General features: G+C 46.8%; 3 protein-coding genes across 3 annotated transcripts in view; 2 read left to right on the top strand and 1 right to left on the bottom strand.

The window, feature by feature from the left end:
- The window catches only part of LOC125730844 (lactase/phlorizin hydrolase), a 17,806-nt gene extending 14,765 nt beyond the window's left edge, over positions 1-3,041 (top strand). Inside the window, exons 11-17 of the mRNA XM_049005838.1 lie at positions 23-221; positions 317-519; positions 861-967; positions 1,362-1,493; positions 1,607-1,830; positions 2,036-2,272; positions 2,555-3,041. Coding sequence (XP_048861795.1) covers positions 23-221; positions 317-519; positions 861-967; positions 1,362-1,493; positions 1,607-1,830; positions 2,036-2,272; positions 2,555-2,790 — 1,338 coding nt within the window. The 3' untranslated portion in view covers positions 2,791-3,041. The remainder of the gene's footprint in view (positions 1-22; positions 222-316; positions 520-860; positions 968-1,361; positions 1,494-1,606; positions 1,831-2,035; positions 2,273-2,554) is intronic.
- A 12,990-nt stretch (positions 3,042-16,031) lies between these two features.
- On the top strand, positions 16,032-51,885 carry LOC125745636 (histone deacetylase 4-like). Its single transcript, XM_049018660.1, is given in 26 exon segments — positions 16,032-16,299; positions 31,739-32,016; positions 32,752-32,896; positions 33,164-33,284; positions 33,722-33,843; positions 34,565-34,696; positions 34,814-34,902; positions 34,993-35,109; positions 35,399-35,549; positions 36,673-36,842; positions 37,436-37,645; positions 39,246-39,438; positions 40,247-40,380; positions 41,018-41,120; positions 41,742-41,788; positions 42,731-42,778; positions 42,780-42,839; positions 42,937-42,992; positions 43,193-43,280; positions 44,557-44,676; positions 44,759-44,856; positions 47,801-47,919; positions 48,325-48,458; positions 49,090-49,174; positions 49,264-49,405; positions 49,506-51,885. Coding segments are annotated over 25 exon segments (2,964 nt in total). The 5' UTR covers positions 16,032-16,299; positions 31,739-31,776; the 3' UTR covers positions 49,546-51,885.
- Positions 51,886-56,474: 4,589 nt separating this feature from the next.
- On the bottom strand, positions 56,475-60,037 carry LOC125745758 (twist-related protein 2-like). Its single transcript, XM_049018931.1, has 2 exons — positions 59,286-60,037; positions 56,475-57,326 (listed from the first exon to the last, which is right to left on the bottom strand). Exon 1 carries the CDS (start codon positions 59,765-59,767, stop codon positions 59,294-59,296), a length of 474 nt encoding a protein of 157 aa, XP_048874888.1. The 5' UTR covers positions 59,768-60,037; the 3' UTR covers positions 56,475-57,326; positions 59,286-59,293.
- Between the last annotated feature and the right edge of the window lie 11,768 nt (positions 60,038-71,805).

Below are 71,805 nucleotides of genomic sequence, written 5' to 3'. Positions count from 1 at the left end.
AACATATTTTCCATCCCCCCAGGTCACGCTGTACCACTGGGATCTACCTCTGGCTCTGCAAGACCAGGGTGGCTGGGAGAATGTTACCATAGTGCAACAATTCAAGGAGTATGCTGATGTCATATTCAGCCGCTTGGGAGACAAAGTCAAGTTCTGGATCACCATCAATGAGCCGTATAATGTGGCAAATATTGGCCATGGTTACGGCACAGCTGCCCCCGGTATGGGTCTCTCCATCAGCTTAGCTTATCATTGAACCATCAAGGCATTGGTCAAGTGTTCTGTAATGATAAAGAAAACCCAACTTGCTTGGCAGGGATCAGCTTCAAACCAGGCACTCTGCCCTACATCGTCGCTCACCACCTGCTCAAAGCCCACGCTGAGGCCTGGCACCTGTACAACGATAAGTATCGAGCAACACAGGGTGGCATTATCTCCATCACCATCAACTCGGATTGGGCTGAGCCCCGCAACCCAGCCAAGCAGGAGGATGTCGATGCAGCCTGGCGAGTTATACAGGTGAGGGCCGGTGATCTCCTGCTCAGTCTATCAAGCCTCGTTTAATGGCATTTGGTAACAGATAAATGATGAAATCCCCAAAACCTGCACAGACACCTTCTCTCCATGGATTATTTTCCCTACTCCTAGATTAGGTTCTGTTCATTTTAGAATCAGGACACTCATATTCATAGCTGTTGCTATTCATGTGACATCGAAACTCAAAATAGGATTGGACTCAGGCACATTATACTTATAAATTACCTTCATTAGAAATGATGGCCATTATCAGTTTTATAGTCAATTTATTTATTCAGATGTTTTATTTAGAAAGGTGTCTCCTTGCTCTCTCCTGGCTATAGTTCTTTATTGGCTGGTTTGCTCACCCTGTGTTCAGAGGAGACTATAATGATGTGATGAAGACCATCATCAGAGAGAGGAGTCTGGCTGCTGGTCATGCTAAATCTCGGTAGGAATTTCCTGGTCCATTACCTGAGGTTGCTACAGAAACATCATGGTGGCAATAACATGTTCTGTGCATAATGACCTTCACGGTCAGATCTGAAACTATATAACAATGGGGCACCATCTTTACAATAGGACTACTCTTATAAAGGGTTTATGAATGGTTTATAATCAGATTATTAATTAGGTTACACTTTGTAAATTATTCATCGACGATTATAAACAACTTATAACAGTTTTGTTTTTTGTTAAGGAGTTATTGCATTTATAAGTTTCCAAAAGGAGCCTTATTGTAAAGTGGTACTCAGAGGGAGAAAGTAGCACAGAATGGAGGCGTTCAGTATTTCTATGAGTTTTTAAATCATGGCTAAAGGACAGGTCGTTATGTTTGGGGTTAGGCTTCCAGAATTTACTCCCTATGAAATCAAGAGAATCAAAGGCACCTATGATTACTTTGGATTCAACCACTACACCACCGTTCTGGCCTTCAAAGTGGACTATCACAATCTGCAGCACTATGATGCAGACAGGTAGGCTTCTGTTTTCTTCTCCTTACTTCATTTTTCATTATACTGAAGCACTTCCTGATACATCTTGAGGTACACAAATGTCCAATAAATAATGAAAAATCCTCTGATGTTAGGGGAGCTGGGACAATTGCAGATAGAAGCTGGCTTGACTCAGGCTCTGCCTGGCTGAAGGTGACCCCACCGGGTTTCCGGAAAATTCTCAACTTCATCAAGGAGGAGTATGGAAATCCTCCAATTTATATCACTGAGAATGGGATCTCTGAGCGCGGACCAGTAGATCTCAATGATATCCACAGGATATATTACTACAAGCATTATATCAACCAGGCCCTGAAAGGTACGGCACCTGATAACCTGTATGGTACCACAGAATTTTCTCAGCCACTTTACAGTACCAAAACAATTCCTAGCCTGGTAGCTCAGACCCGTCCACTTTCGGCCTTGATCCTTCTTTGGGTACCGTTTCTAGTTTTCCAACTCTTCCAAGTGACAATGCCAACACAAAATACAAAAGACTAACAGTGACTGTGATTCTGATCCAGCAAAGCTTCTGGATGGCGTTGATATCAAGGGCTTCACAGCATGGACCCTGATGGACAACTTGGAGTGGGCCACAGGTTTTGCAGAGCGGTTCGGCCTCTTCTATGTGAACCGCTCCGACCCCACACTGCCCAGAGTGCCCAAGGCGTCTGCTGCCTACTACACCAGCATCATCTCCTGTAACGGCTTCCCTGATCCAACACAGGGGCCCCATGAGTGCCTGTCTCCAGAGTCAGAAGGTATAGGGACCGTATGGGCATCTTGAGCAACAGCACCCCGGTGTAACTTAGCATGTTAGCATGGTGCCAGCAAAATTTACTGACCACTAGGTCAGTAGACTGTCTTTGCCTTCTCATTTAGGCCTTTTTATATTCAGTGTGCCTCCATGCATTGTAGATCACAACCTTCCTGCTGTACATATAACTTGCGTAGAAAGAGATCACTTTTCTGAAGGGGCCAGTCCCAGATCAGTTCTGAGTGTCGAGCCGTCACATCACAGATTGTCTGATCCTCCCCTGCAGGAAGTGCCACCCCCTCCGTGCCCACCACCACCACCTCGGTGCCTGGGAACCAAGCTGTGAACTTCCTGGGCAGGGTGGTGTCGCCCCCCGATGCCGAGGTGGCACTTTACATCCTCTTTGGCCTTTCCATCGCTGGCATCGTGGCACTGGCATTGGTGGCATATCACTACCGGAAGATGACAAGAAAAGCCCGGAATGACAATATGGAAAGTTTTACACTAGAGCGACGCTCATGATTTGGCAGTTTTTATAATTACTGGCAGAAATGTTGTAAATTGAGGTATTGCAGTGCCTCAGGACAAAAATCATAAACTTTGATTTGTTCTGAGATAAGTAAACAAAAAAAAAGCCGAAAAATAATGATGACAATGATCTGTCTGACCTTTCCCTCTCCATTTACCCCATCTCTGACTACATCCCTTCCATTTACCCCCATCTCTGACTACATCCCTTCCATTTACCCCCATCTCTGACTACATCCTCTCCATTTACCCCCATCTCTGACTACATCCTCTCCATTTACCCCCCATCTCTGACCTTGTCTTCTCCATTTACCCCCCATTTCTGACCTTTCCCTCTCCATGTATCCCCATCTCTGACTATATCCCTTCCATTTACCCCCATCTCTGACTATATCCCTTCCATTTACCCCCATCTCTGACTATATCCCTTCCATTTACCCCCATCTCTGACTACATCCCTTCCATTTACCCCCATCTCTGACTACATCCTCTCCATTTACCCCTATCTCTGACTACATCCCTTCCATTTACCCCCATCTCTGACTACATCCCTTCCATTTACCCCCATCTCTGACTACATCCTCTCCATTTACCCCCATCTCTGACTACATCCCTTCCATTTACCCCCATCTCTGACTACATCCCTTCCATTTACCCCCATCTCTGACTACATCCTCTCCATTTACCCCCATCTCTGACTACATCCCGTCCATTAGCCCCTTGTCTGACCTTGTCCCCTCCATTTACCCCCATCTCTCATCCAGTGTCCACAGCTCACTATTTATTCTATATGGATTATGCACACTTTTATGATTTTTTATCATGATGCACAATAGAGGTATTTTGTTTTTTTTCTTCTGCTTGGAATAACACATTATGTAAAAATAGGTTTTGTGTCTATTTCTTTTCTACGACAGATGAGATTTTCTTGTCCACTAGGTGGCAAGATGAGCACACTCTCCACTTTATTTTCATTCATGATGATCCTGCCGAGGGCAAACATTTTATAAAGACCATGAGGTGCAACATAAAGCAGACCCTCTTCAGAGATTATTAACTAAGCACAGTTAGCTTAGGTACCACATGGGTATAACAGCACAGAATTTGGACTGGAAATGTTTCAGCTGCAAGGCTTCCATTGCTGAAATCCAAACTCAGATTGTCCTATTCATTATTTGAATGTGTTAACTTATTCTGGCTATGGCACAATCTTTGTATTTCTACCATCTAGTTGCCTGGGACCTTGCTTTTAAAAACAGCTCCCTGGACTTGCAACTTAAATGATTTATAGGCATGAATAATACAGGCTGTTTGACATGGGGATCTGAAGCCATCATCTAGAGAGGCAGCATCCTACAGAGAGCCCATGCGTCTCCAAGTGGGTACTTCCACCCCATCACCATAGTAACACTCTTCCTGAAGGGAACTCACCTGCAGCTTCCAAAAAAAGTTTGACAGATTGTTTCGCTCTGCTGTGGCAGGAGTTATCAATAATAGATTAGCTCGTAATGTGTCAAGGGCCCAGCGCTGCCTGTTGTTCCTTCATAACTCCATATAAACGGCTGCATGACACACCCAAAGTAAATAGAAGCCCATGTGGTGGTACTTTCCTCTGACAGGTGTTTTAATGAAGCCATCCTTGGTCCTACCACCCCACCCCCCGCCCCCCACTCATGTCCCACACTCATACAATCCAAGCTGGGTTTACACACAGGAGAAGCAGAAATAACCTGACTTCAGATTCCTGAGTCCACTTCAGATTCCTGAGGGATTTCACCAGAGCCCCACACTGATCACCAAATCAGGTTTAACCAGCAGGTCAGGGAAACTTCCCTGGTTCATATTGTAAACAAAAGGATCAGCCTGGCGTTCAAAAAGGATTGTTATGGGACACTGCTGTAACTGCACAGGGTGTCATGTTACACCCTTCATCATGGCAATCTGAAGCTTGTTCACTATCACATTGTGAAATCAGGGCCAGCTCTGAAACGGGGCTTGAACCCAGGTCTCCTGTTACTAGTTGTGAAGGTGAATGAGCTGGTGTGTCCTGGGCCAGCTTGTGGGAGAGGTAACAGAGCTTGTCGCTCTTCTTGTACCCACTCTTCTTCTCTCCGTCCACAACAGCTGGGTGTTAATGTCACTTTAAGGGAAGGTAGCATAAGAAGTGGCAGGGCTGGGAGATCCTGACACTCTGCCACCAAGAAGGGGCATAATAGTTAAGGAACCCTCCCAAAGTCCCAGGAGAGAATGTGTTGTTTCTCAACAGAATCGGGGCCTTGTCGTGCACTACTATCCATCGATTGAACAAATATTAATTAAATTGTGAATATTGCTCAATCAGGCCATGGCTGGCCAGCTACAGTTGGTGCTGGGTTAGAAGGTAAAAAGGAGCAGGTTAGGTGGTGATGAGAAGGAGAAGGAGACCTTTCCGAGGTCAGAAGAAAAGTAAGATACCTCATACTTGGGATCTGATGAACATCTGGACCTGCAGCACACCACGAGTCAAAATCAGGCTGTGTCAGAAATGGAGAATGGCACCCGCTAAGAATTACTCTGTCTTTCTGTTATCTGTGACAACCTGAGAAGGCAAGACCCAGGTTGGGGTGTCAGAGGGGTAGGAAGCTGTACTGTGGTTTATTTGCAGGGGGCCTGGCCAGTCTGGGGGGAGAGGAGCCCCTTGAGGGGATCCCAAGCAGACTGGGGTGGGGGGGATGTGTCCTCTCTTGATTTCAGGGCATGTACTCACATCAAACATGTGCCATACCTTTTTATCACTGCTGAAGCAGGATGACACCTGTAGGGGGCCCCCTGGCTGCATGTCACATGCTGTTTATAATGACATGTAGGGGTGCCCCCCCCCCCCACATGTGGGACATAGTCTCCCAGCCCACTTTTCAGTCATTTTGATTAAACCATAACCCCCACCCCCAGTACCCAGCATCCCATTGGGCGTGTCATTCACCTTGCCACAGGCAATGGGGCGAGTGCTATGCTGATTAAAAGCAGCACCTGTGATTGTCTTACACTCTCTCCCCTCCCATGCCACATTGGGTAATGCCTTTGATCAGATCCATCACTAGCACTGTGCTGCTCTGTGAGAGCAGCGTGAGATGCCCGGCTCGCTGTCCAAGCCAGGGGCAGCCAGCTGGCCGTAATACAGCTCCACATTTCTGCCGAGCTCCCTATGTCTCAGAAGTATTTTTATGATTGGCTGCAAATGCTGTGGAAAAGACTACTGGGTGGCCCTCAGTCAAGTGACGAGGACATCTGCTCACATCACTTGTATCTTCATTACATTAAAATAGTTTCTGTTATTTTCTGAGATCTGGAACATGTATCAGGTTGGTGTCTAGTTGACCTTTAGAAAATTAACAATTTAAACGTTAACCATTTAACCACTTAACCATTTTGTTAAACCCAGTCCTTCTTCCCCTTCCTGTGTCACCTGGGTCTGCTGCCATCCCCAATCCCATAACTAATTCCTTTCATTTGATGTTTTTAAAATGACAGCATTAATTTATGAGTAATTGAGCCACTGTTTGTGACCTGTGTAGCAGAATTATTAAAACTAGTCAGATTACTCAAGGTTTACTTAAACTAAACTAAAAGACTTCAGCCTTCCTGCAGGATCCAACTCCATATCAAGTTCCTCACATGCTATGTTAGCAGATTCAGGATGGTGGGGTTTATTGTCGTTTATTTAAAGATGACTATTTCTGAGTAAGGGTTACATCAGTAACATGCACTTCAGGCTGTAAACACAAAAAGGAAATGTAACGCCTGTTATCTATCCTGCATGAACCTGACAGCCTGTCTGGATATTTCCTTGTTTGTTCGTCTTGATTGCTTTTGGAGACTGTTCTGTTTTTGCATTGCTCAAGCCTGATCATTTCTGGAAAAGCATGTGATCTGATTTGAGGTGAGCCAAGCTGGAAGTTGGAAAAATACAACCAAGATATTGTTCAGTTTGCACACTTTAATTTTGTTTAGCAAAAGGCCATGTTCCAAAGATCAACAACACAGTGTTGGCATATCATTGGCTAAATGGGATATATAGCAGAGTGCTGGCAAATTTTTGGCTGTTTCTTTCATGCAGACTGTTTTAAAACCAAAAGATGAGCTTCGTGCTGAGCTGCTCATCCATGCTGAGCCAGTTGAGGGCGCTGTTGTGCCTTTGCCTGCTCAGAACCACAAAGGATCCTCTCATACCACTTAACCCAGTTCCTGAGCCACTCCTCGTTTATCTGACATATGTGTCTATCTGAAAAGTATTAACTACTAAGTATTTAGAAATGCAAAACATCTTCCCTTCTTCATATATGACATTCCTGTCCCCCAGGTGTTAGGGGAACTTCTGCCTAAACGGGTCAGTCTCCCTGCCTGTTGGTGTCTTCATTATAAACACTTCCTCATTCATGCCAGTACCTGAACTTCTGAAGCTCATTATACACAGAATTAAATGTGAAGCCTTCATTCCACATGCCAGGAAGCATAAATGAACTTATTAAAGTTCCGTTATCTGGGAATTCCAGGCCAGAGTGGCCTCATCAATTATGGAAAAAAATACATGAGAATTAGTGTTTTAATGGGACTTTAGTTAGAGAAAAATGCAAAACAGAATCTTTCTTCATTTAGGTCTTACATTTTCCATGACTGTTGAGCTATTTACTGATTTACCTTGTGGGACCCAGTGCTTCATTTTAATGAATATTTCAGGCTCTTCAAATAAGAAACTCCCAGCAGTGAGTTTTATGAATGATCCACCCGCCTGCGTTTCAGTCCAATTACAGCATCGCTGCAATCAACTGCAAATGGGAGTCTGGACAAAGCTCCCTGTTTCTCCTTTATGATCCGCCCCCACGTCCCACATGCCTGCCACCTTTCCTCCCCACTTTCGGGGCATAAGATGGATCATTCTGGGAAAACAATGTATGGAAATATGACTTGTGGAAACCATGTGTACCCAGATCTTTGCTTTATCAGCCTTAAAAGAGAAACATAGCGATGTGAACAGGGTGATGGGGGACCTCTTGACTCTGTCCCTTGGTCTGTACTAAGTCTAGTGACCCAACACAAAACACCCCCACCCCGATTGGGTTTCAATACCCCATTAGCTAAGAATCTGATACTCACGTTTGCCCAATGACTACAGCCCATACGTGGTATTGCTGCTCATAGATCAACCCGAGGCTGGACCAGATGGGCTCTCAGCGCCCTTTAAATTATTCAGCGCTGAGGCCTTTCAGATGAAGGCAGGCAGAGAGCGGACAACTCCTGGTGGAGGGTGTAGAACCAAACAGCAACCTATGGCATCGGGGTCTGCTATGAGCACTGGTCCACATTAGCGTGTAGCATGTCATAATGGGTCTCTCCACACAGGTCACTTCATCAAGCATGATTAAACATCCATGCCGTCCGACATATTTTCATTCCACCACTGTCAAGCTGCTTGAACAGGAAATTAATGTCAGCAAGACCTGCTTTTTAAGGAATGACTGCTCATTGTCATGAAATCCTCTAGTAGAGTCCACAAAGAGATAAAGCTGAGATTTGGGGGGAGGACATTCCAGAGGAAGCCCCCCTGCTCTTATCAGCTGAGTTTCAAACAGCTTCCCTGGAGCAGAATCGCTCTACATCACACACCAGCACATCTACTGGCGCTGGCTCATAACCAAGAGCTCTGTCACTTAGCTGACTGACACCCACCATGATCAAGCTGAAAACATCCCTGGAAATTTCTGCTGAGTTTGTCCATCAGGTTCACATTCATGTTCATACGCTACACAATTTAAATACCACACAGTTGTTTCTCTAAGTAATCCTGTTCAAGAAACTGGCTCTGGGTAATACACGCATCCACTTCCAGCTAAGACAGTGATGGCCTGGCCAGTGTTTGATGTTGTAGTGAGGTAAACACCCCCATCTCCCCCAGCAGGAATGCAGATACTGTTGCCATGTTCAGTGTGGATGGCTGGGGGCTGCTGTAATATAACACAACCCAAGCTGCTTTGGATTCCAACATCTGCTGAACAAGAACAGAAACAAAGTGACACTTCCCGACCAAAAAAAAAGTCGCCATCTGAATTTTTCATTAAACCGTCTTTAGCTTTCATTATGGCGCACATTTGTCATGGCGTTGTTTCCACGAGCTTATGCAACATCTCACCCATTATTTTCATCCAAATTTGCATTCATTTCTCACTGAGATTCTGTATTGACACGTGAGTTGAACCACTCCACAAAGCCTCCTTCAGAACATCCCAAAGAGCTTCAATGAGGTTATGGTCACAACTCTGTCGTAACAAAGTCATGTGTGAAAATGATTCTTCATGCTTCCTGAACCACGCTCTGACAATTTGAACTCAATGAATCTTGGCATCCTTGTCCTGGAATATGCCCATGCCAACAGGAAAGAAAAAATTCATTAATGATGGAGGTGTAACCTGGCCATTCAGTAGATTCAGGTACTCAGCTGACTTTACTTTATTGCTGCATAATGTTGCTGAGCTGTAATAATGATCTGGTCATTGGCTATTAAGTATTTCCTGATATGAATTCAAATGGCGACATTTTTTTTGGCCGGGCAGTGTATAATCTTGGTATTAAGACAGTTCACAGAGCGATCTGATGTCTGCTGGTTCGGTGCACAGTTTATGCAAAATCCAATAATTCATAGCACAACTAATAGACCTAAAGGAGACGTTTCCAATATTTGTACACAGCTGCCATTCCAGCTGCTAGCTAATGACAGGTTTGTGTGCGGAATAAATGCCACTTCCAATCTGGAAACAAAAACCAAGAAAGCTCTACCGACAGCTTCCCCATAACTGCGGCTCGTTTGAACACCTGCTCTGCTGTGGCTAATTGATTTAATTGATGAAATGATTTCCCAGGTGTTAGAAATAACGATGCCTGGTGTCTCGGCAGCGGACAGTATCTCCGGCGCTAATCAGACACTCATTGAATTTCCTTAAAAGCTCCTTGTCACATCTACAGACGAGTGATGAGTTTCTAGAAGCAGCTGGAAACCATTATGGTGTTAGGCCCGCCAGCGGTGGCAATCGGTGACCAGGAAGGTCCTTGGCTGGTAAAGACCTTCAAGTTCCAAAAAAGCGCAATAAGGGGAACTTCGGCCTTGTGATTTCAATGCTGATTGCCTGAAGTGTCACATCTCCCTGTGAACAGAGTGATGCACATGTTTCAGTTATGGTCTAAGTGTCAATGGCTGATTATAGTGCATTCAGCTTCTTTTTCTCCACTCCTCCAGTGAAAGTCACATCAATTTCCCAACTCCTGTTTCTCAAAAAAATAGCTTTTCCTCAAAATTCATGGGCAGCCTCAGGATTATCCTCATGCATGGGTCAGTCTGATAAGCTGGTAAGAGGTGAGGTTTTCACTCAAGCTCCATGATGGCCAGTGACATTACGGGAGTGCAACCTGCAGGCTAACATTAGTACTAAAGGTCTGGCTGGAGTGATCCGACTTAGTGGGAGATAAGCAGCTGAACTGGAGCCTTGACCCTGTTCATCTACATTATACAGGTAGTCCTGGGTTTTGGGTGCTAGCTAAGCCTCCCTGTGTGAAGCAGAGTCCTACTTAGGGGTATGACTACAGCAATTTTTTTAAAGAATTCAGGCATTCCAGCAGGCTTATTAATTCAGAAATATTTCCCGGCCTTTCTGTACATATAAATTGACAATCGTGACAAATGAATATGGGGTCGCATTTTCCCATAAAGATCCCCACAAGAGCAGGCAACATCCGGCCCTTTAAGAGGTGCTGAGACCCGCTGGCTGTTCTGCATACATTATGACATGATTGGCCATGCCTCCTCCTGGCAGCCTGTCATTTACCGCCCAGTAAGAGTTTAGCCTCGACTCACCCATAACTCACCTTCTGACGCCTGCTTCTTCCTTCAAGATGGACACATATGCTTGTGCTGTTGGTTTGTTACATGACATTGCTACTCTAATTGTGATGCTGGGAGGACTCGCCACTAATTTGGCCATGTAGCTCAATTGGCTAGAGTTTTCACCGCCATGCCACTTGGCACAATGCCCTGGCATCATGACATGTGGACCTAAGACCTGCCTTTGATTGTCAGGATTGTATCATGCACAGAGAAAGCGCCCGCCCCCCCTGTCCTGACAGCCATTCATGTTCCGTCATTAGCAACAAAGAGTCCACTTCTTGCCTATTTCATGAAACTTTAATATTGTTTCTATTAATATTTAACATGGCACTTAAGGAGGAAATGAAGGAGGCTGGTCTGAAGAGGGAGCCTTCCATATGTGTGATTACATGCACCGCACAACGCAGGGAGGCAGGGGTGGGGCCCTCATCACTGTGGCGCTGCAGCCCCTTTAACCCCTTAGTCACTGACAGCATGTGAGGATATCACCAAAGCCTGTCCTTCCGTTCAGGTCATGGGGAGAGGAGCTGGTGTTCGAGGACAGATGGTTCATTCGGTCAAAAGCTAATCGCAGGAATCATTCACCTGTCAGTGCAGATTCACTGACTGTCCCAGCCTTAACCGAATAAAACAAGTAATCCCCTTAAAGTCACTGTTATGTAAGAGCTGATAATCTATTGTTACTATGGTTACCGGAGATCAAGCAGCTGTTCTGCAAACAGGCACAGTGTATTATATGAAGCTGTCCCTGGATAGGAGCTGTTCTGTCTATGAATTATCAGTGCCAGCCCATGTGACTCCCATCTTCTCACTAGCATGACAGCTAACATCAGGGACTGTGCTCATATCGAACCTTCTAATTAACTTGTTATCATTGTTTGTCAGAATAGCGTGTGGTGCAGCAATTAAGGATCTGAGGGAGTCGGATATTGTATGTTTGACCCTTTGAGTCACTTCAGCAAAATGTCCAGCTCTAGGGAGTTTTTCCTTGCCGCTGTCGCATCTGGCTTCTTCACTGGGGGCTTTGGGTGGCGATGCTGTAAAGCACTTTGAGACAATGTAATTCAAATACAATTGAATTGAATTAAACTGAAAGTGACAAATCACTCTTCAATATGTGACGTCAGTGATGAAGGAAGGTCTGTATTACTAACACTAATAGTCATCCAGAGAGGATATGATGTCACAGCCTGTGAAATGTAACACACAGCATCAGCAAAGAGGACCTGAGGCCATCACCAGGATGAGAGAAGTTTATAACCTGTTCTCGTGGCTCCTGTAAGTGCTGGCCAGAACCACTGCTCCATTCAGAGCTCAACTCACTCAGTCTGGCTCTCATAGGAAAAGGAGGGCCAGGTGAGAGGGAGAGCAGGGAGAAAGGAAGTTCAGGAGCCAGGAAAGCCTGTTCTTTTGGGGGGTGGTACTAGTCTTCAGGGGTTAATGGGACAGAAGTTCAGATACAGAATTCATTACTCACTATCCAATTAAAGCAGCATAGGGTACAGACGTGATCACCCTACTAACCATCATCTACATCCCTGCATCCATCACCGTGTGAGGGGGGACACAGCCTGCCACTCCAGGCAGCCACAGGGCACGTGTGTGTGTTTGTGTGCGATTGGTGCTTGCCAATCCCGTGCTGACTTTTCACTGGTCACTCAGTGGCAGTAACCCCCCCTACGTATAACTATCTTCTCCAGAACCATGTTTGCTTACTGAAAAGATCATTTAAAGATTAGCTCCCAGCCTTTGGGTTTATGAGAAACTTTATCCTGGAGCAGGACTGGCCTCCCGGTGCCCACATTTGACTGTACTGCGGCTACTCTGAACCAAAGCTGGCCGGCGTTCACCATAGAAACTGGTATACAAGAACGGTTAACCCTATACTGTGCCTGTCCTTTAACATTGACAGCTCTGAAACAGGCCCATACCCAGAAACAAATTTGGAGGAAGGTTCAAACTTATTCTTTGGCTACGTGACTGGTCGGGACCAAATAAGTTTTATTAAAATCAAAAATTTTATAACATGCCCATGCTCACACAAAAACACCAGTGACACGTGAGCCATGTTTAATTTTGCTGAGTGACCCAATCCCCCCATTGTGAAGGAGCCCATCAGGCAGGCTCCAGGGTTTTAACAGCAATACCAGGCATCTCTGTGTCATTGCAGTGCTGTCAGAGTACTCACTGGATTAAAGTTGCTGAGACGGTATAAATACAAATATTGGGGGGGGGGGGGGGGTGTTAACAGAGAGACAGGGAGATGGAGAGGCGTTCAGTGAAAGTTCTATCTGATGTCTTCATTAAGATGAAGACCTGCTGTTGTATTAGTTTTCATAAAACCTCTAATGAGCACTTCGGTTCTAGATGATCATCCTAGAAGTTTGACATTTAAGTCACTTAGCATTAATAACTGAAAACATTTACATGCTTCGCAGTATCACTGGAGGAAAATCCACGCAAAGAGATGACACCCAATGTTCTAAGGTCCAACTACAGTCTCCTCTTTCAGATGTCCTTAATCACAGGAGACACTGTCCTGGCCCATGTTGTGAAATGAATAGGGTTTGTGGGGGGCTCTTTTAGGGAAAACGGGATCAAAATATTAGCATTGAAAAAGTACATCTCTTCTTCCATGATGAATCTCTGCATTAAGCACAGGTCAGAAAGGACTGGTATCGGAGAGGACCAGCGTCAAGGAGGATTGGTGTCATAGAGGATCAGCGTCAGGAAGGACCAGCATCTCCATAGAGTCAAATGGGACCCGGATCATTTAAAAGACAGCAGCTTAGCCATTTGGAATATGGAAGTGCCATGTGGACGGATACTCTGCAAGAAAGGTGGTCCTGGCAGTTTCTCCCCCCCACCCATCAGGTCCAGAGGAACGATGCACCCAGGGCAGCTGTTCTTGAAGGGACATTCATTCAATGGCACAACTAGAGTCAAAGCCCCTATGCCCATGTACTCCTGATGACAGTATGGAGATTATCCTGGCATCACAAGGATTCACTGAAAGCTCTTAAGTGAGAAGGGTAGCTATGGCTGTTAGGACACTGTGCCTGTGATCAAGAGGTGCTTGTTCAAACCCCAGGGTTGGTAAAGTGATTTTGATGTGGGCCCCTGAGCAAGGCTCTTAACCTGAATTTTTGAAGGTACTGTCTCTTCATGCTTTCTCAAAAATGTACATTATTATGCATAAAAGCATATGTTAAGTAAATCATATGTAATATGGCCTAATGCATTTTAAGAATTTAATCAGCTGCTTCTCTTGAAATGTTGGGGCTGACCAGAGTTATCTGAGTTTCTCCAGAACAAACTCTGGCTTAACAACCGCGGCATGCAGACCTGATTTCGGTGTGTAATGTAACCTCACAAATACAAAGCACCCCCCCCACACACACACACACACACACACATACCTCCAGCATCACGCTCGAGCTGAAGTACAGAATGAGGTACAGAATGTACCTGTTAACAAGATGTTTCCTTCTAATTATCACAAAAAATGTCTTCTGGGTGCTAAAAGCTCTCCCCGCTACCAAGACCGAGGCTTGCTACTGTGAGGTAAATAAATAGCATGTTTGCCATAATCTAATTACCAACCGCAGCTCTCGCCCAGGACGGATTTTCACTTTCTATACACTTCTAGTAATTTTCCTAGATTAGTGCTCCCGTTTTGTGGGTTTTGTTGGGTGGTCTATGTAAAATGACAATTTCTGTAGAGCCTTATCAGCTGATGACAGTGAAGTATTAACAAGAAACACCTGTAAGTTAAAAGTTTAACTAGCCAAATCTTCCGTATGGCGTCCATACTTCTCATTATTAAAGGCGTGTGTGTGTGTGTGTGTGAGAGAGAGAGAGAGAGAGAGAGAGAGAGAGAGAGAGAGAGAGAGAGAGAGTGAGTGAGTGAGTGAGTGAGTGAGTGAGTGAGTGAGTGAGTTTGGGGGGGGGGGTTAATGAAGTCTGTCACGACGACGGGGCGACCGTCACACCGATCTGAGTGTACGCTGAGAACCGCAGCAGCAGCGACCACGGGGCGTTCTCTTAGCAGAAAAGCGCTCGCTGCATCTTCCGCATGCAGCGTATGGTTAAAAATCCGCCTGTAACGCGCTCACTTGTTTTTAATGAGGTCAGCTTTTCCTCACCCCTCACGACAGGTAATACGCACACGGAGACTAAAAGATTAAACCTCTGAGAGTATCTGTTATCTCCGCAAATGCAAATCAGAGAGTCGTGCGGATCGCTGACTATCTGATCTGTGTACCTTGACGGGAAAGTCGCTGCTTAATGTTATACTTATCTAAGCCCTATATTATCATTATGTTGCTTAAATCATGCTCTCATCCCAACAATGCTTTTGCACTGGAGGAGTAGGTCATTTTACAAGATCGGCTCAACTTTCGGGTCTTGGTCAGCTCTTCCTAAAACAAGAACTGACATTTTACTATAAATCGTTTCCTGAAGCAGCTAAACCAGTAATTTTACTCGCAGGAAGCAGCTAAACCGGTCGTTTTACGTGCTTGTCTGGGTTAACAGCTCAGTCCGTTAATTAAATGCCACGGCTTGCGCCCAGTCCCCCGTGTCGCACACCTAGCTCTCTGATACCTTGCTGGGCTGCTGTCACCCACCGGCCCTGCGATGTTGCGCAAACATCAACTCTGACACTTACGATTCCATGCAAATCACGTCTCCGCTGCGCTCCCATGTCAAACGTCTCGTAGTGGCAGCGCACAATGCACTGTTATCACGTTTATTAATATCTCTATGCGTCAGCGCATATGAATATTCACCTAGGTTACTAGATGTCAAAGAGTCCTTTGCGTCTTGTACAAGCACATTTGAGAGCGGATCCGCCGGTTTCAGATTTTTCATTTAAATAACGGCATTACGTAGGTTAGCGGTATTAATCACTAATATACAAAGGGCTATAATTGTATATCTTGCGCCCTGTGCGCTTCTTTTACTTTAATAAGAGCAAAAGGTCGGGTTTAAAACTGTGATGGTCCCCGATTGCTAAAGATCGTAACTTTTCTGCATACTAAAAATGAGATAATGCTTTACGATAGGCTTGGGGAGATAGTGAGTCAGTTCATTACTGCGTTATCTGGTAAAGCCGATTTACTGTGCATTAGACGGTGTTCATCTCCTTAAAATATACGCACGAAAATCGTTTCTGTGCTCCTGAACATTTTTGCGGTTTTTTTTTTTTTTTTTTTACAATAAACCTCTAAAGCCTGCAAAGCTTGTAAAGGTTATTTCGGTGCATTATGTAAAACTTGTGTTACCGATTGGGAAATCTTCGAATGGAGCACATTAACGGTATGCACAAAGCACAAACTGCGCCGCGGAAGATCCGCCGACGCGACAGCTCGTCCCTGTGGAGTGGAGCCCATATTGCCCCCTCCAGGACCGACAAGCCCCGCCTGGCTGGAAGAGGCGGCCGCTGACACGTGATCGCCATGCCAGGCAGAGGCAGCATGGCGGAGGCTGCCGGCGGACCCCTCTGCAGCCGGAGCCCTTAGTAGCTGGTCTCAAGCCGGGAGTGGAGCGGATCATATCGGACTGGATCGCACAGCTTCTGAGACGGATAGGTGAGCACTGTCTCTGACCCGCACGGTGTCCGGCTGCTCCGCATGCGCACTGCGTCCGCGGCGCAGTCTCAGCTGGAAACCAAGTACCAGAACCGGTAGAGTTCCGGATCCAAGCCAGACTTGGGACAGACCTGAGCTGGATTTGGCGCTTACAAGCGTCTCCTCTCTTATTCACCCCGCGGGTAGCGCACGCTGTGACAGTCGGCCTAACATTACAGGGGCTCAGTGTAGGCGGGGGAAAGCAGCGCTTTGGGCGGCGGGGGCTCTGATACGGCCGCGTCGGGTCCTGGGAAGATGGGGAGTTCTGTCTAAGCCAAAGCGGTCCCTCGTAATAGGGAGCCACTTTTTAAAGTTTAATTTCGGGCTGTCTGGGGTCGCTTTTACAGTGTGGGAAGCGTCGAAGCGATTCTTCTAATTTAGCAGATTGAGAGTTTATAAGGAATTAATATAAACTATGCACAATCTGGGTCACACCTCACAGCAGCGTCCCTCCGAGGTCCCAAACTTCTTAATTCGTAATTAAAGTAATCGACTGTGTTGTTGAATGATCGGTCCCAGAACAAATCTGACGGCAGGGCACGGGGGTGCGGCACCGGTGTGAGTGGTCCAGGTATACCAGGTAGACCAAATGTGACGATTTTTTATTTTATTTTTTTTTTTACCTTATGGGGACCAGTGAATATGGTTTGAACCTGTTCTTTACCATGTCACTCCTCAAGGTGAAAATTGTAATGACCAAACTGAAGTTGCAGAGGTGACTATGCATGTGTGGGGTGGGGTGGGGTGGGGTGGGGGGGAGGAGGTTAGGTATATATTACATTGAGGGCACCAAATGTCCCCACAATGTTATAAAAACCTGTTATTTAGGTGTGCGGACCAACTTTTCTAATTCAGTTTTATAGATATAAAAAACCTGTGCGTGCAATCAAAAAACTAAAAATGGCAAAAATCTTGCAATTTTTGGTTATTTGTGGTTAAGGTTGGGGCTGGGTAGGGGTTAGATTGTCTTGTTGGGATTACGGTTTTTCTCATAGAAATGAATGGATGGTCTCCACAAAGATATGAATGCAGACATTTGTGTCAGTATGTGTATATGTGGGTGTTTGTGTGTGTGGGTGTTTGTGTGTGAGAGTGTGTATCTATGTGCCCCCCATCTTAGTCAGCTGTGAGACTCTGATTTCTTGCAGTCTTTTACCCCAAAAGTAGGCTGCCGTGTTTCCAGGAGTCCACAGGCTCCTGGGTGGCTTCCACGTTTTGCTCACCTTTTCCCCAGCAGCCACATGCAGTCCGGGGTAGGACTCCTGCATCACCATATAGCTTACTTACAGTCTGGATGACCCCGCAGCTTTTGGGTGATCAACACTGCGTGGTTGGGGCTCCGTATCAAGTAGAAGTCACCACATTGCTGCGCTTGTTTTCAACTCTTTGTCATTAAACACATTCTCAGTTTTTAAAAACACCCCCCTCTCCACCCCGTTAGTTTTGTGGTTGAGGTAAGAGCTAGCAGGAAATGGGGGGGGGGGGGGGGGATTGTCAAATATTTGGAATAGCTGAGAGGAGGTTGTGTGTATGAACATGGGGAGGAGGAGGTCTGTGTTTATCTGCACCTTGACGCAAATCTCCAGATTCCTCTTTGGCATTAATAAATGGACCTGACTTGTCATGATTTAAAATATTGTATCTCAGTCTCATCTAAAGTGGGATTGCTTCTGAGGATGATGCCGGCTGGCGATAGGATAGCATATCAGCAGTGCACATGTCCATGTTGCTAAGCTCCACCTGTCCTTTGTTCCGACGTCACCTCCACAGGTGACAGGGAAGTCAGTCAGGTGAAGGTCAGGCTTCTTTCGGGTGAACTGGGCGTAATCAAGAGCAGAGCTCCAGACTGCCAACTCCAGTATGCGTTTCTGCCCACCGATACCCTGAGATTCTGTCTGGGTCATCAGTCTCAGGTCTGCAGTTCCTGCCCCCCACCCTCCGGCCTCCATGGTGGAGTTCTGTCCTTCCCCCGTCCTCTGGTAGAATCCCTGACCTCCTGTGGCACTTGGCATAGCCTGACGGTTTATTAATTAGCTCATTTATTCAGTCAGCAGTTACTGGGTGAGTCCAGCCGGTTGCTCCCGTGCTGTTGAAGTGCATGGACCATTTTTATCTTCCAGGAGATGACGCCAGGGAATAGCTAGACAACTTGAGTCCCCCTGCTTGGGTTGGCACTTTTAATCACTCAGTTGATTTTGCTGAGTTGGGAGGGCAGTTTTGAGTCCCCTACAAAGTCCTGGGCCCCCTGAATTTGTCATTGTATAAATGCCCCTGGATGGCACCTTTCAGGGGGTCCACTATCCTGGGGTGTGAGATCAAGAGGAGTATTTGGGAGTTTATGCACTGAACTCATTCTGAAGTCAATCCACAGGCAGGCAGACAGACGGGGAAATGGGCTGGCAAACCAACTGCCATCGCTGTCCTCCTCTAACATTTTTACAAACACCTTCCTTTACTGGAGAGATGGGTGGAGAGATGAAGAGATGGAGAAATGCTTTTGTTCCTCCACCAGGCTCCTTCTACTTTGTTCTGGTATCTCCTCTTTCAGCTAATGAAGCAGTTCTTTGTTTTTCCTAGTCAAACCCACTTCGCTTTTTGTCAGGCACACAAAGAGTAGCAGCTGGATGCGTACAAAGAGTTTTACACACTTAAGATTGGTGCAAGATGCATTTTTTTCCCAAAATATCTATCAGTGAAAAGCTGTAGGTGGATCAGGATTGTGAACAATGTGAACAAAGACAGCGCAGACTGGCTGATTCACTGCACGTGTTCCTCTCACTCGTAATGATTTGCATTTCATCTTGTATTTTCAAGTTGATTGTTAATCAGGGAAATAGGATGATTCTCACAGCAGGATAGGTGGACTGCTTTCTCCACCACTGTGCCCAGCAAGAACCAGGCCAAAGCAGGCTAAATGTGTTTTTCATAGCAGCCAGGAAGATGGACATCCTGGTAGGCATGTGAATGAACAGTTATTAGTGGCCTTCCCACTTTGCGAGGACCCTGTGTGCGTGCTGTTTACTCTGCCTGCTCTCCATGGTGTTTCTTTGGAATCATGTTGGTGTACGGAGAAGTGTCCATGACATTGGTTTTATGTAATCTTTGTGTTTTGCCCATGGGTGTGATCTTTGTATAATGAGTTATCAATGAAAATTTTAATTCTTAACGTCTGGGTTTAAATAGGTAGTTTTGATGGAAAAACATCCATTGAGAGGTAAGGTGTGTTGTGTTGGTTGTGAAATCTGTTTGTGTGTAAAAATGACTTCCTGGGAATGAGTGTTAGGCTTCAGGCAATAGAGAGGAAATGAGGGTGCACTCGACTATGTCGCGTTGTTAATGCCCTGACCTTGCAGTACACTCAGAATCCACTCTCTCTAAAACATCCCAGACAGGCTGCGAAATCTGCCGTGCTTCCTTGCCCTCTCAGGGTGTTACCAGGCTCCATTGGGCCTGTCCTGTCAGCAGGACATCCCAATTAAAGCTGTGGGACCTGCTACTGTGATTACCCAGAATACTCATGCTTGGTGGTAGGGGTATGCTGGTGGACCTGTCTGAACAGCCTTTCAGCTCCTATCTGGAAGTCTGTGTGACATAACTGCCTATTATTGAATGTCAGTGCTAGGTTTTACTTACCTGGTTTTGGTTACTTGCTTAAGGTCATGGTTATCTGCTTAGCCCATCAATCTGCCGCCCGGTATTTAATTTTTGTCAACTCTATAATGGGGTGTTTGTCCCAAGAGCTGCAGTTTTCTTAAGAACTTGATCCATCCTTAGTTTCTGACTTATGGTCACCTTCCATGCAGCTGTCCAGAAGGAGCTGCTCTGGACATCTGAAGACCCCAAGTCACTTCTAGGCTTCCTTAATAATCGACCTTTCCTGACCCCCTGAGCAGGCTTTCTGGTGGGTTCTGCTCTTATCTGAGTGGTATCACCAAGGGCACATTTCCCCCCTCCCCACCACACACACACAGAAACATACTATATGTCAGGATGGATTTTTCCCAGTGGGTCACCACGTGAGGTCATCAAGTAATTTGGAGATGTCTCACTCTGCTGTGGTCTGTTTTGGTCTCTACGGTCACATGACATTAGGTTTGCTGACGTCTGCTGGGCCTGTTGAGACAGATGAGAGGAGGGAACGCAGGGGTCTCTTAATATTTTGGCCCCACCCACGCCTGCCAGATTCTCAAGCCTCAAGGATGTATGCTGCTCTCAGGAGTCCTGCCCCAAGCCAGTTTCCTGGCCTTTTCAAGTGCCTTACAATGTTTTATGGTTGTTTTCATGTTTCTGATACAACGCAGTAGAGCTTCACCTGAAACCCAGGAGCCCCAGACTTCTGCATGGGATTGTGCTTGTCGCACTTTATCTGGGGCTTAAATGCTGACCTGTGCTCCTCTGTGGCTCCCACCCATGTGACAATCAGGACGGCTCTGTTCAGCTGGCCAGCGGTTTGAGATGTGCCTGATCCAGTTGCTGCCACTGTGGTCCCATAGTGTAAGCATGGAACAAACAAAGATTACACTAATGACAGGTTTATCTCTAATACGTGAACAATGTAGCTAAATAGGCCCAAAGCAGACGGTCATCTGATCACCATACTCTGGCTTCTGGCTGCTCTTCACATTTTGACATTCGACTAAATTTATGGCTATGGCAGCTGTTTTTTTATTTATGAGGCTTCCTGTTTCTCTGGCAGATAATTGGCTGGTGTGAGGAACCTCAGTAATGAGACGTGGCAGACAGCTGGGACAATATTTGCCCGGTAGGGTGGCAATTGTTAGGATGTGGTGAGCGTGATGGCCAGATGGGACAGGGGCACTGCTCTTCCAGCCTCAGAATCCCACTGGGGGGTGTGCTGGTGTACCACCTGGGGAAGTTTGGGGAAACTAAAGGTTAGCCAACGCATTTTACATGACATCTTTCCTGGTTTGGGGGTGGTGTGTGGCTCACAGGTTAGGACACTGTGCTTAAAATCTTGTTGTTAAAATCTTATCTAGCTCAGTTTTAAAGGAACCCAGGGTTTTAGCTTGCACTACACTAGCAGGGAGACTATTTCATACTCTAATTACATGCTGCGTAAAGAATTGCTTTCTCAAATCCATTTTAAAATGTTCTCCCGCGAATTTCCACTTATGACCACGAGTTCTAGTATTTAAACTAATATTGAAGTAGCCATTTGGCTGAACAGCATCCAGACCTTTTAGAATCTTATATACCTTATGCCCCCCTTTAGTCTCCTTTGCTTGAGACTGAACAGATTCAGCTCAGCTAACCTCTCCTCATAAGACATTCCTCTAAGACCAGGAATCATTCTCGTCGCCCTACGTTGCACCCTTTCCAGGGCAGCAATGTCCTTCTTAAGGTATGGTGGCCAAACCTGCACACAGTATTCTAGGTGGGGTCTTACCAAGGAATTGTGTAATTGTAGCATCACCTCCCTTGACTTAAACTCCACACACCTAGATATGTAACCCAACATCCTATTGGCCTTTTTAATTGTATCCCCATACTGGCGAGAGTGGGACCTGGAGGGTAAGACGGCATAGCCCTGATTTCTCAGAAATTTATGTCACTTTGCAAAAAAGTGTCTGCTAAATAAATTAAGGTGACAACTGGAGTTCAGGTGTATATTAAAATGACTGTTACATCAATCCCATGAATTTATACTGGATGGGGGGATGAATGTCTCATGTGGGGTCAGGGCAGGTATGAAGCTGGGTGGTGATGATCTTGATCTATGATTAAAGGGTACAACAGCATGTACCCTTGTAGGATTCTGCAGCAATTTTCTGGACCATTCACATGTTAACGAGCCAAAACGTAGACATGGATCCTTTACCTTGTTTTTCCCCTCTTGTGAGATGAATACACATACGGTCAGCATGTGCAATTGGCTAGCCTGATGTCAGAGGATAATGTCGCCATATGCCAATTAATGAGAGGCTGACATGGCGTTTACACGCTGGGGCCTCTCGACGATACGCCCAGCCTCAGTTGCCGTCGGTGCCTGTCAGTCCTCTGCCCCTAATTGCCGGTTTGGACTACTCACCGGTGAGAGCAGATTCCTCTCTCGAGTCATGACTTATAATTAAACCATCTTTTTGCTGGTGGGGGGGGGGGATCTTGCGTAAGCCGCTGACGGAGGCCTGTAATTATGCCGTTTGCATACAGCTCTTCCGGTATCTCCATGTGCGTAACGGGTAACCACGTCAAAAGCCCTTATACATTTGCGGTGTGAATGGGAACCTCCTCTCCTCCACTTCAGAGCTTTTCATACAGCAGGGGGCGCTATGCATTTTTAGCATTTTATGCAGTGCTAGATTTACTGCCCTGCTGGCCACTGTCTGACTCATCCTGACTGGGCTGGGGTTCCTGGTCAGTCCTGTAGGGGGCACTGTGGGGGCCGAGCACCAAGGGATCACTCAGCTCATGCCTGCTCATGTGCTCTGAAGGGATGTGGATAGAGGCACCCCTGCACACTGATGGAATTTAGGCCCAGCAAGGTTCCGTGAATCAGCACATGTGGGGAAAGTCTGCCCTAAAACAGGAATTCTGTGTGGGTGAACAGGAAACTGAATTCAATGCGGCAAGGGGGGCGATGCATATTTGTACAAACAGTCTGTATCTGTACTAAACACCTGGCTTGGGGGATGGAGGCTGTGCTGCTGCAGTGTGGGAGCATGGCTGTGCCGAGGCTTCCGTCATGAACAGCACGCTGTGTACTGGGCCTGTTTACACAGCTGGTCATTTTCCTGGGACACCTCCAAGCAGAGTGTCTGTCCTGTGGTCAGCCGCATGGGGGGTGGCGGTGGAATTTTGGTCAGCTATAGTCCCCCTGTCTTCACCTGCGACCTCCTGCCGATGTCACCCGTCACAGCCAGGGAACACATACAAGGTATGCAAAACTGGCCGTCGCTGTTGCTGGTAACAGCTCCCTCCACATTCTCTCCAAAATGGGCCCCCTCGCTCCGTGAACTCATTTGCATTGCAAAAAGCCCCCCAGACCGGGGGACCAGTCGGGCCAGTGGGATGTGGGCAAACGACGGGCTTGTATCTGCGTGCCGCTCTGGGCCATTCTGCTGGCACCGTGATCCGAGGTGGAGTGTGACCAGGATGTGTTATTTATTTATTTTCTTTTGTAGATTGTAGATGTATTTTTGTAGATTAGCTTGCACCTCAACCCTGTTGGGTTGTGTGTTGGTGCTGTGCGGCTGTCAGAGAGCAGCGTTCTTGCTGGGGGGGGCCCTGCCCTGCCTGCCCCATCCCTCTGCAGGACACCGGCTGTCCTACTGCTGTTTGGAAGTACATCAGCGTGTCAGTGCCACTCGAAGCCTCCTGGTTCCCCCGTTCTCCGACTGTGAGTGAGGTTCCAGGTTCGACTTTGTCACTGGCAGTGTTCGGTGTCCTCCAGCTGGTCTATAACGGTTTTAAAAACCAAGCCCCCCCCTATCAGACACCCTCCTGACCTTTGGCAGATTTGGCAGCTCTTTCCGACAGTGTCCTTCATCTCATCTTATTTATTAAACTCATTTTTGAGTTTGTCCACCAGCCTTCAGAAAGCACATCTGCGTTTTGGGGGATGGTCTGGATTGTGGGGAGAGACTGACCACCTTTACCTAGCTCTTTTTGTTTACCCCACTGCCTCATGGTTTTCTGCCCCCACCCACACACTATACAGTAGTATTGCCCCCTGGAGTTCTGGCCCCACCTTACACCATTCAGGCACACAGGAATTGAGAGGTGTTATGAAAGATGCTTTGTTTACTTAAGGAATGGGAATCTCTGGACATGGCCAGTGGAGTGTCCCGTGGTCTGTGAGCAGATGGAGGCAGTGCAGTAAGTGCCCCCCCCCCATCGTCCTCATCTACCCCTCAACCCCTGCTGTCCCTCTCCCTCCTTCCAGGCTATCGCCTCTCCCTGGCCTGGCAGGGATGTACAGGCGTGAGAGAGGTGAGTCCACCTGGCGCCCCTACGCCTCCCCACCGCCAACTTGCAGAATCTGTGAGGTGGTAGAATCTTTGCGATGGCACAATTCATACAGTATCCTCCTCTCCCGCCTGCAGTGTGATCCTTGGCTGTGACTAGGGCCATCTCCCTCAGGGGTCGTCCACCTGCAGGGGCCTGTCTGCATTCCATGTGCTGTTTCACTGCCGAACATACCCAGAAAAATACAGCAATCCACCATGGGCTCATGTAACATCAGGATGTATGATGGGTACTGTGTGTGTGTCTGTGTGTGTGCACGTCTGTCTGTCTGCTTGCGTGTGTGTGTGTGTTTCTGTTTCTGTGTGTGTGCACACCTGTCTGTCTGTATGCGTGCATGTGTGTGTGTGTGTGTGTGTGTGTGTGTGTGTGTGTTTACCTTAAACTTCTACCTGGGGGGGCAAAGAAACTGAGAAACCTCGGTAAATTTATGTTGAATCATCTGCTGAGCTAATTCATGTCAAGTTTGATGGTACAGAGCAGGATACCAAGGCTATAATCTCCAGTGTCACTCATATACATATGACATTCACAATGTATGGGAAAAATAGCATCCAAATTGCCAACAAGTGCTGTGAAGCTGAGAGGAATCATCTCTGGAACTCGTGTTTCTGTCTCTGAGGTAATTATACATCTTTTCCTAACAGGCTGATTTTCCTGACTGGCGCCTTTAGGTTCATCAGACAAGGCTCTTCTCCTGCTTAACATAAAACAGCAGCACTGTGAATTCCTCCATTTAATGAAGCCGGTCAGTCATGCTTTATGGACCCTGCATCACAGAAGCGGAGGAGGTGTCTGCTTCAGGCTCGATTGGTTCCGCTACAGCAGGGGAGGTGCGGGTGAACGTGAGTCACTGGGGGCGACAAGGTCACAGCGCGGCGGGTGGGCTTGGCAGTGGGTGGTGTGCTGTGCGGAGACAGTCTGCCTGCTAATTACCTGAGGGGCGCGATGGCAGTGCAGGGACGAACGGCCCAGCCAGAGACTTACCTGTGCCAGCTCCGGTGTTGATGGGTTTGGCCCAGCTCACAGAGGGCATGCAACGGACGTACCGGCGGACTGAGTTCACACAACGATACCCCAGCTTCTGGTTACAGGTTCGAGACTGGCTAGGGGTCCGGCTGGCAACTTTGGTAATCATGTATAAATGGGAGTGTTTTCTGAGGGATGCGGGTGACGCGGTGGCTGTGAGGAAGGTGCTATCAGCAGGTGTTAATGGCCTGTTCCGTCTAGACATCTTACCTGTGTTCTGCTCTGAGCCGTGGCAGTCATGTCCTCCCCTGAATGTGGGCCGCGTACCACCCCCTTCAGGTCAGAGTGAACCACATACCCTAATACTCATGGACCACAGTTCCGTTTACCATCCCCATCTGATGCATCATGCCTCTTGCTCTCCAGTCCCCCCAGATGCTAGTAGGTGGCTATGTACCCCACATGCAACATTAATGAGCTTTGGGCTGTGAGAACCAATCATTCAACCTGACTGCTTGGCTGCAGGGGGGGCAGTGGCACCTTATCCATGCCACTAAACCACTGGGCCTCAGAAATAGAAGCCATTGTCAGCACCCCCCCTCTTCCCCCAAAGCCCTGACCTGTGGCTCTGTAATGGCGCTATCCCAGAATTCAGCAGCAGCAGCTGGGTGGTGAGGAGTTGGCAGGGGGCAAAGAGGAACAGGGAAAGAAAGAAATGTGTTGGAAGGATGTCATGTAAAACTGGTGGGGATGGAGTTGCTGTGCTTCCCCTCGACGGAGGGCAGGAGCTGAGCCTGGACCTCCATCTGGCTCCCCTCTCTGTCCCTGATAATTTGGCGCTCAGGCTTGCAGTAAAACACACCAGTTTCCCAGAGTCACACTCTGTATGCTGGAAAGCAGAGTGGCATTTGCCCCTCTCCCACCTTCTCCTGTCCTGAGATGAAGAGACTGCCATGCCCAGAGCAGAGCGTGATGGCTTTTTCCCTTCTGTGTAGTTTTTTTTTTCTTGAGGTAAGTGTTTTGTATCTCACTGAATCACGCTGCTATGGTAAATAAAAACAGAATGTGATTCTGAGGTGATAAAAGCAAAATAGAAAATCCATATTAAATAACCCATAATCCTCCACCTGTCATGTTGGGGTCAGAGAAATTATTCTAGTCACTGTGGTACTGAATGCGGACAGTGACCCCTGGTCTCTCAGCAGGCTCATGCTGTCTGGCCAGTCAGGGATATGAGTGCTGTCCCTGCATAGGGTCCTCCCTCCGCCTCATTGCAGCTTTGTGCTTTATCTGCTTCTCACTTTATTGCGAACACACTAAGCTTTCGTCAGCTCTTCTTGCCTTCTTGAGCTCCTTCTCTATATAAATACTTAGCCCCTTCATAGAGTCCTGCCTACCCTAAGCTCCTCCCTCTATATAAATACTCCACCCTTTCAGAGCGCTCAAGCTCTCCTTCCCACCTATATCCAGAGCTCCACCCTTTCTAATTCAAATAACATCTCACCCAGAGTTTCTCCCTTTCTTAGGGTTCTCGGTGAAAAGTCTGTTTGTGAAAGGTTAAGGAGAGCCTCTCTCCCATGCTGCTGGTAATGAGAGGAGCTTTTGTTTATCTGTGGTGTTAATATCATGCCTCGGCGCAGTGAGTGTTAGTTCTATATGCCCCAGCCAGTCTACATGCCCTGCTCTGATGGCTGAGTGCACATCTCACCTGGGGTAGCAGCTGCTTTGGAGTGCGGAGAAACAGGTTGGGGCTGCGGTAACTGGCACTGAATGTGTGTGCCTGTGTGGAGTGGGGAGAGATCCTTATTACGTTACTACTGCTGCATTGATACTACATGTGTTTCAGAGAGATAGTAGGGGTGTGTTTGTGATGGGGGAGAGGGTGAGGATGTGATACAGAGAGAATAAAATCAGTGTGATAATGAGGGAGAGAGGATGGAGTGAGTGATAGCGTGAGAGGAGGTTAAAGTGGGTGTGATAGCAAGGGAGAGAGGATGGAATAAGTGATATAGAGTGGAAGAGAGGATGGGGTGAGTGTGATAGAGAGGACAAAGTATGATAGCGATGGAGAGGGGATAGAGTGAGTGATGTATAGAGGGAGAGAGGATGGAATGAGTGATAGAAAGGGAGATAGGATGAACAGTGATATAGAGAGGGATAGAGTATGGAGTGAAGGTGAGGAGGGAAAGAGGATAGAGTGAATGTGATGAGAGAGAGAGGGTTTAAAAACGCTGTCGAGATGGAGAGAGGTTGGAGTGATTGCGATGAGAGGGAGAGGGTTGAATGAATGACAGAGAGGGAGGGAGGATGGAGTGAATGTGAAGAGGGAGAGAGGGTTGAATGAATGACATAGAGAGGGAGAGAGTATGGAGTGAGAGAGAGAGAGAAAGCGAAGCCCCCCCACATGCCTGAGGTGGCCTCTGACGTAAGCAAAGGGAGGAGCAGAGGGGCACTCTGTGTGAGGGAGGCAGGATTGCATACGAGCGGCGGCGTGAGAGAGAGAGAGCAGCGCGGTGCAGACCCAGCAGCAGCGTGCGGGAACTTGACACAGCCCCCAGCCCCCGGCCCCTGGCCCGACGGAGCACCGCGTGCATGGGTAGGACTCCCTGTGCTCCTCTCTGTTTGTTCTGGCCTGGATATGGCTGTGCGTGAACCGACTGCTTTCATGAATGGCACTGAGAGTGAATGAGCCACGTTGTGTGAATGTTTAAGTGGCCGACGCTGCTGGGGACAGGGTGTGTGTGTCTGTGTGTGCGGATCTGCTCTGCAGGGGTGTGTGCAGTCCCAGCCTGGCTGAGGCTTAGGACACGGGTTTGGGTGTGTGTGTGTGTGTGTGTGTGTGTGTGTGTGTGTGTGTGTGTTAGTGTGTCTGTGTGCACACCCACACCCTGCCCCAGTGCCTGGCAGGTATCCAGGGTATCGGGATTCTGTGGTCCCCTGGCTAGCATGTGTCCTGTCTGACTCCTTGGCAGCCCATAATAACCACCCTTTTCTCGGGACAAAACAGCCCCCACTCCAGAGCACAGCTTCCTTGCTTCACGCGGAGGTGGTGGCCAGTCGCTAGCCCATAAGCGCTTTAGTGCGCCGTTCTCTGAATGAATGACTCAGTCACCATTCAGAGGGGGGCAGGGCCTCTACACACAGGATGACATCACTCTGTTGGATGGGGGGGGGGCTTTTTCTGTCAGGCTCTGAGGTGCAACGCTTGTTCATGGTTGGTCATATGATCAGTGGTCAATCACGTGATCAGCGTCAATGCAGATGGTCATGCATGTGCTGCAGGGTTCCTGCTTTCTGTGTGCTTTATGTCGACACTGGGGGCAGCCTCTGAGAAACTGAACATGCTTATTTAGATGACAGGGAGCTGCAGTTATCACGACAGTGTTTTGGCACATGGAAGGTGTGTTCACAATCATCATGGAGATGCACCACCCGGTCACCATGGTGGATGGGGTGGGAGGGTCTCTAAAAACATTACAGCACCGGCTGTCACTGACCACATTGTTGGCATGGAAGTACATAATGTTTCCATCCGATCGGGACCCGGAGCTGTGCACAGTGTGTGGTTTTGTGTGTGTGTCTGAGAGATTCTGTATGTGTGTAATTGTGTGTGTGTGTGTGTGTGTGTGTGTGTGTGTGTGTGTTTGTGATTTTGTGTGTGTCTGGATTAGGTTTATGTTTCATTGTGGGGACCAAATGTCAACAATATGATTAAAAACCTGTTATTTTGATGATATTGGGACCATTTTTCAGGTCCCCACAAAGATCTGTGAATGTGATCAGAAAACTACAAATGCCAAAAGTCTCTTATTTAGTTTGGTTACTGTGTGTGTATGTGTGTATGTGTGTGTGTGTGTGTGTGTGTTGCAGACACCCTGCCTGCAGATGCTCTTTGTGCTGGTTGAGGATCTGACACCCCATGGTGTCATGGTGAGACATGACACCCCAGACAGATACAGACAGACACACAGACAAACTGATACAGGCAGCCACACTCATGGATACAGACAGTCACACACTGGTAGCTGCATACACTAAAGGCACTTTTCCACTGCCACCAGGAACCAAGCCATACCCGGTTTTCCATTGCAAGGTATGTGATCCATACCCGACTCGTACTAATGCTGGCATGGTCCTGCTTGATCAAACCGAGTTGGTTGCATCACCACCATGTGATTGGTTGAAATGTACCAGTGATCTGCGTTGATATGCATGGATTATCTGAAGGAAAAAACGGCATATTCTATATATTACTAATTATTAGTGGTGTCGCAAATCACAATGTATTAACACATTTTCGATAACTCGGAACTAGAAAATTTCTAACCTCATACTTAAAGTACTATTGAACAACGAAATGGCCTTGTAATGCAAATTTACACAAGTGAATGCTAAATCCGGTAGCATTCGATACTTGCACAACACAGCCATTATTACAGACGTGCTAGCAAAAATTAGCACTGAGTAAAAAATAAATAAATAAATGGAAATTGCATATAGCAACCCATGATGTACACCGTGTGAACAGTCTCTTAAGCTTTACATCACTGTTGCTCTCCAAACCTGACTATGCCTTTACCAAGCCGAGCCTTCTGCAGTGGGAAACCAAAGTGAGCTGGAACCATGCAATAACTAGCTTGTCTTCGCAGTGTGATTTGGGTATGGGTCAGTTCCTGTATACCAGTGAAAAACTTCCATAACAAGGTCCAATTCACAGCTTTCATTCATTGAGGGCTAGAAGTGATACTGACACGCAATGACAGAGCAGGTATCTGTCTGTCCCAGTGTGAGTTTGTTTCCATGTCAGTGTGTGTCTGTGTCTCTGTGCACCCACCACAATCAGTGCTGGCACACTCTTGCTAGGGGACAGTTGTTTCCTTTAATTAGTGTGTTTTTTTTTACTCCTGGTGGTCTGTTGCTGTGTGCTCTGGGGTAGGGAAGTACATTCCATCTTCACAGGGCAATAGGACATGCCCCTGTAAGAGGCAGTCCCCGTTCTTCTGGGGTTGCTGGGGCCAGCCTGAAGGATAATCCCGGCTGCAGACCCTCTAGGTACCCATGATGTTACTGTGTGCAGCCATCCAGTGACAGATGCCATTTTATCCCATAAAAATAAAGGGTGTGACTTTACTTTAGAATATGGGGAGTGGTCTTGTTTATGGTATATTTCAATTTAGGGGTGTGGCTTAGCTGTACAATCTAATTAAATGAAGCGTGGCTTCATGTTTACATGACAGTGTGGCTTTGCTGCACAGTCTGATTTAAATGTGGGGGTGAGGCTTTGCTATATGTTGTATTTAAATACAGGGGTGTGGTTTTCCTGCACAGTGTATTTAAATTAAGGGGTGTGGCTTTGCCACACTGTGTATTTAAGTGAGTTGTTCAAGCAACATGCTTCGTCTGTGTGTGGCACCAGGAGCTGAAACTCACTAACATGCCTGGCCTTCTGCTGCGGTCGGTAACCTCGTAAATAAATATCTCCATATCCTGGCTATTTGTTTAAGTGAAACAGGCTGAGGGGAGGGCTGGCTGTTAATTTTGGCGCATTTCCTGTCCAGTGGGACTCAAGGAGGAAGCGATGAGAGCACCCTTTCCCTCTGGTCTACTTCAATGGCCCCTTTGTGGGCTGGGTCCCAATGCCCAGCGTGAGTAGATTGGATTATTGGAGCCGGATGAAAAACACATTTCTGTCAGCTGACATGAGAGCTCATCGGGAAGCTTCTGTCCCTCACAGTTCATTCCGGGTCAGTGCTGCTTCCCTGTGCCTGCCTCACACCCACACCCTGAGAGTGTTTTCATGGCAGACATTCAGTGTGTAGATCACTCCTATGTGTGAGGGGCACTGTATACCATGTTGGGCGCTGTCTCCCATGGCTGTTGCAGTCCCTACTATCTGTCCCACCACGACCGGCTTCTCCTGTGGGGCTGCACATCACATTCATCTAACTTTCCAGTTATTGTACCTGTGATGCCTCCCAGCCTGTAGTCAGGCAGGATAGCAAACACAGACCGTTTTGCCTCTCACAGTCAGGCAGAGAAATGTGATGTCAGTGTTGTAGGACCTCACTCACTGCGGGCTGGACTGTTTGTGCAGAGTTTGTCGTCAGTGCCCAGAATAGCACTCCCTGTCCTTGAGGGTCTGATCCTTTGTTTGTGCCACATGCAAACGTCACCAGGGTGCCTCATGCTGTGGAAAAGCCTAGAAGAGCAGTAGTTAACTGACTTAAGAGTGTGAACTGAGGTCAGTGGAGGGTCTCAAGTCTGGGCATTTCCTGCTGGGTGCAGACAAGTGGTACAGGCCTTTTTCTTCAAGTAGAATTTACCTGTGGACCTCAAAGTCTTTGGTTTAGCAACTTTCACTCTAGCATGGCTTTAATGCATAAGCTGTTCTTCTCTGTGGACTAGCAATTAATTAATAAATAACCTCCTCCTCTCTTCCACTCTCCAGTGGATGCGAGCTCGGCTTTGGCTTTGTGGGGAGCCACCATGGACCTGCATGTGGACCAGCCGCTGAGCCAGGCCATGAGCGAGGCCACGAGCCAAGGAGTAAGCCCAGGCTTGGCCCCGGCCAGCCCTGGACCATGTGACCAGCGGAGGCTGCAGCAGGAGCTGCAAGCCCTGAAGCAGAAGCAGGAGGTGCAGCGTCGCCTGCTCATTGCCGAGTTCCAGAGGCAGCATGAGCAGCTGTCTCGTCAGCACGAAGCACAGCTGCAAGAGCATGTAAAGGTGAGCCCGCCCCACTGTGCCCAGGCCCCGCCCACCTTACTGTGCCCGGGCCCCGCCCATGTCACCCCACAGCTCACAATGTACTCTGCCAAAGCTCTGCCTCTCCCATAAAGCTCTGCCCCAGGCCCTCCCTCTCATGGAGTTCTGGCTCAGGCCCCACCCCTCTCTGCATTGAACAGAGATGTACACACAGATATTTTTTGTCTAGATTTTAACTCCCCCGCCACCCCAGCAGAGTTTGATTGCAACTCCCCTCTCAATTTTCTGACCTCAGTGCTTGCACTCCTAAGTGGACCTTTTCTCATGCCAGCATGGATTTTCCAAGCTATCCAAGCTAGAGAGAAGAGGAATACAAACATACTTCCAAATTGGACTCAATTAACCCCATTAAAGCCTGGTTCTGGCCAGTTGCTGGGAAATGCTCTGTTTACATTCCCCACGTCCACATGCTGACTCGGAAAGCCCTGGCCAGCTGATCTTACGGTGCACTTTGAGTTCTGACGAGACTGCTGGGGACAAAGCCAACTTGGGGCAGTACGGTGGACCTCTGTAACGCCTCAGTAATGTCTGGTGTGGTTCCCGTCAGGTATCAGCGAGTCTGAGCATCCCAGCCACCCATCCCTTTTGCATCTTATATCATGACCATGGAGTCTTTCAATAAAGTGACCAGCTGCCTGATACCCCATGAATACCAGAGTGTATGGCTGTGTGACCGCATTTCTGCTCCCCCCCCAGCAGCAGCAGGAGCTCCTGGCCCTGAGGCATCAGCAGGAGCTCGTGGAGCTCCAACGAAAGGCGGACCATCAGCGGCAGCAGGAGGAGGAGCTGGAGAGGGATCAAAAGCTACAGCAGTTGAAGAACAAGGAGCGCAGCCAGGAGAGTCAGTATGGGGATTATTTGAGGGGCGGGGCTTTGTGATATGGGGGTAGGGTTAGGGTTATTCAGTGAGGGGAAGTAGTGAGGGTGGGGCATGGTGAATGTTGGGTGAGGTTACGGTTACTGAGTGTGGGGGTGGCAAGGGTGGGGCATGGTGAATGTGAGGACAGGGTAAGGGTTAATGAGTGTGGGGTGGAGATGTGGTGAGGGAGGGGAATGGTGAACATGGAGGGCAGCCTGCTTCACCTGAGTCTGGTGTCCCCGAGTCCAGGTGCCATCGCCAGCACAGAGGTGAAGATGAAGCTGCAAGAGTTTGTGCTGAATAAGAAGAAGGCCTTGGCCCAGAGGACACTCAGCCACTGCATATCTGGGGACCCGCGCCTGTGGTACACGTGAGTGTGTGTGGTCACATGGTGGTCACACTGTGATCAATTCATGTCCCAGTGCGGAGAGAGACACGGTAAACACCCGTGTGACCTTATATCCTTTAGGTTACCTGTGGTTACAGTTTGGGCTTAGCTGATTTTGTTCTCACGACAGTCTTTCACTCACACACATACACATGCACCCACACACACATTGAAGGTGTTTAGCTGCAGGCGTCATGCAGGCTCTGATTGAAGTGCAGTCACCCTTGTAAGGCTGGGGACCATCAGGAGGCAGGACCTGCAAGTGTGTTATGGATGAAGGGCCCAGGTATCACCCAAAATGCCTATCATGCCCTTTCCCCCATCCAGCCTATGAGGCATCTCTGTTTTCTCGTCCAACCTAATAGGTGACTGCTCTTGTCCAACCAATCGGGTAATGCCTCGTCTCTGTCTCACTGTAGAAAGACCCAGCACAGCTCTCTGGACCAGAGCCCACCCCCTCCGACAAGTTTGACAGTCGGCTATGGCCACCCGGTCTTCGGGCTGTACAACCCGAAGGATGACTTTCCACTGCGGAAGACGGGTATGGACCTGAAGGGGTGATTTGGACATGCTGAGGGCGGGTCTTCTGAGATGTAGCATGGATGTGCATTATGAGCAGTATATTGCTCACACGTTGGGTGGTCTCTTTAATAAATACACTTCTTCTGACGCATGTATATTGTTTACTTATGTAAATCGCCTTGAGGATTCAGAATGTGGCCCCTCATTGAGACGTGGTGGTCTGGACAATGGCTCTGCAGACTGGATGCTGTGCCTGACGCTGTCGCTTGTGACAGTGATCAGGGCCAGTGCTGTGGTCCAGGCGAATGAAGCAATGGCACATGCTAGAATGTCTGGCACAGCAGGGAGTGCAAGATCCCCTGCAAACATTCAGATGCATAACATCAAACCTCGATCACAGAGTCTGCTACAGACATGACAGTCATGAGTTCACCCCTTCAAGCCAAGATCACACTCCACATGCACTGGCCTAGTTTGAAATTTTGAAATGTGCAGAGCCATGGGCAGGAGTTAAACGTGCCAGTGTCAGAGATCCCGAAGGCTAGGGGATCATTTAAATAAAAATGTTATCATGGCGGAAGTTAGGAAACATGACATTTTAATACAATGACCAGGAAGGTGGATTCAGTTCCTGGGTAAATGAAGCTTGAAGGTTACCTGAGAGACGGTCCTCAAGATCCAGCTTAGCACATCATTGGCTGCCACATGTGACTGACAGTGCTCCCGGCCTATGCCCTCAGCCTCGGAACCCAACCTGAAGCTGCGCTCCCGGCTGAAGCAGAAGGTGGTGGAGAGGCGGAGCAGCCCACTGCTGCGGCGCCGGAGAGATGGGCCACTGGGCAGTGCTAACAAGCGACCGCTGGATGCCGCAGGTATGTGCGTGCTGAGTTTAAGCCGGCCCTCCAGCCCTAGAGCCAGGTGGCCTGAGAGTCGCCATTGGACGTGCGTAATGTCCCACACTGTCCTGACAGTTTGGTTCTGCTCTTCAGACTCGTGTAATAGTGCCCCCGGCTCTGGGCCCAGTTCCCCAAGCAGCAGCACCGAGAACGGAGCAGCACTATCTGTCAGCCCCTTGGAGGTAACCTTCCCCACCATTCCCATCATTTGGCAGCTGCCTGCCTGTGTGTGTTATTGGGGTTCTGATCGAACTATGTCCTCCCTATCCCAGCCCTCTTTGGCCCACAGGCTGGCAAGCTGTGACGCCCCCATGAGCCAGCTGTCCCTGTACACGTCCCCCTCGCTGCCTAACATCACCCTGGGGCTGCCAGCCAGTGCCCCTTCTAGTGTGAGGACCACTCCTGCATGTGCACAGACACAGACACAGACACACAGGGGCACACAAATATAGACACACAGTCACATCGTCTCATTTCCATTACATTTCCATCCAGGGTGTTTAGCCTGCACTCTTAGCCACGGCGCTTTGCGTTATAGCCGTGGTGATTTACAGTGGTCACCATGTTACCTGTTTACATGCCAGACAATTTGCCTGCCGGCTACGCTGCTCGCTTAGGTTGCGTGCTGTGAGCAGGATGTAGTGCTCATTTAAATGGTGATATGCCACCCTCCTGCAGGCCGTGGCCTCTCCCTTCCTCGCGGGGGCTCACTTGACGTCCTACCTGGGTACCTCGGTTCTGGAGCAGAATGGTGGCCCTACCCACAACCCCCTTCTGCAGCACATGGTCCTGCTGGGGCCGTCCGGGGCACCAAGCCCTGTGCTCACAGGTGGGTGGATCCCAGGCCGGGTGTGTGTGTGCTGCCTGCTTTGAATTGGATTATGCATTATGACACTTTCCCCTGCTTACAGAGGGTGCTGTAGAGTATTCTAGAGCAGTCTGTATGCGTCACTGCAATACTGGACTCACTGTGAAACAACAATAGGCTTTTTCACACTTTAACTGCTATGCTACCCGCTGACCGGTTTGTACAGTACACATGGTTAACCCTCTGGGGTCTAGGGGTAGGGAACACACTTTCACTGACTGGGGCATGATCACACATTTCTTTAAATATCTGAAACTTAATTCATGTTAAATAAATAATTTCTTATATATTTGTTTTGGCATTACACTCAATTTTAATGTATATTGTAAATATGTCAGATTTAAGTTTGTAATTTGACAACGTATAGACATTGCAAAATGAAGTTTGGAACACTTGCAGAAACACTATAAAAGTACATAGTAAGCAATGGTGGCAGTTTGTTTTGATCCTAGATATCTGATCACCAAAGTCTTGGCTACATGAAGATGACTATATGGTGTAGTTGCAACATTCAGTTTGATAAATAAATAAGAAAAACCAAACTCATGTCAGTATAACTGGCCTCCTTTCATTGAATTTGTAGGAGCTTTCATTTGTATGCATGAGCCATTCACACCTGGCCACTCCCCCCCCCCCCCCCCCCCTTTTAAGGCGCTGATGGGGATGTAACTGGATCGTGTTTCACCGTTGCGTTGTTCATCTAATTACCATGCAAATGTGATTTGAATACGCGCTAATGCGGCTATTTAGAATGCGAATAGCGATCTTCAGGTGAGGGCGGCACTACACGCCCCCGATGCAGGTGAAACAAAGTAAGGTGACATGGTTTTTAGCCAATTTAACCTACTTTAAAAAACTTTAATACTTCCGACAATGTACATTTTGAAAAGAAGACATTACAGATTTAGTCAGCGTTTTTTTTCATGATTCTACATATACATTTCAGCGAGATATAAACTGAAATAGACACAAAAAATACGTTGCATTGCCAACGATGCTCTCGACCCCAGAGGGTTAATAACACGGTCAGAGTGGATCTTCATGCATAGTGACATACCCTTCCCCTCATCCCTCTGTGTTTCAGGTCTGGCCGCCCTCCCCCTCCACAAGCTGCAGCAACACCGCCCCCTGGGCCGTACACAATCGGCCCCCCTGCCCCAGAGCGCCCAGGCCCTACAGCAGCTGGTAGTACAACAGCAGCACCAGCACTTCCTGGAGAAGCACAAGCAGCAGCAGCAACTGCACATTGGCAAGGTGGGATGGGGGTGGGACCACAATGGGAGGGAACGCGGGAGTGTGGGGATACAAGAAGTAGGAAAGCAGGAGAGCAAGGACACACGGGATGGGAAAGTGGGGGGCCGGTGACACAAAGGGAGGGGAAAATGGGAGTTTGGGGCCAGAAGGCGATGGTGACGAGGCAGTTTGTATTGCCCAGAGAGGAATTTGGCGGGAAGACGCTTATTTTTCACTACTCCCCTTAGGAAACCCCTCCACTTTCTGTGGATAAATCACTTTGCTTCTGTCATCCCCAGCCATGTTTTCAGTTTTCAGTAAACTTTATATACCCGAAGGTTTTTTCTAATTACATCTTCTCAGCACTGCTAAAATGTCATTTGTTTACCCATGAGGCTCTGACCCGATACACATCCAGGTCACTTTGGAAATCTCCTCCGTTTGTGATTAACCATCTCATTGGCTCAGAAACCAGGAGCCCAGTGCTGCCTCCTGGTGGCCCATTATTAAAAGTCCCCTTAAAGACCTGTGCTGAGCTGATAAACAGCTGACTAATTAATTAATTGTGTAATTAAAGCAAGCAGCAGTTCACAGAGCAATTTAATTTCCTCTAGATGCCAGGCAAAGCTGTTGATCCAAGCCGGCAGCACCAGAGCTACCCGGAAGAGACAGAGGAGCAGCTACTAGAGCAGCAGGTCGGACCCAGCACTGAGGCACCGGCCCGGAGCATTGCCATAAAACAGGAGCCCCTGGAGGAGGCGGAAGAGGAGGAGGCCCACTTCCAGGAGGAGGAGCAGCAGGAGCAGGAGCTGCTCTTCAAACAGGTCAGTGAAAGCAAGATTATCAGCTAAGAATTTGTGAATATGGTCCGGTTCATTCTCCATTCTTGCAACGTGTGTGGGTAGGTGTGCTGTTGCAATGCAAACAATGTATATCTGAAGGATTAAAAGTTATGTCCACCAAGGGCAGTGCAAGAAAACCAGCTCCTTTATTTCCAGTCTTGTTTGTAGGAGGATGTGGCATGAAATGTTTTATATTCGGTGCCTCCAGAGCGAGCTGCTGATTCTGTAATGCTGCTGCAAACATTCTCTGTATTCTACCCACTGTCCCACTTCATATTGGCACTTTGCTGTGCCACGTATCACTTTACAATCCCATTATATGTTGTTAGATGTCTTGTAGTAATTAATATTTGTACTTAGTATTCTATAGGGGGAAATTCCAGTTTTTTTACAATGAATATTCAATATCCATAACTGATTTAAACAGCAACAATAAAAATTATTATGATTGGCTCGGAAAGTGCATGCAGAGCTCATACAAAAGTATCTGTGGTGAACTTTAACTTTAAACATGTACTAGATTATCTTGGAAAGGAACAATCACTAAAATTGCAAAGCTTGCCAAGTTTTTTTTTTCCCTATAACAGAATATAAATGTTCTGGTGGAATATAAACCCTCCGCTCTTGGCGAAGTTTATTACCAAGATTTCTAAATATCAGAACTGCATTGGAAATTAACGTTGCTTTTGAAAATATTTTATACCACAGAATAATTTTCGTACCGTATTAAGGTATGCAAAAGCCTGATCTCAACTCAGCTGCAATGTGAGAATTGTATGTGCATAACTTGCGATGTCAATATTAATTTTGCACATCATCCAGCCTTTTTTGTACTGTTTTTTGTCTTGTTAATTGTCTGTAGTCTATTAGCTCAGATTGAATTCGGAAGCAGAATTTAAACTGGCATTAAATTTTGAAGACGCTGTAAACAGAGGCACACAATAATGTTTGGAATATTTTTTTCTCTTGCCTCTGAAGATATTTCATGTTATGAATATCTTCCAGCAACTCATTCATAAAAAATCAGATGCGACTTTATATATAACTGTACCGTATTTAACACATAGTCCCGTGACAAAAGGTGACCACACTGCCCTCAAGATTATTGGTCATACTGCATCTTGCATACATGTAGCGTATTCCTTGCGTAGGTACACAAACGACACGTGGAATGAATGCAGAAAACATGTAGAGACCATGATATGTCAGAAGCCGTGACGTAAGCGTAGAGTTTTAACTGGCCCTGTGTGTGTTTGTGTGTGTCACTCTGCATGTGACTGCGTGTGTTTGACTGTGTGTGAATCTGCCTCGGTCCGTTTGTGTGTTGGTGTGTATGTCTCTCTGCCTTTCTCTGTGCATGTCAGTGTGCCTGTGTGTGTGTATCTATGTCTCTGCCTGTGTTTGTGTTTAACCTTCCGAAACATGAATTGATTTGTATGATTGAGAGGGTCATGAGATGATCAATTTTATCTGTGCTGGAGTGTCAGACAGCTTGAGTGTGTGTGAATGCTGGTGTGGAGGGGGGGGCAATGTATAATACCGTTCCACCTCTCTGTGCCCCCCCCCCCTCCCTACCAAGCAGCAGGCCCTGCTCCTGGAGCAGCAGAGGATAGCACAGCTGCGTAGTTACCAAGCCGGCATGGAGGCAGCCAGCCTGGCAGCCATACTGGGCTCTCACCGTCCCCTGTCCCGGGCTCAGTCTTCACCCGCCTCTGCCCCCACCTCCCTCCCTGTGCCTGTGACCGAGAAGCCGCCCACGCTGCGCTTCACCACAGGTGAGCCCTTAACCTTTCACCCTGCGTCCCCAGAAGAGCACAGTTAGGTAATAAACCCACCAATAATAACCATAATCAGAAACATAATCATAGTTATAATCGAAGCGTAAAGCACACAGGGGGCCACAGTGGCTCAGTAGTGCACTGAGGCCTCACACCTCTGGCACCAGGGTTTGAGTCTCTGCCGCACTGTGTCTGGAGTTTGCAGGTTCTCCCCGTGTCGTCGTGAGCTTTTCCCTGAGTGCTCCGGTTTCCCCCCACAGTCCAAAAACATTACAGAATTTCTTGTAGGTGTGTGAGTGAATGGTGTGTCAGTGTGCCCTGCAATGGGTTGGCGCTCAGTCCTGGGATGTTCCCTGCCTTACACCCATAGCTTATGGCATAAGCTTCATGACACTGATTTGGATGAACAGGTACGGTAATTGGATGGAATAAAGCAGAGGTGTAGTGTGCTTCTTACTGTTGAGCCCCACCCCGACACCGATGGGGAGAGTGCAGCTACCGCCAACCCCGACACGAAGCCGTTTGCCCCAGACAGTTCAAAACCTTCACAGCAAACCTTTGCTTGTTTGAATCGCTGGGGGTGATTCCCATGCATCCGCTTATGCTGGTTTTGCTATTTCTGCAACAAGTTCTCTGTGTTTGAAGGAGACTTTTCTCACTGTCTGTTGAGGGTATGCTGTCCCTGTTTCGATGCTGCCCCCTAGTGGCAGCACTGTGTGTGACCACTCCATAACTGCCTCTGTGTGTGTGTGTGTGTGCGTGCGTGTGTGTGTGTGTGTGTGTGTGTGTGTGCGCTTCCTCGCAGGGCTGGTGTATGACACGTTGATGCTCAAACACCAGTGTGTCTGCAATAGCACTAGTAATCACCCCGAGCACGCAGGGCGCATCCAGAGCATCTGGTCCCGGCTGCAGGAGACCGGCCTCCGTGCCAAATGTGAGGTACGGCCAGGAGCCACGACAGGGCCACTTCCGGCATCTTCACTCTCTGACTGACCCAGCACCACACACTGCATATTTGCAAGGATCTCAGGCATGTTTCCTTTGTTTTTGTTGGATGCCACCTTGTTCGGTGTGTTCCAATAGGCTGTGTGCTTTTCACAGTATTTCCAGAAATAATTTCCACAAGAAAACATGGTTAGCACACATTTTCTCGCCTTTGCTGGCCAAATGGGGGAGATTTTATTACGTCCTGCAGAGGGTGCTGTCACGTCATTCGAACAGCAACTCTGCTCATTCACTGAAAGCCTGTGGCTCAGATGAAGGGGTTCTTGTGGCTTATGTGAAAATAATCGATGATGGGGGTAGAGGATGCAGTGTATCACAGTGGGCTCATGTTCACATCCCACCCACCGTTGCTACAGGCTGCTTCCAGGGAACAGGAATCTTGCCATGGGTGTAACTTTGTATTCAAGCCACCAGGCTCAAGATCTGTTCCGGCAATCTGAGGAAACCAGTGCATTTACCAAGGCCTAGGGTCCAGCAGAAATCCCTCTCTGAGATGGGCTTATTGAGTGGTGTATAAGTGACCTGATCCCACGTGACCCCATGTGCCCTCCACCTCCCCCCTCCTATCTAGCACGTACGGGGGAAAAAGGCCAGCCTGGCGGAGCTGCAGACAGTCCACTCAGAGGCACACACACTGCTGTATGGCACCAACCCACTAAGACACAAGCTGGATGGTAAGCAGCCACCTGTCTTCACCCCACCTTAATCACTGTACCTTCTGCTGGCGGGGGCTGGGGGGGGGGGGGGGGCGCAAAGCATAGCACCATGCAAACACCCTACCCACACGGGCAACATGACCCTCACAGCCAGTCAGGATTCCTCTTGATCCCAGAGAACCTTCCATTTCAGACGCTGTAAAGTTTAATGGAGAGTTTAACTGGGGTTACGTTAAGGCTGCTCACGGAGGGTTCCTGACCCCTTCCTCCACATCGCCCCCTGCAGGTGATGTGCTTGCTCAGATGGGCACCACTCTAACAGCAAACTAACAGCAAGCTCCCCCACCACCTTTCAGAGAGACGAACAAACGCAGAGCCATCATTGTAAACCCCCCCCCCCCCCCCCCCCACACACACACACACACACACACACACACACACACACACACACACACACAAGACCACATGGCATTTTCCCATGCTGAAGCCTAATTGGCCTGCTCCGCTGTGCCCCCCTGAGACCTGATAACAGTCCAGCTGTAATAAAGCTGCCAGGTCACAAGGCCTTGTTTGGCGGGGGGGGGGCTCACCTGTCCTCACACCCAGGGGTTTTAACTCTCTGCCTGCTTGCCCTCGCAGGTTTGGCGCCCCCCGTCTTCATGAGGTTGCCCTGTGGCGGCGTCGGGGTGAGTGAGCTTTTTTCAGGTTTTCTCCCCCCCCCCCCCCCCACTTTGCTCCAATTCAGTAATAGTGTCCAGATGTTTCCCATGAAGTGCCTGTATGTTATCAGGGGGACCCTGGCTCTGTGTGGGGGGCTGGGGGCACCAGCACTGGTCACTCTGAGTGCCCTGCACCCAGGGGGGATTTGAGAATGAGTGTGTGCGTGGCAGATTAGCATGTGGCTTGTGGGAAGAGGGGGGGGGGGTTGAATGATCACAGCCCACCCCCCAGGACACTATATCCCAGCCGTGTGAAAGTGCTGTTCTTAGCTTCTGCCCCCTCCCACCTCTTGGCCTGGGTTTCCAGAGCCCAACATGCTCCTCTGGCCTTTCATAAGAACATAAGAAATTTGCAAACGAAAGGAGGCCATTCGGCCCATCATACTCGCTTGGAGAGAACTTAACTAATAGCTCAGAGTTGTTAAAATCTTATCTAGCTCTGATTTAAAGGGACCCAGGGTTTTAGCTTGCGCTACACTAGCAGGAAGACTATTCCATACTCTAACTACACGCTGTGTAAAGAAGTGCTTCCTCAAATTCATTTTAAAATGTTCTCCTGCTAATTTCCACTTATGGCCACGTGTTCTAGTATTTAAACTAATATTTAAGTAGCCATTTGGCTGAACAGCATCCAGACCTGTTAGAATCTTATATACTTAGATCATGTCCCCCCTTAGTCTCCTTTGCTCGAGGCTGAACAGATTCAGCTCAGCTAACCCCTCCTCATAAGACATTCCCCTAAGACCAGGAATCATTCCCGTAGCCCTATGTTACACCCTTTCCAAGGCAGCAATGTCCTTTTTTAAGGTATGGTGACCAAACCTGCACACAATCTTCTATGTGGGGTCTTACCAATGAGGTTTTCCTTTATTATGACTTTAAGGCTCTATATAAATATGTGTGTTACAGGTGGACAATGACACCTTCTGGAACGAGGTCCACTCATCTGGCGCCACCCCGGTTGGCTGTGGGGTCTGTCACTGAGCTCGTCTTCAAGGTGGCGACCGGAGAGCTTAAAGTCAGTTCCAGTCCCAGTTCTGTTCCAGGTCCGTTACAGTGTTAAATGGCCTGTTAGTTGGAGCTGGGATACTAACGTCTGCTCTTCCTGTTTACAGAACGGCTTTGCAGTAGTGCGCCCCCCAGGACACCACGCAGAGGACAGCACGCCTATGTAGGTCTGCTCCATGAGGCCCCAGCCCCCCACCCCCTCGTACTGACTCCCCCATCCCCTGGCACTGATCGCCTCTCCCCACATCTTCCGTCCCCCATCCCTCCTCTGCCCCCTATCCCCCTTGCCTTCCATGCCCCTCTCTGTCCCATTATGTCCCTCCCATCCACCCCCACCCTTCTCTATTTCCCTGTGTCCCACAGGGGCTTCTGCTACTTTAACTCAGTGGCCATCGCAGCCCGTCTCCTGAAGCTGAGGCTTAATGTCAGTCGGATCCTCATCGTCGATTGGGTGGGTTCCTCTCCCAGCTCCTTCCCTGAGCAGGGCCTGTCCCTAACTGCCATGGCATCACCACGCATGTGGCCGCAGGCCCCTGGGCCCGTACCTATGTGGGCCCCTGGCTCCCGTGTCCTGACATCAGTCAGAGAGCTTTTCAGCATTTACCTCAATAGGAAGGGAACATGCTTCCCCTTCATAGCATTTATAAACGTTCCTGGCAACCCCCAATTTTGCAGAATAAGGGCACTTTTCCATGGATTTCTGGTCGAGTACCATTACCAAAAGTTCCTGTACCAAAAGTTCCAAACCAGCTGGGGTAATTCTTTGGTACTTCAGTACTTTGGGGTGGAACTTGAAATGATTTCTTTGTCTGTTGGTTATGCAAATAGCTTGCCTCTGAAACACGATACTGAAGCCACCTTGAAAACACTTGCAAAATCAGGAAACGATAAACAACATAAAAAAAATTGCGATCTGGTCGGAAGAACAGATGCAACAAAAAGAGCAGGATGACAAGAAATTTAAAATAATCCATTCATCCATCCATTTTCCAAACCGCTTATCCTATTGGGTCGCGGGGGGTCCGGAGCCTATCCCGGAAGCAATGGGCACGAGGCAGGGAACATTTAAAATAATAATAATAATACATTTTATTTGTATTGCACTTTATATTTTAGCAGTCTCAAATTGCTACAAAGTAAAAGAGTAGTGTAATAAAAATACTATAAAATAAAAAATACTAGACTATATTATAAAAAGTATTTTGTTTAATATACTAGGACAGCACGCATATAGCATGCTGTCCTAGCCATGTGATTTTGTTGTAAAAATATTGGCATATTTATAAAGCAAGAAGTTGTTCAGAAATTTCTCAAAACCCGTCTTTGAGTGATTTAACCATCAAGGAAGAAAATTATTATGATCGTCTCTGAGAACGCATGCAGCACTCGTGCAAAAGCAGTGGAGGTAAACTTGAAACTGATTTTTAAACATATATTCTATAAAAGGAATAATTAAAATTTCAAAGCTTGCGAGTTTTTTTTCCGAGTAACGGAGTAAAAATAATGTAGCAAAACTTTAACCACCTGCACTATAATGTCCATATACAGAATTAAAAGTAAGAAAAAGCCTTATTTTAATCTAACTGGCTAGCAATATAAGAATTGCATGTGCATTATATGAGATTCTTGTATTAGCCCCTCTTTAGGTTAACCAGCAACAGTCATAGCAGCATGGTGGGGGCTCTTAGGTGACCCAAACCCAACCCTGCCCCTGTCACCCCTTTCAGGATGTTCACCACGGTAATGGGACCCAGCAGGCATTCTACGATGACCCCAACATTCTGTACATCTCCCTCCATCGCTATGATGATGGGAACTTCTTTCCTGGGAGCGGAGCCCCTGATGAGGTCAGTGAGGCAGGAAAGACATCTCCACATTCAAGTCTCGCAATTACCACCTGCAACACTAACCCACTACCGCCCCCTACAGGTGGGCAGTGGACCAGGAGAGGGCTTCAATGTCAACATGGCATTCACTGGTGGTCTGGAGCCCCCCATGGGAGATGTGGAGTACCTGGCAGCATTCAGGTGAGGGCAGCAGAGAGGCTTTGTGGTTCAGTCTCTGGCATGACAGCTTTCTGAGCAAGACGCTAGCCTCAGAATCCACATTCTTATTTTACTGCGTGTCCCCCCCCTCCCCAAGATAACATGTGCCACCATGTTGAAAGGCCCCATCCAGCTACATATGTAACCCCTTCACTCACATATTTCTCAGAGATCTGAATGTGCTGCCACATGTTTCAAAACAGCAAGTGTCTTGGAACAATTTTGCAGGCTCCTCTGCACCTCTCACTCATTTACTTGCCCGCCCCCCACTTTCATCTGGTACCTACATCGGATCCCCCCCCTCCCCCCCCCCACTTCTGGTGGGGGGGGCCTTCAAGGCCTGCCAGCGGGACTGAACCATATTATCCCAATGTCTGTGTGACCTCCCCCCCCAATTCGTGACGGTTCCCCACAGGCACTTTGAAGACTGACAGGATTGACAGTGCTGCTGTTCCCCCTGCATCACCCCCCACCCTAGTAAGCGAAGCCATGTGGGCCCAGAACCAGCATCACAAAGGCCCCCCAATGTACTAAAGCATAGGCGCTACAGAGAGGCATATGGTGGGGTGTCCCAAAGTTGCCTTCATATCACCATAGCAGGCTCGTGACAAGGCTCTATTCCCCAGTTAAAAAAATGCCAAACTAAAAGCAGAAATTACTCAGGTAAGGTGACGTTTTTGGTCTCAGTAAAATACATCTTCACAGGTAAAGTGTAAACGCCATATAGTTCTTACACCTGAGCAGGAGCAATGCCCAGACAAACCCCCCCAGAGATGGGGGAAGGAGGTGGCTTTAAAAAGGGCACATGAGGGTTATGCCTGAGGGTTAGGGGTGGTGCCATCACATGTCCCATGAGCAGAGCCTGAGGCCTGCAGATGGCGCTGAAACATGGAGCTGTACCTGCTGCCTGTGTAGCCAGCCTGACCACTGACCACCAGACCTATCTAGGCAAGTTCTCTTATGCTCCAATGTGATTGGCTCTGCAGCTTTCATACCCCCCCCCCACAAGATGGTGGGAGGATATCAAAAAAGACCCCCCCCCCCCCCCAGCCACTGTGAACACTCGCAACAAGGTTATGGGCCTTGGGAGGCTTTGTGGGGGGATATGGGGGGAGATAAGAGAATGGACCCTAATGAAACCCAGAAGCCCGGAGCCTCAATGTGAATACGGACCCAGAGTGAGGAGCAAAGCCCAGATTGAAGGCAGCTCTGCCCTGCCACATGCTGGTGCTTTGAAGTGCTTCTGGCCCGGTCCGCCTTTCTGCAAGGAGAACATCAGGAATAGTCTTACAGACAGGCGGCCCATGTTAACCCTTTCTGGACTCAGGACTGGTGCCGCCTGCCCAGACACATGAAGAGCCGCATGTGTCTCATGCTATGGCTAAAACTGAGCCCCACCTGTCAGCTTGCCAATGATATCTACATTTGCAGCCTACTGTGTCCAGCCTGTGGTTAAGCCGGTTACCAGTTTCCTTGAGCTTAGGTCACAGGAATGATTCCGATCCGAAACACCAGGCGGCGACCACTGGGAGCCGGTCCACTTTTCCTGCCCTCTGTAACCAGCACTATGAGGACACGGCACCTCTGGGCCTTGAGGCTTTCCCAAATTCTGCTTCTGTCTGGGACACACAGCTGAGAGGAAGTGGGCCACTTTGGCTGCATCTTTCAGCGGAGCCAGCAGAAACTCACTATGAGGGCCTCCAGGACCTGCCATCCACCACGCACCTCTGCAGCAAGTTGGCCAGGAATGACTCAGAGGAAAGGGCGGGTTTGGGAACTGGGCCTGGGGCAGTCAGACGCCTGGTGGGGTCTCCCTGGAAAAGTGGCGGGGAGGGGGTAATGCAGTCCAGCACTCTCAGCATGCCTTTCACGCAGAGGCTGTACTATTATACTTCAGCTATCTACAGAAGCTGGATATCTTACCGTCATACCTAGGTGACGTAAAACAAGAGTTCAGCAGCAGCTCCTTCATCCCAGTCATCCTTCATCATCACTCCAGCCACACAGCATATGCATGGGTTACATCACTAGGGCCCCCAATGCTCATGACACAGTACTTACCCAGAAACGGCCAGGTACGTTTTCCAACCTGCACATGGGGGAGTGGGCCACTCACAACCTCTAGGGATCCCTGTTTACAGCCTGCCAGGAAGTCCCATAGACGATATAAAAATATTAGAGGCAAGATGTGAGGGGCTCAGAGAATGGGGCTCACCAGGGCTCAGACAGATGACAACAACCAGCCACGGGCTACTACCAGGCCAGTAGCCCCTTCTGGCTTCTGTTTTCTAGAGTCGGTGAGCTTATTTTCCAGGAGTCGCACTGCTCTGCCCTCCAGCAGGAACTATCCAGTCAGATTCCTCATGCATGAGCCCTGTCTTCCTGTGTGCGAAATTTCCTGTGACACACTATTTAACACCTTGCTAGTCTCGTCTGCTGCTGCTGCTATGCTTCTTCCACATAATGTACAGCTTGGACCTCATTTCCCTTAAAACATGCACCTTGCTGGCATTATGGAATTTTTTTTAAAGCAACATGAAAGCTTCGAATCTCATCTCATCTGCAGCAGCCATCTAGTGAAACAGTCAGAAAGGATCACTGAAGTGCGCATGGTCATAGCGCGGACTCATAGGGGACTGGTAAGCACTCCTTGCCAGTGGAGGTCCTGAAGACATCCCAGCACCTTGTACCTCCCTCGCTGTACCTCCCTGTCTGACCACTGCTCCTCTGACCAAAACTAAGGTCATGTGTGGACTTGAAGTCGATCTGTGGTGGTGTGACTGTTATCACAAATAATCAGAAATTACTATTAAACAAAGAGATCATACTGTCTCTGTCACGTGATTGGTGAACAATTTGCCTACTCCCCTCCGAACTGGCTGCTTATTGGCTGACAGCTGAAGGCTTTCTCTCTCTCTCCTAATAGGACTGTGGTGATGCCCATTGCCACTGAGTTCGCCCCTGACATGGTGCTGGTATCATCGGGCTTCGACGCGGCAGAGGGACACCTGCCCCCTTTGGGGGGGTACAAGCTGACAGCCAGATGTAAGGCCTCCCTCCATGCCAAAGGCGGCTATAATTACCATGTCATTAGCAGAGCATATCCACAGTGTCCAGTAGGCAATATGCCTTGGTGAGGTGTCAGCCACCCCATACAGCCAACTGAAGATGGCGGGGGGTTCTGCTGGACACTGGAGCTAAAGCACTGTGCTGTGCTTCTGAAACTGAAAGCTGGCTCATATTATGTGTTCAGGCTGCAGATTTTAAATGGAGAATGATGTCATATTCTCCCCCCCCCCCATGCCACCTTTGATCAGCATCCAGACAGCACAGTCAAATCACAGAACATACCAAACCCCCCGCTTCCCCACACACATGCACACACTCGCACTAACTTCGACACACGCACACTCTCTCACACACACACACACTTCCTGTTTCTTGCGACAGGCTTCGGCTACCTGACCATGCAGCTGATGGCGCTGGCAGGGGGCCGGCTGGTGCTTGCCCTGGAGGGAGGCCACGACCTCACTGCCATCTGTGACGCCTCTGAGGCCTGCGTCTCTGCCCTGCTGGGGCTCACGGTGAGGGAGTGCACGCAGACGGACCAAGGGAGGGATATAGATACTGGGAGACTGAGGGTTAGCAAATGCCACCCTCAGCCTGTGACAACGCTGACAGCAGCATTAGCACTCTTGCTCCTTGGGGCCGATAGCATTCAGCAGGACTGCTGGCTTGTCACAACTCAGAACCAGGTACGGTTCTCAGTCAACCCTCACTAGTACTCGTCTCCATGCAGGACAGGAACAAGTGAAGGCTTACCCCCACCCCCCCAAAAACAAACTTTTACAGAGTTAACTCCAAGGGGAAAAAACACAATAACGTGAGATAGTAAAATGTTGCTATGACTACAGTGCTGGCCTCAGTCCCAGTCCGTTTGGAGTGCTGTGCTGGACCACAGTGTGGAGAGCGCACTAGTACTCCGACAGCCTCAGAACGGGACTCGCATGGCTTAAGATTTTCCTTTCATAAAACAATGGAAATGTTGTCCTTCAGGCAGATTTTTCTAAAGCAGAGGTGAAGAATGTGCTTTCCAAACCAGGGCTGGAACCTGTTCTGCTATCAGTGGCTCAGCCATTGTGCAGCCAGGACCTTAACTACTCCTCAGCGCCACCTTCTGTGCTTTGATCTCTGTGTATCTGCTCCGCCCCTTAGCTGGAGCCCCTGACACAGGAAGTCCTGCAGCAGAGACCGAACCCAAATGCAGTGCACTCCATTGAGAAAGTTCTGGAAATCCAAAGTGAGTGTTAGAGCTACCAGACATGTCCAAGCCATGTCGCTGCTCTGTGACCCTTGACCCCATCCCCATCCCATGATGTCATCTCCTAGGTAAGTACTGGCGGTCAACACGACACCATCTAGCCAAGGCGTGCTACTCCCTGTTGGAGGTGCAAAGGTGTGAGAGAGATGAGGTGGACACGGTGATCGCGATGGCATCACTGTCGGTGGCCCCCACGCTGGCTGACAGCAGGTACAGCCCTTCACCCCCCCACTCCCCCCCGCCATCTCAGGTGCCAGACTTTACTCCTCTCACTACTTCCCACCTTGACCTTTGGCCTTCTGCATTGCAGGCTGCATGATGAGCCGATGGAAGAAGGCCCTCCTCTGTAGGTGCTGCATGGGGCGCTCTTGAGACCACCTGGATGCCAGGGCATGATTCTGCCCACCGGGTTTTGATTTAGCATACCCTCCACCCCATCCCGCCTGCATCCTGTCAGCGGTGATTAACTGGGGGAAAGAAGTTGGGTGCCATGCCCAAGAAGGCGGGGCTACAGTGTGCCCGCAAATAGAAACTGAGCAGTAGCTCCAGTCCAAAATTTGTTGGTGTTCCAACTGGTCGGACACACCATATGAAAGCGGAGACCGACGGCCTTCTCTGCACCACAAAGGGCCACGGACCCAGGACCGGACATAGCAAGGCAGGGGCCCATGTCATGGAGTGTGAGACAGGCCAGACACAGATGCAACTGCTGATCACATCACACATTCGTTTCTAATCAGATTTTCACTTCATGAAAAAACTGATCATACATAAGAAATTCCATGTTGTTCTGAACAGCTGAGGGTCGGGTCCAGAAGAACCTGCAGGCTGATCAGGCCTGGGGAGGGCAACCCAAATGTGGATTTAGCCTTGGGTACTGAGCTGGTCACACATCTCCCTGGGCGTGGGCGGAGAGGAGAGCGGGTTACACCGTGTCTGAGATTCACACCTTTACACAGACTGCATCCTTCCTGTACGTGTATGGTACATTGTACAAAAAGGACGATGTTGAAAGCTAGTTGGGGGAAAAGTAACACCGTCCCCCATCCCAGATGGCGGATTGGCATCGACTCTGATGTAGGTTCCTTTAATGAAAGAAACGCCAGCTTCGGACTCTCGAGAGTTCCTGAGCACGCTGTGTGCTGAAGCCAGAGTTTAACCCTGCAAAGCAGCAGCATGCCTAATGCATGTGTTTGCCAGCAAGCCTGCTTACGACAGTCTGCATGGGCCTGAAAATTGTCATTTTACTGTATTCAACTACTGAATGTATGTACATACAGACACTGAAGCTACATTTTCACATGCACTGAATGCCGGGGTGTGGTATCAACATGATCTGGTTTAATGGGATTCGGACCTTCTCAGCCTCGTCTGAGTGAGTCATTCTTGTCAGTGTGAAAACCTTACTGTCTTACTGTATTTCCTGCCTCATTTCCTGGTTATCTACTGTTTGAACTTCTTTACCTGCTTTTGGCTAATGCTGCTCAGATCTAAGCTTTTTTTCTCTAGTCTTTTCTACCCTATTTGTTAACATTTTGTGAAGATGACACTCTCTCAAAGTTTTCTTTGACTTTCATGTAGATTTTGCAGGGAACTTTACTTTGGTCGATTTGTGTAATGATTCCAAACATTATATATTACCCATGTGTTCTGTTCATAGTAGATTTATGTATATAAATATATTCTGAATACATAAATATAACTAAATCAATCTTATTGACAGAATATAAATGTATATATTGAAAGCCAGTTGGGGAGAGTTGACATGATGTCTGCTGGTCAGGTATGTGTGAAATGTGTAGTACAGCAGGATAACTGTGGAGCTTCAGCCAGAAACCAGAAGCACCCCCCACTAGGACAGCATAGAAAGATTCTGCTCCCACCCCTTGAGGCAGGTGCAGCGGGATCTTCTATGTGTTTAGATTGAAAGAAGAGGCCTAGCATGGCCTTCACTCACATTTGCTTGTTCTGGACGACTATGGTGGCTCTTGTGGAAAAGCCAGATTACAGAGCCCCTCACCACACCCATCACAGATACACTGGCAGGGGACACATGGATACCTCCACATGACAAGGGATGGAGGACCTCATCCCAAAATCTTCTCCGACCTGAACAGGTCCTTAATTTCTGTTGTTCCTATCTTCCGGGTCATGAAGACAAGTAGCTCCCTAATCTGCATGGTTTGAATTCCCTCTGCTTGCCTAACTGCGTGTCAAACACATTTGCACAAGAAAATCAACAATGTACAGTTTGAAATGATTGTAGCCCAGATCAGACTTTGGTTTTTGCCCTTTATTGTTTTTAAGAAAGATTTTAGTTAGAAAAGGGATTAATTTACATGAAACTCTGGAAATTATGTAACTGCCAGCACTTGCAGAGTTCAAACACTGAGTAATTTTTTGTGTGTAGGTGAAGCACAGAAAGCTGAAACTGGGCTGGGACGCAGGGTAACCACTGATAAGCCAAGACCCATCTGCAAAATATCTTCTAGATGTTTGACAGGTACATTTCCCACCAAGAGTAGGCCAGACACAGATATCTTAGACTAATATGGTTTAAGGACAATTTGTAAGATTACAAATGAGAGATACACATGTATTTTTGTTTTGTCTCCAGTTAATTCTTACTGGGATGATTGGCTGAAATTTGTGTTTGGCATTCATTATAAATGATCATCTTTCTGAAACAATGTGTCCTGGTTTTATTCAAGCAGGAGCTTCTCTGGAAGGCGATGGTGTTTTTTACACCTCCCATTCTTACTCTATAGGAACATGTACACCTTAGTTTCAAACATACACACTTTCTCTTTAAGGACAGACAAAAAGAACATAAACGAATGATAACATGACTGACGTCAAATGAGTCATGTCGCAATGAGAAGAAAAGCATTCATCTCTTCCGGTTATCTAATCATCTCTTCAAATCAGCTTTTTAAAAAAATGTTTCCCAGAACTTTCATCCCACCATGGCAAGCTTCCAAACAGATTCTTCTTCTAAAATGGCTTGTTTGTATTCATTAATATACTATCTGTAAGCCACGGGTCGGAAAATCTTAATGATACACAGCACTCAACTGACTATTCATAATAAGTAACATTATATTTCAACTAACGCTAGCAAATGGGTGCTCAGCCTACCACCACATTCATGAGGAAACCCAGCAAAAATGGCCAACAGGGGGTGTGTTGCAGCCAGAACAACAACAATGGAAAACCACCCACACGGTCTGAGATCAGGAGACAGGAAGATGATGGTCATTGCTACCCTGCGCTCTGTCCACCCCCCTCCTTGTAATCTGGAGACGGGACTCACCGTTTCCACCTGAAAACAACATTCACATCTGAGCCCATTCGCCTGCCTGCTGTAACCATGGCAATTGTCCAGCACATTACATAACTAAACTCCCTTGCTCCTTTGACCAGCTGCCAGCCGCTGGACCTCTCTGTTCATGCAGAAACACAGACAGCTTCACACCAGGATATCCCAGACACTGGCAGCCTGGAGATGTTCACTGCCCTTTGGCAGCTCTGTCCCTCACAGCTTTAGCACCTGAGCACTGCGTCAGCTTCTTTGACCAGCCTTGCCCACCACACTCACCAACACACTCAGAGACACCGAGGTTACAGGTCCTTTGATGAAACTCATTTCATGGAAAAAAAACCCTTTAAGATCTAACTCAGCCATGTAGGCAAAGGGGGTTTAAATTCAAACCTGTAAGGACACCTTGCTATCCCACTGCACCAGACACTAAAATGACCCCAAAACCCCACAGCAATCATAAGAATTGTCCTGAGCATGGTGTGACGCTGTTTATGGTCAGCTTCACCGGGGTCCAGGTTAATGTCGACCTAACACCACACGGGGGCGCTGTCCCTATAGACGAGTTCAATGCTGCATTAATGCATTTTACCTAGAGATACTGCCAGTGCATCTGAGCAAGTCTATTCCTTCATATCATAATGAAGAGCTCTCACGCCGCGTCTGGGGATAGAGAGCCGCAGATGCCGATATGCTGCTTTTAGTCTGTGTCTGGGACCTCGCCCCCGGCTGACGTTCCGACACTGCCTGTTTTACAGCCTTTTTTACACTAATTTTAATGTTCCTAACACATTTTCTTGTCCACTTTAATTCCCTCTTTAAGGCTTACGGAAATTTCCCTATGGTCAGAGGCTAGAAGTGGAGGGGGGTTGACTTTAGCGGATTTTTTCCTCCACTTACCATGCATTTCTTTTACATAACAGTTAAAAACAGGACACTGTTATACGAAGCACTTAAAGCAATGTGATACTGACCGAAACTAAACAGACTCAGAAGACTGATGTTCATGGGTAGCACCCGCTACCGGGTTGATTATGTTTAAGGTTGTCATTGTTAGGATTAGGGATTTACACATAGAAATGAATTGGTAGTCTCTACAATGAGAGGAAGATTAACTCTCTGTGTGTGTGTGTGTGTGTGTGTGTGTGTGTGTGTGTGTGTGTGTGTGTGTGTGTTGGAGCGCCTCGCCGGAGGACGTGTGTGTCCGTGTGTGAGTTGACAGTGAGCGCTGGCTCCAGTATTTACGGGACAGAAGCGACGCGTCGACTTGCTCCACCGCTGGGACACATCCGCCCGTTCGCCCTGTCCTGGGCTCTGAGTGCCGAGGCTGCAACTTTCAGCTGTTCTTGCAAAGAGATTTTGTTTAAAACCAAAGGGAGGAGCTTCTAACCAGATAAATTAATTTATGTTCATTGCTTGCATTTCTTAATTGTGGTCCCTTTTAATGTTTTTCTTATGGCTTTTCCTCGTTTTCTGGAGGGACGTTTGGCGTTTTGACTGAACAAACATCAAGCACCTGTTGTGCGTTTAATATAGTCACTGTATTAGTTACTACACAATGTATTATTTCCTACATTCAAGTAAACCGAGTTATGTACATCTCCGGTCTTTTATATTTCACTAGTTATTTTGGTTCCTTTGGTTCTGTAGTGCTAATTTTTACCTTGCCTGTAACAAAACCCTTGACCCCTTGATTAATCCTCGTAAGACAGAATTAGTAAATTTATTTGGGTACAGTTCGAACTCAGTTTTTATCATTAGTTTTGAAATTCAGGCACTTAATTTTAAATAGCGGATAGATTATGCCATACGATATTATAGCCACACAACGTGGGAGGGGCATTTCACTCATTTACGAGCATCATAAAGATAACTCACAATTTATCTCCATATATAAGCTACCTTTTCGCAAAATTTATACATTTTGTACGCTTTACTTTCAATTAGCCGGACTGACGCCTCTCCAGTAATGATCCCCGATTTGCAGCCGTAAACAGGGGGCTTGGTTCGGTTCGGTCACCCCAACTAAACTTCACCTGGGTCTGTTAAGACTTAACAAGGAAAAACATTGGTGATTAAAGCAAACGGACCAAACGCGCAGTTATATTTAAGGCGCATACGGCGTAAACTGTTACTTTATCCATTTTACTGCGAATTAAAATTTTGTAGTTTTTTCCGTCTTTTTACGGGAAACATCTGTGAGTTATACAGCATTTTTACTGCAGCCTGAAGCCTTTTTAAGTGCCGTTTGGCTCATGGGCAGCATGCAGCTATAATGACTCATTATCAAAGCGGCTGCTCGCCTTTATTTCAACGCATACTTACCCCTATAGTATTTACCTCAGCGTTCTAGCTCCGTAAATCAGTTATCATGCCGATTCTACATGATTAAATATTTAAAATTATTATTATTAAATGTTATATTGTAATATCTAATAGCTTTCTTCACATGAACAGAGTAGGCTATATTCGTATATTTTACATGTTTTCATTAATGGAAATTACCTGAGTACGACCATATTTTATGATCATACACACTTACAAGGTTGTATATTTAAAAGGTAACATGAGATTTGTGACTAAATTATGGTTACAGGAGCTGGCTTTGCACTGGAGTCATTTTGACAGCAGTACACGAATTTGGTCTGTTCTGCCCTCCTGAGTCCTATATCCTACGTGATCAGAGGTGGCGTCCAGAGAAAACTTTCTGTGGAAATAATAGCTATGGCGAACCATTGATTCCCATGGGGACTCTAACTCACCGCACACCCTCGCACCAGCCCACTAACCCAGTACGATATCCCAGGAGAAGCGGCGGTCACACCGCGAATTCACCGGAATCTCTGAACAGAAAAAGCGGATAGGTAGGTCGAGGTAGTAGCTTAACACGGTTATTCAAGACGTCTTAAGAGTACAACGAACTGCTTTGGTTCTGATGGGGAAAAGGCCTGACAATACATGGAATAACAATCTATATCACTTTCAAATTTACGGTTACTGCCTTCAGTACTGTTCTTTCACAAACACGCCCCCTGCTGGCCATTGAAAGACACCAAACGAACGGAGTATTAGCTGCCGATAGATTTGTTTATGTTAAGCAGCGTCTTTGCTGCCGCGATACCGCATCAATTGGCAGGTGCTGTCAGTGGATAGACAAGGAGGGATGTGGATCGTCCATGGCCTCCCACGGAAGCTAGGTCGAATGCTAGTTAAAGAAAACTGATACTAAGAGAGGGGCCTGTTGTACAATATTTACTTTTAACTGCTCCATTAACCATCCAGCTGTAAAAATCTTTTACTCAGGAAAATGGGGGCGTGGGGGGGGGGGGGGGGGGTGAGTATTGAATTTTTCTTATTCTTGTATCCTTAGCCACATGGCGGTTATTTCCGTCTGATACTAAATTAGACGTGCTTTCCAATTTCTACCCATGTGCTTTATTATATATCTTGCTTTTACTGTGACTGGCAGATCCTGTACATGTCCAATTTACGTTAGGCTAGTCATATACAGTACAAAATCTTCGCGACTAACATAGTCCACTAACAATGGGATCTTGTGTTCACGGGCGAACTCGAGTTCTATTCAGTTTATAGATGCTAAACTCTTAAATGCGGGTTAATTATTTGTACCCAATTTTATGCTTCGGGGAAGCAATGTTTAGTTTTAAACGCCGAATTAGGGGTCTAGTTGCACTCCAGCATTTCAAAGCGGGACAAGTATTTGATGGCGTTATCTGTGGCTGCTCGGCCGGCTTTCATTGTTAAATAAAGAATTCCCCTGGAGGCGTTGCTATTTAAGTGATTACCTGTTATTAAAATGAATCAAATTTTATACGGCCCGATCTGAAACAGAGCCATGTTTCTCTCTGCTGCTAATGAATCTCCCGCGAGTTGAGTCTGATATATTCTTTCCACACAACCAAAGCAAAAGGTTGAAGAAATGCCCTCACAAACCGGGGAGAACGTGCCTTATTTAATTCGCAATGGCTTCAAGAATGTAACAGTGATACAGGGAGTCTAAAAAGTGGCTTCCTTTTCAGATTTAAGTATTTTTAAATAAAAACGCTGGTTTCCTTATCATATCCTACTAAAGATAATAATCGAGCTAAGTCTTATGCAAAATAAAATGTATTTATTTTTCCAACATCTTTAAGGATTGACAGTCTGGCACCAAACACTGCTCTAGAGTACAAAACAGGGGGTTGTGTTTTCCTACGCATACAGACTAACCAGTTCGCCTTTCCTTCTTCGACTTTTAAATACAGGTTAAATGATGAAGACTCGGGGAAAAAACGATTTACAGTGAGCACACTCTTCAATTTCATTGTGAAACAATCCACGGCTCTCAGCTTTTTTTTTTTAAAGATTCAATAAATAATAATGAAGTTTTTTACAATGGACGGAACAGGGCAGTATTGCTGAAGAAGGCTTAATGTTGTCTATTTTTTCATGTCATGCATCACATGCCTCAAGAATGTATTAGGCCCATTCCAATTTCAAACAATTCCTTCAAAATGTCAGAGGTATACTTACACAGATACGTACAAAATCCCCATACATTTAATTTTTAAAGCAAAAGATAGAGATCCCGGAGAAAAACAATATTTTCCTGAATGAAAAAGTTTCGTTGAAGTAGGGTACGTCCTGAGGAAGATAATTTGACTCGCTGTAATACTGTTGTGCAAAGCTGTATAGAAAACGTGGCACCGAGCGTTCAATTTAAATCCAGTCATTTCCCGTCCTTTATGCTCGGCGTTCGCGGGTTCTGCGATAAATCCTTCAGCCAAATCTTCTGACACAGAAGTAAACGATCTGCAAAGTAAGGGAAAATCCATTCATGATTCCGCTAATAACGTAGCCAAGCATTACATACATACGCAGTATTATCGTTTGGGGAGAGAAGCGGATTGCCAGGAGCGCAGCACTGCGCACTTAGGAATTCAACTCGGACACCTTCGAAACTATTAAGAAAACGATCATTTCTAACAGAAAGGCCACGTCAAAAAACCCTTTCCGGTTTTTCTGAAAGATTCAATAAATTCGCGAAAATATTAGAAAAATTAAGTGTATAATGTCCTTTATTTTAAATCGCATTCTAACATTTGTTTTGTAATATCGATTATAAAATGTCTTTACTATTGAACTAAGAACGATTCCAGTTTAATAAAATATACCTGCAGTCTTACAAAATTCAAGCAGAATTGCTTATTTAGACCTATTATATATACGTTATGATTTAAGTAAACATTTAATAGTGAAAACAAGAACCTACAAATAACACACATTTCCTTAATGAATGCCAAGAGTTCGTTCAGGAACATTAAGGCGGACTGGATTATTACATGGCACTTAAGCATTAAACAATGCAAGAACTGCGCAAATGATGCTATATTTTCTCTAATTATTCTAATGGCAAAACGTGGTCCGTCGTGCAAAACCGGACTACTGTCAAGTAAATGCTTCGTTGCTTTGTAGGCCTATATTTAAATATCCCACAGACTACATATCGAAAAACGATGCCATGTAACACAGACTCAAATTTACACAGTACCAGGACACCAGGATTGAAAACGTTTCAAAAATTATAAACGATCTCATTTTATGTAATTAATTGCAGGGAACTTCAATTAAAATGTAAACTGTACTTAACAGCTTTGAATTGGCACTTAAATATTCGACAGTTGAAAGTGTAACAGATGTTTAAAAGTCGGTGCTGTGGCCTTCACGCATGAAAACATGCAATTACAGATACAAATTATGTGCAAGATATATCGTGGTTCATGCTTCTATGTACAATTCGCGTCCTCTCCCATGGTCTAAATATACTTAGAAATGGACACGGGAATTAAAACTAACTGACCAAATAAACCACAAAGGAAAACAGTTGTGACCAGATATTAGTGATTAGCCCTTGTTTGGCTGCATGCAGAACATTGTTTTAAAGGCCAAACTTCCACTAATAAATGTCCATATTGATAGTTGAAATATGACACATTCAGCCATTGCGGTAGGACTGTCGTATCACACCTCCATCACTGGGGTGGAGTGGCGTTCCAATTCCACCTCCAGTGTGTTTATGTGTGCGTGTGTGTGGTGTTGGCATGCTCTCTCCATGTACTTTGTTTTTCCTCTGCACGTCCCTACATAGACATTCATTTTGATTCATTGGAGTCTCTAGATCGCCCATAGTATGTCTGTGTGAATGCGCCATACATGGCCTGGCACACCGCCCTACCTTGCCCGATGACTTTGACTAGCATAAACGTATAGAAGATTAGCAGAACTTAGTGCTCCAGTTGGTGTGAGATAACATACCTGTCCACTTATTAGAGCCAATCTTCACGGCACTGCAATGATTTATTTTTCCCAAATGCAACCTAAATGCTTTTTTTTTTTTTTTAACTATAATTAACAACAAAGTAACGATAAATGACAGGTGGAATCCGTATTCCTGTTTACCTATAGATACATCGTCACATTAATTAATTTTAATTATACACATTAATTTTAGAATTATAATTATTACCGCCTTTGGTTAATTATTGTGTTTCGAAGTGTACATGGTTTTTGATAGTTTATTAAACATTTCAAAACTGTGCGCCCTCCTGCCTGTTCCTACACTGGCCAGTCTTCCCGCATGTTAACGAAACGAAGGACAGTAGTATTAAAATAGCACACAAAACTGCAAGGCTAACTCCATTCATCCCGCACATATCCTGTGATGGAGTGGGTTTTAAACTCTGCACTCGGCGTCTTCTCTGATATACTCACTCCGACGGCTAATGGGACGCCGACATGGACCAGGCTCCCTCCATCCGCCACACCGAGAAGGCGTAACTAAGCCTTTCGTGAGCCACGTAGCTGCAGCTGGACATCTTGCTGTCCATCTCGTCGCTCTGCAGCACCTGGTACAGGAAGTCTATGTATCTAGAGGCCAGCTTCAGTGTCTGTATCTTGCTGAGCTTATCCGAGGGCAGCGTCGGAATGATCTTCCGCAGGGACGCGAAGGCTTCGTTCAGCGACTGTGTCCGCTGCCTCTCCCGCACGTTGGCCAGAATCCGCTGGTTCTGCAGCTCCTCGTAGGAGTGCGTGCAACTCGGACTCGCCTTCTTGGTCCGTTTAATCGAAACAGGGCTGCCGTCCTCGCACTGTTTTTTGCTGGGTCGCCTTTTCCTGCCAAGCCGCTTTTGCTGCCTGTCTGCCTCCTCCTCACTATCCACCGGAGAGACCGGGGAGCTGGAACTTTCCTCCATTCCTCTTTTTTAAGGAAACTCAGGAACGCAGTAAAACGCGTCTCCACTTTGAATTCGGATTTGGAGATTATTTCAGTAATAAATTAAATCCAGGCAGATTTGACTAAATTGCCGTATCCCCGCTCCCGTTTATCTGTTATGATGTTCACATCTCAAATGAAATTCAAATCTTACTTAACTTTTCGTATGCGAGAAGTTTCTCCCTGTTATTATTTATTTGGAAACTATATCTCAGTGTCAGATACTAAATAGCAGAGTGCACAGAGGAGGTTGTCCACAGCTTCTTGCCATTGGCCCGCCAATAAACAGGAGGGACAAGTCTTAAGTTTCACTAAGTCGGGCACTTTCGTTGTCATGTTTAAAATAAACTGAATAATTGTGCAGTTCAGGGAAATGTATAGGCCTACATAAACACGGCAAGACACGCCACGATTTGCATTTCCAGTAGGCTTAAAGTAACCGCAAGAAGGGGAGCCAGAAACCAGTTAGGTCACATTAATGTATAGGCTACGTTTAATGGTAACTCATTAGCGGAAAAAGCTAGTTTGACTATTTGAATACTTGAGATGGATCTGTAATAACTTATTTTGAAACTGAACAGATTAATCGTTTTAGACGGAATTTGTTTATTGATATGTGATAGTCATGAAAACCCGAAAGCCGCCATGAATGTGGTGCATAGATCGGGTAAACTGACAAATTTGTGGATTGAAATATTTAATACACCGCATCTAAAACGTCGCTTTAAAGCTGCCTCCCCCTGCAGTAGCACTGGGATTTCATATGCTGAAAAAGTTAGCTTTCATGATGGGGACAGATTAGCAACGAAACATGTCTCTGGTGTCGCAGTTACTGTAATTACGCGAGGTGGGGTGTGCTAAGTAATCACTAGTATCATTCAAATCACTAAAGGACCGAAATGCCTTTACATTTTTACTTAATGTAATGACAATGCAGGCAGCGTTTTGGATGAGATGTATGGATGTTAAGCAGAAGCCGGAGCGCATACAATGCTTGCTGTAAAGAAACGGAGATAGGCCTTAACAACTTGAATGACCATCGCAAATACAACTTAAACCCACAGCAGACCCAGCCGAGCCCATTCAGCATCATGGAGCATAGCCTGACCATAGCCTGGTCCTGAGAGCTGTCAAACTGTCACGGGCAAAATTATAGTTATACCCAGGGGCGCCGCTAAGGGGGGGAAAGTTGGGACAATTCTAAGGGCCCACGCCCTTTAGGGGCCCCCAGAGATCTGCTTTATTAACAGTAACACTACTAGCAGTAAAGTAAAAGAAATTAAAAAATGTATCTACAAAAGAGTTACAAATAAAACAAAATTACGGCTTATTTCTGCATCTCCAGTCAAATTACACCCCTCTCTGTTTCACTGCATGGTTCAGCCCATCCTACCTAGCGTAGAGTGTCGCTGCTGAGTGAGAGCAGGTGCAGATATGTCAAGTTCAACAAAGAAGCATAAGTCCGGTCATCGGAAACGACAAGCGAGGTTACATAGAGCAGAGAGAGAGAAAACGGGCCGACAATTACTCACTAAGTTTTTCGAAAAGAAAGGTATTCACGAAGCTTCCTTTGATGTAATGTTGGCGCTACTTGCATAGCGAACCATTAACGTTATCTGATACTGAATAGAACAGGTTACGTTTTTCACCAATGAAAATTAAATATGTAATTTTTTGTCCAGATATAGATCTTGAATTTGTTGCAAATATGCCAGCATTATCTTATTGGCTAACTATGCTGGCGGACTTTAAATACTACCACCGTGTATGATAGCAGATAGTTCACTAATAATGAGATCTTCCTAATACTGTACAGATGCAGCCTCGCCCTCACCCACTCTTCCTCACGAAGTTCCCCCGGCTCTTCTCCCAGTTGAAGAAGGAGGTAACCAGAATGTCACTGAGATCCATCCTTTTAAAAACAGGCTAAAAGACATTGCAGTTTGATTATAAGCATTAATTATACTATTTCAATGTCTGACATAGCCTTACTTAGTCAATATTAAAGATGAATTTTTCTTTTTGTAGATTGATTTTATGCAGAAACAGTAAATTATTAATCAGGTTTATTATGTAGAATGATTGAGAATAATGCTCAATGGATATTGAATATTGCTGAAAATTATATAGTATTAAGGGGTATTCTACATACTATTATAATTTATTTTAATACTGCTTAACTAGTCAAACTCATTTCATATCAGCATAATAGTGTGGTACAGAACCTCTTTCAGTGTAGACATGTTCTGAATGAATTATGTATACGTCTTTTGTATACACTAGGGCCAGGATGCTCCTCAAGCCAGTCTGTCAGGGAGGTCACAGAAAGAGATTTTAAAACAGCAGAGGAGGCTCAGGAGAGAATCTGTAGCAGCAGCAGCTCAGATGAGGAGGAGAAAGAAGTGAGGAGCTTACAGTTTAAGGGACAGAGTGAAGATAAGATGGACACTTTAGATACTGAGCCGCATGACCTGTTGTCAGTTGACCCAGGTTTGTGGCCTACAAAATTAACTGACAAAGACAGAGCAACTATCGTTTGTAAATTGGCACAAAAAGAAGAAAGAGACATGCCTCATGATTCACAGGGAAAGCCATTTCCAGACTACTTGAAATACTGTAAGGCAGCAAATGGTAGAGTAAAGATGAGAAGGGATTGGTTGATTTATAGTGAGAGTACAGATGCACTGTTCTGCATCCCATGTGTTCTTTTCTCTCAGGGGCAGAAAAGACCTTCTCATAGTCTTCTGAATAGTGACCAGGGGTACAAGATGTGTGATGTTAAGTGGCGTCGTATGTATGATAAACTCCCAAATCATGAGAATAACAGGGCTCACAGGGACTGCTATTTAAAATGGAAAAGTCTGCAGTGTTCTGAAAGAACTGCAAGTGGCATCAACATGCAGATGCAGAGAGAGTTACAGTCTGAAATTTCACAGGAAGTGAAATAGCAGGAATGATACAGAGTGTGCTTATGGATCAAGGGATAGACATTAGTGATTGCAGGGGGCAAGGTTATGATAATGGGGCAAATATGTCTGGGAAGATCAAGGGAGTCCAGGCCCAAATTTTACAAAAAAATAATCTTGCCACATTTTCACCTTGTGCTTCCCATACATTGAACCTTGTGGGTGTGCACGCAGCAGGCTCTAGCCCTGAAGCCTCTACATTTTTTGGCTACATCAATCGCCTGTACAGTTTTGTAAGTGCCAGTCCAGAGCGATGGGCTATATTCAAAGACACTGTAGGCTGCTCTCTGCATAACTTATCTGACACTCGATGGAGTGCTCGAATAGATTCTGTCAAACCTGTGGCAAAACATTTGCCACGGGTAAAAGAGGCCCTGAGTGCTATACTAAGCACATGCAGTCTTTCAAATGAGGCCAGGGCAGAAGCTTTCGGACTCAGAAAGTACTTTAGCTCATTTGATGCTATTGTGCTTTTGACCATTTGGGTAAAAGTTTTGCAGTGCATTGATGACAGGAATATAATTCTCCAGTAAGGGAAAATTTCCCTGGAGGTTGAGGCAGCTAATGTCAGGGACCTTAAAAATGAGATACAAAATCTCAGGGATAGTTGGGATGCAATCCTTTCAGAGGCATCCTTAATTGCCAGTCAGATGGGAGTGCCACCTAAATTTAATAAGGAGCTGGGCCGTCAGAGGAAGAGAAAGAGATTATCTGATGAGACCCCTGACCCTGAAGAAAGTCAGAAGGACAGCAGTGACAAAGTGTTCCGCAACACTATTTTTTTCACTGCCATGGACCACATTATCTGTGATTTGGACACGCGCTTCAAAACAACTGCAGGTATTGTAGAGGAATTTGCTGCCATAATAAAAGTGGGGCAGTTGAGTGACTGTGATATTTCAACTGTGTGCCAGCCACTCATAAGTAAGTATACAAAGGACCTCACACCTCAGTTTGAGAATGAAATCAGGCATCTCAATGCAATATTTTCAGCCACTTTTTCTGATTGTTCTCCTCTCCTAAATGCAATTCATAAAATGGAACTCCAGAGCATTTTTGGAGAGGTGTGCATTGCCCTGAGGATCTTTTGCACTCTTCCAGTCACTGTTGCCTGTGGAGAGAGGGTATTCAGCAAGCTTAAATTGATAAAGAGCTACTTGAGATCAACAATGTCTCAGGAAAGGTTGAAAGGCATTTACCTTACTGTCCATTGAAAGTCACGCCCCCTACAGTCGGTCCGGCCCCTGGCTTTTCCAGCGTGTTCGCGAAAACGACTTCATTTATTTTCTTATTGATTTATCGACAGACCATCATACTTTTTAGACGTTATAATAACAACACTCTATTGATCCCCAAAGAGAGAAATTCTCTCCTTGCCTGCCCCCTCTTACTGTCCATGATACACAAGCACATATGTAGAAAAACGTCAGCTTGGAAGCCAAGGCTGGACTTAACCTACTCCTTAGGGTTCAACTGGAAACTGCCCCATGGCCGAGCGGTCTCAACCCTCCTGCGCAGCGAAAATGGCCTTTCAAAGTAAGGGGTATTCTGTTCTCCCAGGCGTGGGTTCGAATCCAACTTCCGACAAAAATTCTTCAATCGCTACAGCACAATTTGAGCCACTGATCGGCTTTAATTGCTTTGTTTTATTTTTGCGTTTCAGGCAAAACTACATAACACTTAAAGACACTACGGGCATGTAAATGGAGAACGAAATTATAGTTATACCGAATCTCCTACACACAATACCAAGGTTACCAACTTTGCTCAGCTGGCCGGAGTGAGACGTTCAATTCGCCACAAGTCTGCACACCCAGACACACGCATATAAAACGTATGTGTAACAAAGTTGTTTTGATATGTATAATTACTCAAAATTCCTTATTTATTAAAATCCTGGTAAAATGAATAGGAGAGGGAGTAAGGAGAATTCCCAGAAGGCCCTGCTTCATGGTGCCTCCCACTGGTTAAAAGGGGGCGTGACGTGTTTCCTCTTCCTCTTTCCCTGTCTCTCTTCCAGGAAGAGGTATCATGGCTCTCTCATTAATCTAATTAAATAGAAAATAATCCTTTTATTATTATATAAAATTCCTGTAATAAAAGTTTAAACATATCATTATTAATATATATCAAGCAATATTTTAATGTATGAACTTAATTTGGTTTGTGTTTTTCTTTTTATTGTCGGGGTGCACATGGGCAGAATGTTGAGCTGCTACATGCTGCTGGGGAATTAATACTTTGCTCTTCATTACCAGAGGAAAAGACACGTGCCAATAAAAGGACGTCGGATTCCGAGTCCAGATGAAGCCACGCGGTGTCGTCTCTCCCTCTCCCGCACCCACACACCACACACAACAAAAAAAAATACACAACGCAGAGTGAGAGCATCAGCTCTCGGACTTTAACCGGGACTATGTTTTAACTGGACTCGCTTGGCGCGATCGGGCCGTAAACAAAGACCCAAACGAGACCGGTTACATTTGGTGCCGTGACTCGGATGGTGTGTGTGATGTGTGTGCTGAAACCGCGCAGAGGATCACCGGGAGGACGCCGCTTTTCCCCGTCGCGCTCTCCGGACTAACAGCTGTTAATGACCGAAGAAAAAAAGTGTCGTTCAGCTCAGTGTTGAAATTTGTCCCTTTTTTTTGGGTGACTTCATGTTATTTAATGAATCTTTTTTTTCCCCCTCTCTCTGATTGTTTACATTTCCTGTATATTACCAGAATGTTTAGACTGCTGACCACATTGTGAGCTGTAGTACAATTGTATGGAGTAGCACGTGTTGTGCAGTTTTATTATTGTAGTCATTCTAGTTAAGTGTGAGTGTTTAGTCTAACAGTGTATTACCTTGAGTAGTTTTAATCAGTTAAAGCTGGTAATAATCACAGAGGATTTTTTCCCCCCTTTCTCTCAACTTTCTTTTAAGTGAGTACTGACTTTCATATCACTGCTTGTGATTTATTCTTCTAGCCATGTCAAAGGTAGGTATGTTTAGTATGCTGGGTTTGTCAGACACTAATAGGGAAGTTTCACCTTGCAGTCTTGGTAGGGGACGGGGTTGGTTTTTAAACCATGCTGGTAGAAGTGAGACTACACCCATAGCTAGACAGCCTGAGCCAGTTCCTGTGGCTAATTCGACCCCTGCTTCAGACTCTTCCTATAATCCAGTTCAAGTGATTACTGTTGATGCTATGGGCAGTATCATAGCCGATTTAGCCAAGCAAATTGGGGAGAGTGTTACTGCTAATTTGTCCACCCTGAATCACCACAGCAGTGGCCTGTCGAAGTCCCTTGGTGTTTCACAAACTCCTGGACGCCATGATGCTTCAGAGCTAAGGGTAGTGGTTCAGCCAAGCTCAGATCTGCCTCCCTTCTACAGAGGTGATGGTTCAGATAAGTTTACCATCCATGAATGGAAGGAGATGATGGAGCGGTATGCTGCCAAAATGTCGTATGACACTCATGGTGAAATGTATGATTTTGTAATGAGCAGATTAACCTGTAAAGCTAGGGATGTGGTCAAAGTGTCTTTACGGAGCAGTGCCGATTTAGAGCCAGAAGAGCTTGCTGCAACTGTCTTTGACATCCTTGTGCGAAATTTCAGTGATATTGCTTATTCTAATATGCCTATGAGAGACTTTTACAGTACAGTTCCAAAGCCAGGTGAGTCGGCCTTAGATTATTGGATAAGGCTTAACAAAATGATTGATGCAGTTGGGGAATGTTTGCGCAGACGAGGGAAACACATTGAGGATCCAAACGCTGAAGTTGTGCTCATGTTTATTTCTCACTGTCCTGATCCCGAGCTTGCGATGTCTTTCAAGTTCAAGCCAGCTGAAAAGTGGACTGCTGCTGAGGTTCAGAAGCGATTGGACAGCCACGTGAGTTATCTGAAGGGTGCTAATGCTAAAGCGCACCGTTCTCAGAGCATGTCTGTTTATGGTCAGTGTGTGGTTGTACCTGTTCCGCCGAGTCATGAATGTGAGTTGGGGCAGATGCCTTCTAACACGGGTGGCACATATTTTAATAGTCCCAACACCCATGTGAACAGTTCGGTGCAGCCGGTGTCCTCTTCTGCCAGGCCGCTAGCTGCAATGGCCCCAGCGGTTCCTCATTCAGCTGTCCAGTCCCCTAATGCTTATTCCTCTGACTCTGGTCTGAGCCAGCTGGTTGCTGTCCTTGACAAAGCCTTGACTATATGTTTTGCAGAGCCTCAGTCGTTGCCTGCTATGGGTTTTCACCGTTCTCGATGTCAGAAGGATGTGACAAGTACAACATGTAGAGTCTGTAGTGCTAGAGATCATTCCACCTATGCACACTGTAAGCGTGATAAGTTGTGTCGCCATTGCTTGAAGCCTGGTCACTTCAGGAGTCAGTGTCCGTCGTTACTTCCTTCACAGTCTCGTTCGGTGGGTCTTTCTTCGTCTACGCCGGCTTTAAACTAACTAGCTCATGTGAAATGAGGGATAGCATGGGCTATGTTGGGACTTCCCTCGACCGCTCTGATGATGGTGGTTCTTGTGGGCTCACTAACAGCCAGTCCGCCACCCCAGTCGAACCCCAGGCTCTTGAAGGAGCAAATGAGTTGTTTTACACTCCAGTTTCAGTCAGTGGTTTGTGTACTTTAAGAGGTATGCTTGATTCAGGGAGTATGTCTTGCACTCTCAGTGAAACGGCTGAAGCACTTCTTAAGGCAGCTAATGTTCCTTTGGCTGCTCAGCCTGTCCCAGAGTCAGTAGTCCTCGTCGGATGTGGTGGACTGACCACAAAGCCAAAATGCATTTACGAACTGAACATTGATGTCTATGGTCTAAAATTTTCAGTACCTACACTGGTTGTGCCTGGTCAACTAGATGATTTCATCATAGGTAGTAATGTCTTGCGGTCAGTCATTAGTTCCATGAAATCTTCTGAGAAGTATTGGGATCTTATTTCTTCTCGTTCAGCTAATTCTGACTGTGAACAGTTTCTCCAGCTTATTAGTTGTGTCTCCCGCTGGTCTGGCTCCACTGTGCCCAATAAAATTGGAACAGTAAAACTCAGACAGGCAATCACACTGCTTCCACGCAGCGAGTATGTAGTGTGGGGAAAGTTGCCCAGTGAGGCTCCAATGTCACCAGGGAGTACTGTTGTTGTGGAACCAACATCCTCCCGTGCTACACCTAAGAACATTATGGTGGGCCGGGTTGTTACACCTATGTGGGGTGACAGATGGGTGCCCATGAAGATCCTGAATGCTTCTCAGTACCCTGTAACCATGCGTCGCAATGCGAAACTGGCGGATGTATTCCCTTGTCTTGCCCTAGAAGATCTGACCTTCATGCAAGGGCTAGCTAATTCTTCTCGAGTGACTGATGCTTCATCTCCACAAGCAGTTCCTGATCCTGTACGTAGTCTTGCGGGGTGTGGATTAGGTGACATTAACATCGAAGGGTGTGAGGTGTCCGGCGAGTGGAAAAATAAGTTGGCAGAGCTTCTTCTTTCGTACCAGGATGTCTTTTCTCGTGGGAATCTAGATTGTGGTGAAGTGAGAGATTTCGTACACCGTATTAGACTCTCTGATGAGAAGCCATTTAGATTGCCTTACCGCAGGGTTCCACCAGCTCACTACCATAAGTTAAGAGAGGTTCTGACTGAAATGGAAATGAAGAATATCATCAGTAAGTCAGTGAGTGAGTATGCCTCACCTTTGGTGATGGTGTGGAAAAAAGATGGAGGCTTGCGTATTTGTACAGACTTTCGGATGCTGAATGCAAGAACATTCAAGGATGCGCATCCTTTACCGAACCCGGCAGGCTGTCTTGCGGCTCTTGGTGGTAATGTTTTCTTTAGTACAATGGATTTGACTTCAGGGTTTTACAACATTCCTCTGCATGAAAAAGACAAACATTATACAGCCTTTACGACTCCTCTTGGGTTGTACGAATATAACCGGTTGCCTCAGGGCCTTTGCAACAGTCCTGCTTCATTCATGCGTATGATGCTCAGTATTTTCAGGGATCTTAATTTCTCCAATCTCCTTTGTTACTTAGATGACCTACTTGTTTTTGCACCATCGGAGGGTGAAGCTCTGGAGCGTCTGGAGATGGTGTTCTCGCGTCTTAGAGCTAACAATTTGAAGTTATCCCAGAAGAAGTGTCACTTCCTCCGAAGGTCTGTCCGGTTCTTAGGGCATGTGGTGGATGAAAGTGGAGTTTCGGTCGATCAGGAGAAAGTTAATGTCATAACAAAATTCAAGAAGGAGGACTTGATGGAAGCAGACGGCTGCACTCCATCTCAGAAGAAGGTTCGATCCTTTCTCGGCATGGTCATGTTTTACCAGCACTTTATTCCAGATTGTTCATCTCTGGCTAAACCGCTGTTTGGTTTGACTGCAGGTCAGAAGCGTGTGCAAAAGGGCCGATCAATGCGAAAGAAACCAGGAACATTCCGTGTGCTAACACCAAGTGATTGGTCTTCAGCTTGCGATAAGTCTTTTGCTGATCTTAAATCTGCTCTGTTGGGCAGCACTGTTCTAGCACATCCTGACTTCAGTCGTCCGTTTGTTCTATCCACTGATGCTTCGCTTGATGGTCTCGGAGCTGTACTTTCGCAGGTCCCGGAGGGGGAGGAGAAAGCTAGGCCGGTAGCCTTTGCCAGTAAATCCCTTACACGTAGTCAGGTCAATTATTCTGCATACAAGTTGGAGTTTCTTGCCTTAAAGTGGGCAGTGTGCGACAAGTTCAGTCATTGGCTCAAGGGTCATGAGTTTACGGTATGGACAGACAACAATCCACTGTCTTATATTTTAACCAAGCCGAAGCTGGACGCTTGCGAGCAGCGATGGGTGTCAAAACTAGCTGCTTATTCTTTCGACATCAAGTATATTCCTGGCAGACAGAATGTGGTGGCTGATGCATTGAGCAGGGAGCCCTTTGTGAAACCACTTTACCGTCGGCTAATGTCGGAATCATACTCTGAGTTGCTTGACCAGACGCAGGGTGTGAGGCATGAGCTTCTTCAGAATGCTTTTTGGCTTTCTTGCATGCCTCACTCGCTTGTGCATTCAGATGCTGCATCTGCCCCGTTGTCATCTGAGGTGGTCTCTTCTTTATTGTCCGCACATGATGGTTGGGAGTCAGCCTCAGCCCAGCGTGCGTTGACTTTGGCTGGAAGCCTGAGTGATGTGGTCCCTCCTGCTAACGAGGTGTTTCAAACCCTTTCCCTGTCTGACTTACAGTCCCATCAGAGCCAAGATCAGGTAATCGCCAGTGTGGTACCTTACGTGGTGAGGAAGCGTAGGCCTTCGAGGCGGGAACGAGCCCATGTGACTGTTCAGACATTAAAACTTCTAAAGCAGTGGGATAAGTTGACAATATTGAATGGTGTCCTGTATCGTGTCACGAAAGATCCTATGACCAAACATAAGCGATTCCAATTTGTGGTTCCTGAGTCCTTGAGATCACTTGCACTAACTGGTATTCACGATAGTGCTGGTCATCAGGGCTTTCCCCGTACTCTGTCTCTTGCTCGGCAGCGCTTCTTCTGGTGTGACATGGAGAAAGATGTTCGTGCCCACGTGAAAACATGTAGGCGATGTGTTGTCAGTAAGACTCCTGAACCTTCAGCGAGAGCTCCCTTGGAGAATACTACGACCTCAGCTCCACTTGAGCTGGTCTGTATTGACTTTTGGTCAGCAGAACATAATGATAAGTCTGTAGATGTGTTGGTGATTACTGACCATTTTACTAAGCTGGCACATGCTTTCCCTTGTCGGGACCAAACAGCAAAGACCGTGGCAAAAAAACTTTGGGATGGGTTCTTTTGTGTTTATGGCTTTCCTGAAAGACTGCACTCTGATCAGGGCACGAGTTTTGGCAGTGAGTTACTTGCTGAGCTTCTAGAGTTGACCAATATTGAGAAGTCACGGACCACACCGTACCATCCGATGGGTAATGGTGGAACTGAGAGGTTCAATCGTACACTGGGTAACATGCTGCGATCGCTGCCTCCAGCAGCAAAGCACAAGTGGCCACAGTTGGTACAAAGTATGACTTTTGTTTATAATTGCACTGTCCATGAGACCACTGGCTTTGCCCCATTTTTCCTCATGTTTGGTCGGGTTCCCAGACTGCCAGTCAATTTAGTTTTCAGAAATGTCCTTCGCGATCCCTCGGTGTGTGATTATGATAAGTATGTGAAGTCCTTAGTGGATAACCTTCGTTCAGCAATGCTTCTGGCTCAAAAGAATTCCACTGCTGAGCAGCGACACCAGGCTCAACAATTCAACAAGAGAGCCAAAGGTTATGCCTTGTGCATTGGTGATGCTGTACTGGTAGCTAACAAAGGTGTAAGGGGGAAACACAAATTAGCTGATAAGTGGGAACCTGTATTGTATACAGTGGTAGAGTCAAATCCCTCCACTCACGTCTATCGGGTCAAGGATGGCAATGGCAATGTGAGAGTTGTCCATCGCAATTTACTTCTCCACGCTGGGTTTCTGCCACTGGGGGAATGCCTTCCTGATGGGCCTGTCTCCCAGAGGACTGAAGGTAATAATGTGCTCTCTTCAGTTGTGAGTAATGACAATTTGTCAGTAGTTGATTCTGATGTACCCTCATCTGTGCTTTCTCCAGCTGGCTCCTTACAGGATCTCTCTGCTAGTGTTGATCACGTTGGATCTGAAGGTTGTGATACCTCTCCAGTCAGTAGTCAGACGGCGGCTGCACAGCCAGATACCCCTTGTACAGAGACTGCAGTTGATACCTCTAGTCCGACATGTCATAATTTTGTAGACTCTAGGGGTTCTCCTAGTGAAGGTGCTGTAGTTGTATCTCCTTTACCCCACATCCTTTCCCACCCTGGGTTTAGCCAGCCTCAAGTTAATGTAGGTGAGGGCTCTCGTGTTTCACGGTTTGGGAGGATGATTAAACCTGTTCGACGGTTGCTTGAGTCTATGTCACATGTTACTCCCTCCTTTGAGAGTAGATAGATTGGAGACACATTAGTGCTTGTTTTTTTTCTTTGTTTCTTTTTGTTATTTGGCACATTGAATGGTGTTTTTCCTCTC

The sequence above is a fragment of the Brienomyrus brachyistius genome, chromosome 1 (genome assembly GCF_023856365.1).
Source record: "Brienomyrus brachyistius isolate T26 chromosome 1, BBRACH_0.4, whole genome shotgun sequence".
Classification (NCBI taxonomy): Eukaryota; Metazoa; Chordata; class Actinopteri; order Osteoglossiformes; family Mormyridae; genus Brienomyrus; species Brienomyrus brachyistius.
Note: the sequence above shows the minus strand (reverse complement) of the source record. Positions and strands in the feature narration are given on the sequence as shown.

What these genes read in the sequence shown, in the direction of transcription:
- LOC125745758 (XM_049018931.1), bottom strand. Translation starts at nt 59,767, where the DNA reads ATGGAGGAAAGTTCCAGCTCCCCGGTCTCTCCGGTGGATAGTGAGGAG.